Below are 65,967 nucleotides of genomic sequence, written 5' to 3' on the forward strand. Positions count from 1 at the left end.
AAGCTGGCCATGACGCCCGCCAACGCCGAGCTGTTCCTCCCATGGGTGGCATGCCTGGTCGCCACGGAGGGCGACAAGCAGAAGTGTTTCTCCGAGGTGAAGCACGTGCTGCCCAACCAGGCCACCCTCCTGGCGGTGCTCATTCTGCTGTCGCTGGTCGGCTTCTGGAACTTCATCCTGTTCGCGCGACCGTCGATGTTTTTGGGATGGGCCGACCTCTTCAAGACGAAAGTCTCGCACCCCAACGAGTTCGTCTCCGCGGACGCCCGCCGCACGCCGGACTCGCGCGCCTACGAGATGCTCGACAGCTCCGGGGCGCCGCCGCCCGCCTTCAAGACGCCGGAGCCGGTGATTCGATCGCCCAGCCCGGCGCGCACCTCGGGGGCCCGGAGCCCCGAGCACGACGGCTACGGCCAGGAGGCGCGATACGTGAGCCCGACGATGAGCTTCTCGTCGCCCCGGCCGCCGAGCGCGTCGCAGGCCCACGGACGCGAGTGGGATCCGCAAGCGACCTTTGCGCCGGCACACCCACGTCACGGATCCCAGTGACGCTAATTTTCTTAAAGCATGGAGCAGGAGCATGGAGCATTTTTCTGGGTTTTATTTCTGGGTGAACATCGGAGCATTGCGTCAAGAGAAAAGAAAAAAGTGCTGATGTGATATTTTGTACGAACTGCATATGTTTTTCACGGCTGTACCTATACCCTGGATGATTCTTTGGTTGTTAACCTATACTATACTATATTGTCGAACACATCTTTCTACTTTGTACATTCTCTCCCACCCTTCCATCAGAAGTAAGACTCCTCCATGAGAAAACCAGAATAGAAGTAAGACTCCCTCCGTCCGAAACACCACGCCCAAGCCCACGCCCACGCCGCCGAACTACCCGAGCCAGCCATCCAGCCATCCAGCCAGCCAAGCGAGACAGAAAGAGGGGGGAAAGAGAAATCCTCCAAGTTGATCTTCCATCATCCATCATCTCTCTGACTCGAACGAATATCCCCTGCCCCCTCCCCCAAACTTTAATAAAGCATACACAGGAGTGTGCCAGGTGGAAATCCCCACCCCATTTCCTCCGTAGCCTAACCTACCGGTACAGTACACTAGATACTAAGTTGACTAACGCTAACGCTAACGCTAACGGGTATCTTTCCCCCGCGCCCGGCGCGCCGCAGGAACAATTCAATTCCTTTGACCTCGCAGCTCGCTTATCCTTGGCCGTGTAGTTTCGTTGCGTGGGAAAGCCCCCCTCTTCGGCCCTTCCGGTGCCAGTGGAAATTAGATTGAGTTTTTTTAGGGAAGGGAAGGGGAGGGGCGGGGGAATGTGGTTCTAGATTTCCCCGCTGCTGTCGCCGTCGCTGTCGCTGTCGCTGTCGCCTGGTTTATCGGACTTGAGTTGATTTGGTTCGGGGTATGAGTGCTTGGTGTAGTGCATGGTGCATGGGGTACCGTACGACCGTTGCAGGTGCGGACGCAGGCTTGCGTGCATGCATGTATGCATGGGCGTTGGGAAGGCTTTGCTTGTTTGTGAGTGTGGTGTTTGCTTGCTTGCTTGGGTTGGGAAAAGTTGCTGGGTTTACGGTGTTTCATCGGTGTAGTAGGAATGGTTTGATTCCTTGTGGGGTAGGAGGTGATACTTCTACGAGATTTCTTTTGTTGTTGGAGGGGGTTTTGTGTTTCTGTGTGTCTGTGTGTGTGGCTTAATCTGGTGTAATATGTAGCGTCCGTGGTACTCTGCACATACAAGTCTTTCTGTGGATGTGTGATGGCTGACCTGTGACTATACCGAGGTATGATGTGGCGGGGTGCTGGTGCTAGTGCTTTTTTTGCCACAGGAAATATAGTACGTACAGCAGTCGTGGTCGGACCGAGTAGAAAACGTGTGTTCTGTTCTGTGAGGTCAAGGATTGCTGCATATTGTATTAGATACTACTGAGATACGGATTGGCAATGGGAGAGGCGATTTGTATCTTTTCATTTGTGGCTTAGGGCGCCCTCGCAGAGAGACGGTGGGTCGCGTGCCATAATCTCTGCGTTTTGATTTCACAACCCTCAGAGTTCGTCCTCCGGGAACGGCGGGCAAGACATGAATTCTACGTGGATCTTACACAGAAAATCATAGCACTCTTCCAACCCAGCGCTTTCTTGGTTGACGCACTATATTGTGACAATGGCAATCCGTAGGAGAATCGATCACACCTGTCCCTCAAAAGAAGATACTAGAACAACCGCCACGACATTATTACTATGCGTCAGTCTATCTCGATTATCACCCACAGCGGAAGATATACTCGGTTGTCAACACTCTGGTGATATTAATGGAGTGAGGCCGGATCTCGAAGGTGGGAATGGGGTTCTTTAGGATATGATTACTAGACGAGCATTGACCCTAGAATAGCATAAGTTTGTGCAGGTTTCTGTTCAAATCTTGTAAACTGTGTATAGTCTGCTTCGAGCACGTGTTCCACAAGTTCGGTATACTTGGTATATATACATACACTTTGTCGGCGTTGGTGGCCTGGCATCGCCGGGTCATGTAACGGCCGAAAAGTTCAAAACACCACATAGCTGTATCTAATTTCTTCTAGTAATTAATTAATATTAATTTAAATAATCTTAACTTTCTAGTCTCTGTAGCTATTTTTTCGACAGATTATAAGCCCGGCTTAAACTAAAATATTAAATTAATTATTTTTATATTAATATATATTTTTTTAGTAGAAAAAATATTATTAAAATATATTACTCTACTAGTTTATAATATTATTAATTATTATTAAAGTTTTTACTAAAATATATATTAATCAACTAAATTTATTATTAAATTATTTTTTATATCTAATTCTTACTAAGCATCAGCTACTGTTAAGATTAGTAAATTAAATATAAAAATTAAATAATATAAAATATATAAAAATATAATAAAATATTAAATAATTAATATAAATAAACTACTAGTTTTTTAAAATACTAGAAACTATTAGTATTAGTTTAAGACAGTTAAGATATATTTATAAAATTAAAAACTGTAATATTTTATTTTAAATATTATAAAAGTTCTAAAATTTTTTATAAAATCTTTTAATAATTTTAATAAGAGCGCAGCTGTTTAAGTTACTAAGTAAATTTATATTAAAAAATTTAAAGAATATTAAATTAAATAATTAGAATAATATTAAAATAATAAGAAAACCTATAGTATTATATATATTATATTATTACTTAAAATATATTATAAAATAATTAATTTAAAATTAGCCAGTACTATTTAAAATAAATTTAATAAATATTATAATATTATTTTAAATATTTAGTTTTTTAAAAATCTTTAGACTGCTATATCTTTCTAATATAATAACTATTAAAATATTAATAAATATATTATAAAAATATTTAAAATATTAAATAAATTTTAGTATAGTCTTACTATAAATAATAAGCTAAATAATAATATATAGATTTAATTTCTATTTTATAATCTAAAAAACTGATAATTTATTTTTTTAACTTTTTATCTTAATTTCTACTATATTAAAAAAATAATAATATAGAATTAGATTATTTAGATTTTTATATAAAAAAAGATATATATCTAGTTCTATTTAAGTAATACTAATCTTACTAAAATATTTAAAAACCAGAAGCTAAGTAGTTTTAAATCAAAGAATTAACAGAATAAGTTGAACTAATTAAATAAAAATAATTTTAAAAAAAATATTATAAAAAATTTATAAAAATTAGAAGTATAATTACTATAATAAAGTTAGTTATAAAAAGTCTAACTATTAGAAATTTTATTCTAAAAAAATTATTTAAATTAACTAAAAATACTAAAAAAAAAATGTAAATAATAATACTATTATTAAAAATCTTAATATTACAGCAGCTGCAGTTTTCGGTATAAAAATAATAAATAAAAAATATAAAAATAATATAAATATAATTTTATATAATTTTTATATTTTATAATATTATATTAAAAATAAATAGATTATTAACTTTAGTTCTACTAGATATCTTATTAAAAATAAAAATAATTTTATTTTATCAATTATAAAGTCTTTTAAGTATAGTATTTATACAGCAACTAGAAAACTTATATATTTAATACTAAAAAATAATATTAAGCTAAAAGTATAATATTTAAAAAAATACTTTTATACAGTAATATTTATTAATATATTATATATTTTAATATTAAAGATTAACTTACTAGATATTATATATTTTAAAAGATATAGAATTACTATTAACTTACTACTAAATAAAGTAATTATTTATAAAGTTTAAAATAAAAAGATTTTTATTTTTAGTAATATTATTAATAATTAGTATTTTTTCTATTTATATAAGCAGGCTAATACTATATATATTATATTTAAAAATATAAATAATATATTTTTATTATATATTTTATAAAAGATTTATTTTCTATTAATATTATTTATTAATTAAATAATAAAATAATTATTAGATTAAATAGCAGCAACAGTCTATCTACAACAATTAATATATTAAATAGCAGTAATAGTCTATTTTTATTAATTTATTATTTATATATTTTTAGAAATACTTATAAAAAATATATTTTAATTATAAATAAGAGCTGTATTAATCTTTATATTTAATACTAGTATTTAATATATTTATTAGTTTAAAACTATATTTATATATTAAAAATAATAGATAATATAAATATAAAAGATCTTACTATACTAAAACACATCTACTTTATCTATTATTTTATATAGATAGTTATTAAGTAAAAAATCTAATACTTAATACTTATAATATAACACCGGTAGTATATTTTCTTTAATACTAGAAATAAATATATTAATCTATTTATAATAAAATCTAATAAAATCTATTATTAAATATTTTTTATTAACTAATATAACAGCTAAATTAATATACACCTGCTAAAACAGTATATAAATATAATATAATATTTAAAATTATTTATTAAAACTATAAATAGAATATTATTTAAAATACAGTTAATCTATTTTAATAATATATCCAAGTTTTAGACTAAAGATTTACTAGTTTAAATATAAAATAAAAATATATAATAAAAATTTATAATATTATATATTTATAATTAAAATACTTTTATAAAATATATATTTTTAACTATTCTTATATATTTATATACAGTTCTAAAAGATTAAAACTTTAATTAAAAGCTTTAAAATAAAGTTATAAAAAATATAATATTTTTAAAAATTTTTTACTAATTAAGAATAAGACTATTACTACTTAAAAAATATATTAAAAAATAAAATTAAATATATTAAATCTCTGTATTCTTAAATATTACAAAACTATAATAATTATATTAAAAATAAAAAATAAAAAATATATATTAAAAATTTTATTTTATATTATTTTAATCTATTTACTCGGTTATACTAGCCTTAGTAAACTATACTATATTTTAAATATTAAAAAAATAAAATTATTACTATTAATAATATTAAATTTAATAAAAACTTAGATTTAGAGATTTATAATTTATTAAATAATAATTATAATTATTTCTATATATCAGTACTAGTTATTCCGCCAACTTATAATCTATATAAAATTAATATAAATAGTAAATCTAATATAAAAAAATTAATTAAATAATATATATATTAACCAATAATACTACAGTTAGTTATAAATATTTTACTACTAATATTAATACTATTAATATATATTAATAATTTTAAAAATCTAATTAATTTATTTATAAAAAACTTTTTAAAGTAATAAAAATTTTAGATTTTATACTTATTATAACTAGTATATATTTCTATTATATTTTAGATTAAAGATTACAAAAAAGTTATTAAACTGGTAATATTTAACTAAACTATATTATTTTTTAAAATTAATAAATAATAGAAAACTATAAAAATAAAAATAGAACTATTTATTAAATATAATATATAATATTTTATTAAACTATTTATAGAATATAAAATAATTTTAGAATACTAGTTATTTAAAATTAAATTTAATATTAATAATAAAATATATAGATTTAAAACTTATTATATTATTTATAGCTTTCTATAATAATATAATATTAACTATAATCTTATATATATTCTGATAATAAAAATAGTAATAATAAGAATATTTTTTATTATTATAATAATATTTAAATATATCTACAAGTAAGATAATATTAAATAAATATTTTTATATAATAAATTTTATAATAATAATAAAAAGATTTATATAATTTAATTAATCAGCTTTAATAATAATATTAATAAAATCTATTTTTTACTTTTATTTATATATAGTTTAAAATAATTTATAAAAAACTAATATTATAAGTTTTTTACTATTACTATAAATATAAAAATAGTAGTATCTTAGGCCGATAAATATTTATTTATAAAAAAATATAAAAAAATTATAATTTTATATATTAATAATATTTAAGTTGCTGCTTCTACTAAAAATTTTATTAATACTATATATTAAAATTTATTAAAATATTTTATTATTATAGATTTTAATAATATTTTATAATATCTTAAAGTTAAAGTAGAGTGGCTAACGGCCAGGTCAGGTCAGGTTAATTGGAATTTTTATATCTGACCGCCAGATTATGGTTAGATTAAAAAAAATTTTATATCTAACTGCGGTATAGCTAAAAACCAGATAATTAACTATTTTAACTGTTTTTAGTGCTAAAACCTATCTGCTATATCTTTTTAAGTTTTAGTACAGTTAAAATATACTTAGGTTAAATAATTATTAATCTGACTATTTAAACTGTTGCTAAAAAATATATAAAGAAAAGTCTTTTAAATAAAATAAAAATAACTTAAAAAAGAAATAATATTTTTATTATCTATATCTTTACAAGATAATAAGAAAATCCTAGTAATTTTAATAAAATTCAGTTTTTTAAAAATTAGTTACTATTATAATATAAAATATAAAAAAAGATATATAATTATAGTTCTATTTAGACTATATATTTTAGATATAATATATTATACTATTAAAATTATATATTTACCTCTAATTAGACTATTAAAAATAATTATACAGTTTTTAGTTTATTTTTTATTCTTTTAATTTTAGTTTAGATAGTCTATTAATCTATTCTTTTTATTTGTAAAAGCTGAATTATATCTTATAAATTAAACTTTTAAGTCGAACCCGCACTATTTTATCTACTTAGTTTTTGTTAGTAATTATACTTGCTAGAAACTATCTAATTAAAAATTAGATACTAAAATACTAAATTTTAGTAGATTTTTATAAAAGCTCTTTTTAAAGCTTTTTTATACTCTAATCTATTCTATTAATTAAGCTTTATTTAAAAAAAATATTCTCTATAATTTTAGACTTTAAATATAATTCTCTGCTTATAAAACGGCCAGATCTAAGAAGTACTGTAAATACCTGCAGCAGCGTGTAAAAATATAATAAATTATATTTATATAAAAATATATCTATAACTAAAATAATATTATTTTTATAAAGTTTTTCTATTTTTATTTTTTTATATTTATTATTTATAGAGTAGTCTTAGAGTTATAAATTAACTATAATTATCTAATCTATTTTTAAAAAATAATATTAAGTTTTTTTCTTCTATTTTTTAGATCTTTATAAATTATAATAATTCTTAAATTAAAATAAGTCTTTTAAGCCAGCTTTTTTTATTTTTTCCAAATCTTAAGATTATACATATTATAAAAAATTGAAAGATTATTTTATATCTATTTTTTTAAAATAAAATTTCTATCTTTTAAAATTAATAATAGAAGATAATCTTTTTTAGAGCTTGTATATATACTTAAAAACTACTATTTATCTTTAATTAAAAGAAGTTATTAATAATATAAAACAGCTTTTAGAAAAATATATTATTTTCTAATAGACTTTCTTATATTTATTATAAAGTATATCTTTATATTTTATAATATCTAAAACTTAAAAACTTAGAAACTAGTTTTATAAGCTATTATCTTCGCAAAAATTATAAAAAAATATTATTAGTTATATTTAAATAAATAATTATTTAGATACTAAGTAAAAAGTTATTATAAATATTTTTTTATTTTTTTAAAATAAATCTTTTTTAATAATTATTTTCTTCTAGGCCTCTACAGCCTATAATAAACAGAGTTTTTAAAATTAAGTTTTATATTTTATAATTATCTATGATCTACTTTTTTAAATAGTTAAATATATTTAATTTAAATAGATAATTAATCTTACTATTTTATCTTTCTACCGAAAGTCAAGCTCTTTTAATTAAGTGTAGATTAAAAAATATCTTTTAAAATTGTTAAAAAAAATATATATACAGTTGTTGTTAAAATTCTTAGATACTAAATATATATTAATTATAGTAGACTGCTGAACTAGTTCTAATTAGAAAATATTTCTTACTTTAATCGGGTATTTTTTAATAAAAAATATAGATTATTATAAAATTTTACTAGACTTCTAACTAGTATCTAGATTTTATACCGGTAAGAATCTAGCTATAATTATTTTATTAGTTTTATATAAATATAATCTTTTCTATTAGTTATTAGATATAACAACTAATAATATTAGTAATAATAGTTTAATATTTAATATAATCTTATCTAAGCTTTAAAATTAGTTTAGTTAAAATATTTAGCTTTATAATACTTTAATTAACTCTAATTTTTTAAAGATTATTTAAAATTAGTATTATATTTTTTGTTTTATTTATATAATTCAGCTTATAATTAATACTTTTCTGCAGAAACTTTAGATTAAGATTTTAAATAGTACTATTAAATATATATAAAAGAATAATAATAGTAGTTTTAAGATTTTTTCTAATATTTTAAAAATTTTTAAAAAGATATATTCTAGAAGCTGTTTATAAAAGATTAATATAAATAATCTTTTTAAAAATTATTTATATAAGCTTTCTATAAACAGCTTTTAAAACCTTTCTATTAACTATACTAATTTTTACTTATAGATTTGGAAAATTATATAATTTATAAATATAAGTTTTTAATATTATAAGAAGTTTCAGCTTACTTAAAAACTTAAATTTAGTTTAGTTTTTTATTTTTTTTTAACTATAAAACCTGCTGGAATTTAACTTATCTTATAATTTACCGAATATTTAAATTTTATTAACTAATTTAAAGCTTTATTTAATACTATAACTATAGTAATATTAATTATTTTTATCTTATTATAATTAAATAAAAATAAATAGAGTATTTTTTTAAGCTTCTATATCTCTTTTTTTTATATTCTGTTTATCTGAGAACAGTGGGCCTATTATTTATAAGATTTATAATATTTATAATAATTTTTTTAATTATTTAGATTATTTAATTAACCGATTAATACAAAAGCAGATATTTTAAAAGAAGAAAATTTTTAAAAGTTTATAGAATATATATTAAAAGCTCTAAAAGTACTACTATTATATTTATTAGATAGAAGACTATATCTATACTATTATAATTATTCTAAATCTAATATTAAAGTTTAAGAAGTTTAAAAAGAATATATAACTAAATAATAATATTAACTAGTATAAAAAATATTAAATTATTTTTAAAAAAAATATTCTATTTTTATTATAGTTAGAACCCGGCTATTAATATACTGTTAATAATCTCCGGATTTTTATCGGACTTAGATAAAGTTTTTTATAATATTTTTAAATACTAAAGACTCTTACCCGCAGCAGAAATATTTAAAAAACTAAAAATATATTTAGATATTAAAAATATATAGTTTATTAAAATATCTTAACTTATACTAATATTATTCTAAATATTATAAAATATATTAATATTTTTGCTTACTGAAAGTCTTGCTGAGATTAGTTTTTTATTTTTTATTAGATAGCTAGAGATTTTCTTTTAGTTATAAGTAATAGTATTAGTATTAAATATTTATTTAATAGTTTTTAAAATATCTACTATTATTACCGAAGCTGTTTTTATTCTAATATAATTAAAGCAGTTATACTTTAAATATATACTAATTATTTTATAATTAGTAAGAAATATAAGAATATTTTCGATGATTTTAATTTAGATTTAATTACTTTTATATTAAAAAAATAAGAAAAAAATAAAATAACTATTATCTTTTATATTAGTAAGAATAAGAATATAGATAATCTTAAAAATAATTCTAAAAATAAATTATTACTAGAATTAGAAGAACTAGACTTACCGGAATTCTTAAATATTATATATACTTAAATAAAAATAAAGGCCCGGTTTTTATAATTTTTATATTAATATAATTACTATTCTAAATAGTATAAGAAGTAGTATAGAATAGGTGTATTACTAGAATTATATAAAAAAACTATACTGTAAGCGTCGACGGTAGTAGGTTTTAATAAAAATAGAATATTATTTATTTATTTTATAGTAGACTGGTTCGGAAAAAAAGTAGAATCTAGTTCCCGTAGATAATACTATAGATCCGGTTCGGAAAATATAAAGAGTCTGGTTTTTATAAATAGAACTGTAGATCTGGTTCGGAGGGTATAAAAAATCCGGTTTCTACAGATAAAACTGTAGATCTGATTTAGAGAATATAAAAAATCTAATTTCTAATAAAAATTATAATTACTGTTCTAAACAGTATAAGAAGTAGTATAAAACTATTAATCTATTAATAATAAAAGTATTTTATAAAGTATAATATATTTTAGAAAAAGTAGATAGAACAGATAGAATAGATTAGCTAAATTTAAAAAATATTACTATACTATAATTAAGAATTTATTATATCTTATATATAATATATATAAAAATAATATATATATTATTAATTAATCTGTAGTTAATAATCTATCTGCTATACCTAATCTTTCTAACCGGTAGATATAAATAGTTAAAATAGCAGTTATATTTTAATCTAATTTTAACTATACAGTTAAAAATTTTTTATACTTTAACCTGGCCATACGGTTATGGTTAGGTTAAGGTTAAGGTATAACGGTCAGGTTAAGCCACTCTAAGTTAAAGTTAAATACTTTATTAATATTATTTATTTAATATAAAAAGTTTCTTTTTAATATATTATTAAAACTGCAGATTCGGCGAGTAGAAAAATATATAAGATATTTTTAAATAAAAATATTAAACTTATTAAGAATTAAAAATAGATTTTTAAAAAAAAGATTAAAAACTATTAAATTAATATTAGAAATATTATACATTTAATAATATAAACTTATTCTAATATTATATTTATAATTAGAAAGCTATTTTATTATATAAATAATCTAATAAAATAATATTTAAATAATTTTTAATTTTTATTCTACTATTTATACTAAATTAAGAATTATAGAATTTTATATATAGTATATTAAAAATATAGTTTAGCTAATAAATTTAGAATTATAATCAATTATATTAATATTAACTATACTAGCTATTTTAATATATACTATTTAACTATTAAATATATATTTATATAAATAAATAATCTAATTTTTTAATTATTATATCTGTAGATTTATATTATTATATTAATATATAAAGCCGAATATATAGCTCTTTATATTATAAATAAAAAAGTCTATTAGATTATTTATATATTTAAAAATATTAGTTTTTAAAATATATATTTAATAACTATTTATATTAATAATAAGAATATAATTATATTAGCCTAGAATAACTAGTTTTACTAAAAAACTAAGTATATTAATATTTATATAAAATACTAGAATTAAAATAGTTTATAAAAATATTAACTAGCTGTATAAACTTTAATTTAAAGACTTTCTTTTTATATATCTACTAAATTCTTAATATTAAAAAACTTTATAAATTATTTATTTAAAAAAAATAATAGTATTATAAAATTCTTTAAAAAAGTATATTAGTATTGGTAGTCTGATATTACTAGATTATATAACAGCTAAAAAGTTTAAAGTATTATATAGCTATATTTAATTCCTTCTAGCAACTAATTAATATTAATTTAAATAGCCTCAACTTTCCAGTCTCTATAGCCGTTCCTTCGACACACTTTGACCTATCAGACTTCCTAAAAAGTCCGTAGCAGGCGCATAGGAGTCAGTAATCCAACACACAGCCATTATTCATCAGCATACTGTTATTATTCACCGCCGTGCTGTTTACAAAACAGTCACTCATACGTAGCCCTGTAGCCTGGTATATTAAAAAGTCTATCATCTATACCGTCGGTAAAAATCTATAACCAGATCGGTAGTTATAGATATAATTAAGATTCAGCAATTGAAAACTGAACTGTACAATCAGATCTAAAGTTGAATTGCTAATAGGTTACCAGCAAAATATTTAACAGGTATATAAGACTTCGAGTAGATTGAGAGGATTGTAGATCTACTTCTATTCAGTTTAGAAAAAAACATTTACTGAGGGTAATCCTTAGAATAAACAACTAAGATCAGACTACTTGCTTCGGAGAGTACTAAACTAGAAGACAACCAAGTTTTATAAACTATATATCTAATCTAGCTTAGATTTTTCATAACAGATGGACACTTGACAGTCTCATATTTTTTGTTTGATTCCTCTGCCCTGCTCTCTACATATACATTAGTTGGGGTCTTGATGCACAATACTTCCAGAAAGCGATGTCTCGTCCTCACTAGAAGTCAAGTCGATCCCATCCGGTTTTCTAAATAGCAACTTGTACACAGGCATTCTCCGCCCGATCCCTGAGAAGGGCAGGTGTAAGAGACTTGGAAGTGATTCTTGCTTTTTGCTTTTTTCTTTCCCCCCCCCTATTAGAAAAGCAGTGGTGTAGACCTTCCTTACCTTACCCTTCCTAACCCCACAATCTCCTCATCTTCCACATGTTTTTATCGCCTGCAATCAGCCGCAGGAATCTCATCGCTTTTGAGAATCATCCTTCCATTAGAATCAGTTTATCACTATCCTCCCTCATCATTATTTAGTTTGCTTCAGTACAAATTTGGGTCCTTTGGGTATCAAGAAAGGCCCCTCAGGCCTAGTGAGCGATGATCCACGAAGAGCACAAACAAGGCTGACTCCAGGCAGCACACCCTGCAATGCTACACAGTAAAAGATCCCTGTCGATGCTAAGTTTCTTAAGCTGTACGTGTGTCGAAGTACTTCTATCCGATCTTACGGAGGCGCAAATGTGAAATTTCAGCCCACAGCACAGGTACCTAAGTTCGCTTTTTCATGGGTCATTAGGTGACTAGCATGAGATGCTCTGAATGCCTCGATTGCACACAAAACTGACTATCGAGAATATCCAAGTGTATACCGGTTACCGTTCAGCTACTATGATAAGCAACCAGAAAGGATACTTTAGCATAAGGAGAAGGCTGAATGGCTCTGATGGAACTAAGCCACAATCAAGTTCAGGGATCAATGAAGTTTCGTTAAGGCGCTTGAACTGAACACAAGGGCCAGGCTTTTCTCAGGAGTCATCTTTGTCTCTGCGCCGGGCAAGTCCCTGTAAGGTTTTGTCTCTCGGATGCATCTCAAATGCTCTGGCATGCTTAGGAGGACCAGCATCAGCAAGATGAAAAAGCAAAAGAAAAGAGAAGGAGCAAAGTAAATGGACGCCACCGACCTTGTTTTTATGAAGTACCCTTTTTTTGCATTGAAAATTCGACGCTTTATCTACAGACTGACTATCACAGACGAACGATCGGCATTGACACTGCCACACCGATAGCAGTCTGGCAAGCTCTGGTGTTTGTTGTTCTCTAGCGCCATGCAGTCAGAATCGCAATGGGTCTTTGGTACCGCAATTGGCCTGAGGTTGGTTACTGTGAGGCTGAAGCCTGTGAGCCAGTCATATCATATGCCTCCTCCGATTTATGTTGTGCATGATGCTCTACTGCTGCCGGTAGACACACAGGCTGAAACCCCCCCCTGAACCTTCAGATATTCCATCTACTTCATGCTCGATTGCTGCCCATGTTTATGGAACAGTCTTTCGCTTCATGAACCACAATCCCTACAAACACTATCTCCCCATATAGTTTGAGACGACACAATGAGCGCCCATACCAACAATACACGTGGGAAAGCCATTCGGCTGCTAACTACCTGGTGGGATCGATTTCGCTATACGATTATTCCGTCGTCGGACAGCAAACCCGAGCACAGCCGGCCTCGACGAGAGAGCTGGCTTCCGCGAGGGTTCTCGAAAGCCCCCAAAGAAGGAAGCGAGTGGATCAAAGGTGCCCTTATTTGTACCTGGATCACCGCGACCATCCTGACCCTCAACATCTCTATGCTCGTGGTCGCACTTGTCATGGCCTATCGAAAATCTACCAACCGAGCGCGGTTTCAGATGGCCGAGCTATATAATGGGCAATGTTCAGTTTCATCTCACTGGTCAACGGGGATACATGTTGCAATCAACGCTTTGAGCACGGTTTTACTGGGTGCAAGTAACTACGTGATGCAGTGTCTGAGTGCCCCCTCGCGCGACGATATCGATCAAGCCCACGCCAGCTCGCGCTGGCTAGATATAGGGAGTTTCAGCTTCCGGAACATGACAGTAATGAGCCCCCGACGAAAGCTCTTATGGGGTCTCCTACTGGTCAGTTCATTACCAATTCATATGATTTATAACTCGGTCTTCTTTACCTCGATTGCTACCCTTACCCCTGGCCAAATCATGGTCCCGCACAATCTCTCCCCAAACGAGTCTTTGATTGATGATAGTGACCCGACAAGCCGCCAATATTTCCGAGAATCAACAGGATACAATCCCGCTGCTCTGCAAGCGCGAATCTTCAATGGAACATTTACCAACGTTACTACTGACGATTGTCTGGCTAAATACAGACCCGAGTACAATACGAAATACGGCACGCTTATCTTTGTTGCTGACAGACAGCACTTCTACAACACCAGTAGCCTGATGACAACTCTGTATCTAGGAGCATCACCACATTCCATAGTATTACCGTCTCACTCGGAGCCATCCGACAACAACTTGACGGTTACTGCTATGCACTGGAGCTATCGCGTGTGGAACTACTCTATAGCCCTTGATGGCCGGTCCTTTGACTATGCTTTTAACTTCGCCGACGCCTCGCTCGTGGGCCTCTGGTACCCTAGCTATAGCATGGACCAGAACATAAGCACCGTCCTGCGTGCTGATATGTTGACCCTGGCTCAATACAACAGTGCCTGCAACCCGTCTCAAGAAGCCCTGCGCGAGTATTTGAGCACCCCGTCACACTGGCAAAATAGCTCTTGGGCGGCCAACGTTACCTTTAGATTCTTTGAAATTGGCAGCCTCCCGCCCCTTGAAGATATAGGTATGCATGTACCAGTGTTGCACTGTCTAATTGATGAATCACAGCAGCACTGCCAGCTGTTCGTCAGTCCACCAATAGCAATTGCCGTCATTATCTGCAACATAGTCAAACTCACGTGCATGGCATTAGCAGCCCGTGTCAAGCGCAAGAATCCTCTGTTAACCACCGGCGATGCGCTGGCGTCATTCCTTAGCCATCCTGATCCAACTACCCGAGGTCGATGTCTTCTCTCGCGCGCACAGATGACCCGAGGAGTGCAACCTTGGAGCCAGTCCGCCAGCTCCGTTGGTCATTCAGAAGGCATCAAGATGGCTTCTGTTGCTCGATCGGACGAACACGGGGTGCAGGCCCCGTTAGACCACCTCTCATCGCCAACTAGATCGCAGGCAACTACCCAACTTTACCCCAGCCTCGTCCCTTCGCGCAAACGATGGTACCAAGCTGTCAGTAGGACTCGCCGTTTGACGGTTCTCTTCTTGTAAGACTAGATAAATACTTCCTTCCTACATCTTCCTCTTTGCTTCCCGAAAATCCCCCTTCCACCTTCATCGCGCACCGACTAAATTCCACCGACCCGCTCCAGTTACATCTCGTCGATCACCGCCGGCGCCTACCTTGTCTACTACGGCATCCAGTTCAGCGACCTGAAAAGCTTCGGGATTGCCATGGATCTGGGGTTCTCCCAGATCAGCAGCGCTACGATCATCGATGGCATCTCCAACAACCAGATCGCCCTGGTCCTGCTGGCGAACACCCCCCAGTTCGTCTTCTCCTGCCTGTACTTCATGGTGAACGGGGTCCTGACCTCGATGATCGTGGACGCCGAGCTCCATTCCTACACTGCGAAGCGCCGCCCGCTGCGCTGCTCCTGGCCGAAGGGCCAGCAGCGCTCCACCTACTACCTCACCCTCCCCTACCGCTACAGCCTCCCGCTGCTGGCGGCGTCCGCCACGCTCCACTGGCTCCTCTCCGAAAGCATCTTCTTCGTGTACATTCGGGAGTTTGATATCTACCAGACTTTCACGGGCACCGAGACGCAGGGATGCTGTTATTCGCCCATGGCGACGCTGGTAACCGTGGTCGTAGGAGCGGCGGGACTGGCCGCGCTCGTCGGACTCGGGTTTCGCCGCTACGACGAGAGCCACATGCCGCTGGTGGGAGGGTGCAGTGCGGCCCTGTCGGCGTTGTGCCACCCGCCTGACGGGGATGAGGGGGCCGCGCGGAAGGCGGTCATGTGGGGGGAGATTCCTCGGGATCCTTATACTCATACTGATCAGGAACTAATAGTTGGTGGGAATGAGGGAGGAGAAGTGGAAGAAGAGGTGGTGGTGGTGGTGGTGGGCGAGTGCACGGGAAACCATCCGAATTCGAGTACCGCTGCTGCGGCGCGGACGGGGACGATGGAAACGGAAGAATATGCACATTGTTCGTTCACGTCTTGGGATGTGGTGACCCCGAATGTGGTCCGGTTATATGCTTAAGCATCATCGCCTGTTAGTCTTAGAATCTATATCTTTCTGCGACCGTAGATCCTGCTTTGTGGTATACACACCCTGAAAGAGGACACACTTACCACGGAGCAGTCGCGTACGCATTCTATAGGTTACTCAATTTTCGATTATCAAGAATGACTACTACTTCGTAGGCGCAGTGTCTCCTGCGAGCCAGACATCATCGCTACGACAAGCTTCACACAATCAGATCCAAGTAATCGTTTCTCGCTATGATACATCGTAACCCAGTACTAGGTCGAAAAAAGCCACTATTATAGAGATCCTCCCCCCTTTCCCACAACCAGTACAGGTATTGAGCATCGGCTGTTCCCAATTCGGGCCTTGGGCATGACTTGCCTAAAATCAATTAAGAAGCATCGTGAAGAGAGAGTTTAGGAAAGACGCGGTACAAAAACAACCGGTGCGATTACCAAGCGTTGACATCGAAGTTTTCCTAAAGCCTCGTCAGCAAAGTGTTTTCCGATTCATGTCCCAAACGAAGACTGCTCACCTCGGAGAAATACGTCGTCACGACGGTCCGGTCAGAGAACTTGCGGCCCGCAAGCGCCTTCAGAGCGTTCGTGGCCGACTCCACCGTGTCGAACTTGACGAAGATCTTGCCGACTCCAGGGGACTGTCTGCTGCCTCCAGAGGGGCGGGGCACCTTCAACTCGATGATCTGGCCGTATTTCGAGCATTCATCACGCACGTCGTCGCAGATTTCTACCGGGCGGTTAGCCACAAGCCCCCACCAGAACCAGCAACCAAAACATACCTTCGTAGTCATCGTTATCAATAAGCTCCTCAGGAGTCACCATGTTCAACAGCTGCAGCACACGGCTAGTCTCCAAGTCCTGAGATGTCGTCTTGGCAAACATGGACATCGCATTGACGCCCATGTCCAGCCCGGCGGCCTGGGTCATTCCGATACTGGCACGCACCACCTTCAGGTGTCGGTCACCCAACTCCATCCCGTTCAACCCCTCCACAGCGATGCTCGTGGCGGTAGGATCGGCGTACTCGCAGAACGCGATTCCCTGGAGAAGTCAGATCTGCTAAAGCCACACGTTCACGAAAACACTTACCCTGGACTCTTCTGTAGAGCTGTCCTTGACCAGAACGAAAGACTTGAGCTCGCCGAACGACTTGAGAAGCATGGTCACCGGTTCCTCGGGGATATAGTTGGGGATGTTCGACACGCAGATCTTGTTGGGCGAGTCAGGAACCTCGTTCAACAAAACTCCCTCCTGGTACTCCTGCTCGACTCCGCTAGGAACAATGTAATCCTTGGGTCGCCGCACTTCCAGCCCTTGCGGCGAGCCGTTGGCATCACCATTGCCGGCAGCCTCGTGCTCCTCCATCGTGATGCCGTCGAACGCAAGGGCAACCGTGGCGTCACCGGGGGTCTTGAACTCAAGGAGAGCATAGGAGCGGTCGGTCGACACCTGGGCCGAGATACAAGGGTCCACACTCTCGACAACGTTGAGGCCGTTAAGTTGGAGGTTGAAGAAGGCCAGGAGCGCCTCCCCAGTGACGGTGGGAGGCAGGTTGTAGACGAAAAGACGCTTCGACTGACGGGAGTTGGCAGGCTTGAGGGCGGAGGTCTCGGTGCTGCTGCCAGCGGGCTGGTTCATGAAGGCTTGGAGACGGCTGGGGTCCATGGGCTGCTGACGAGGTGCACCAGGCAGAGGGAACATGCCTGTATGTATGCGTAAGCGATCGATCATGACTCAATATCCATTGTGCTTACCTGAGAGCTTAGCCTGCTCGGCCGTGACGTTCTCGTAGCCCGGGGGCTTGATGTCCCATTGCGTCAAACGACGCTTGCGATCCAAGACCGACAAGACATCCGTCAGGTCGGGTGTAGGCTCCCTCTTCCGTGGAGGCGAAGCACTCCTCTTGCGTTCCCTTCTGTCGCCGCCGCCGCGCTCGCGCTCGCGATCGCCGCCGCCGCCACCACCACCACCGCTGCGGTCAGCACGGTCTCCACGCTCACGGTCCCCCCGGTCCCGTCCCTCCCGTCGGGGTCTCTCCTCGAACAGGTCTCGGTCCCTCTCGCGGCGAGAGGGTCTGTCTTCGTAGTCTCTGCGGCGGCGGTCGCCTCGATCCCGATCCCAATCGCGCTCTTCTCTGCGGCTGGAGTAGCGGTCCTCGCGTTCTCGGGCGCGGTAGTCACGGCTGGACGAGTACGAGTCGGCCTCGAACTCGCGTCGGGAGCCGCCCCGAGAGCTGTAGTGAGGCGATCTGGACCGTCTTCTGTCGCCTCGCTCGCCTCGCTCGCCCCGTTCTGCTCTCTCCGGTCTGTCCCCTCTGTCCGATCTCTCCGGTCTCTCCGGCCGTTCACCACCACGTTCGCGACGCTCCTCGCGCTGTACATCGTCGGTCGGGTTAGCTAGCTACAGATGGAACGAGAGATAAACATTGTCCATGTCAGTGAACTCACGTAGTAATCCCTAGAGCGACCCGCCTCCGCTTTATAAACAATGTTAGCAAGTGAGCCCACAATAAGCGTGGCTGTTGTCCGGGATATAACTCACGTCTGGCAGAATACGTATCACCGTTCATTGTGAACCACAACTCCAAATAGAATAGTTTCAGTTCCTTATTTTCCCCCCTTCGTCCTTGGGATCGCAAGTGTCGGCTGGAAACAACTAACAAGCTCCAGAAGCAGACCTGAGACAAGAAGTGAGGTTTCAAAAGTGCGACCTCAAGCGCAACCGAGAAGATGGAAAGCAAAGGACGTCTCTCTGATGAAGGAGAGTGGTCGAGCTGCGGCGCTGGGGAAGGGAAAACTCGCTGGCGGCGACCAAGCAAGCGGCAGCCGCCCGGGCGCGCCTTAAAACGGTTAGCGCGGTTGGGACCGCCTTCTTTATCGGACCCTCAGTGGGCGGCAGAATCGGTATCGGTATCTACAGGCGTTTGGGAGTGATCTTCATTTCAAAATACTTTTTGGCAACCTTGTAGGATGCTTGACGAGGCCAATTGTCTTTCATCATGACAGTAGGTGCTTTCTCCGAATGGCGCAAGCTGCCCGTGAGTTTGAGTGAGCTGTGCATCAATACCACCTTACGCTGTGGACAATCATTCCGGTACTGTACTCCTCCTCCCTTCTCGCCTCGCCGCTCAGGGCCCCATGTGCTGCACTATTGTATCCTATAAAGCACTCACAAAGCTGATCCAATCTTTCGAAAGATGGCACAATGTCCCTGACAGCGACGAATGGCGCTGCGTTCTACACGGCCGTCTGCTGTCCCTAAAGCAAGACCCCACCCACCTCTACTACCGAACCTACCTCCCTTCTCGCCCTCCAAAGACCATCTCAACCTCCCCACCACCACCCAAAGCTGCCGCCGCCATCCCCTCAAACCAACAAAAAGCCTCCTCTCCCCTCAAAACCGAACACAACAACCCTATCCCTACGAACGGCAATGATGACGACCCCATCCTCCCCCTCCTGACCGCCTACTTCAACCTCCCAGCCAACCTCACCACCCTGTACGAGGGGTGGTCCCAGCACGACGCGAACTTCCGCAAGAAGGCGCCGCAGTTCACGGGGATCCGCATCCTGCGGCAGGACGCGTGGGAGGCGCTCATCGCCTTCATCTGCAGCAGCAACAACAACATCGCGCGCATCTCGCAGATGGTCGAGAAGCTCTGCCGACGCTACGGCGCCTTCGTGGCCACCGTCGACGGCCGCGCGTACCACGATTTCCCCGGCCCAGAGGAAATGATGGTCGCTGGCGGCGAGGATGTGGAGGCCACCCTGCGCGGGCTGGGGTTCGGGTACCGGGCCAAGTATATCTGTCAGACGGCGCGGATTGTGGCGCTGGAGCGGGAGAAAGGGTGGTTGGAGGGTTTGCGGAATCCTGAGTCGGTGGCGTTGGGACGTCCTGGTTCGCGGGGCGGTGATGGTGAGGGTGACGCTGGGGAATGGAAGGAGGAAGGAAGGGAGGGGTATCGACTTGCTCATGCCAAGTTGCTGGAGTTGCAAGGCGTGGGGCCTAAAGTCGCGGACTGTGTTTGTTTGATGGGGTTGGGATGGGGTGAGGCGGTGCCGGTTGATACGCATGGTGAGTCGTTTCTTTCAGCTTCTCTGTCTGAGGGATTTTACTGACCATGACATATATGTACAGTTTGGCAGATTGCGCAGCGGGATTATAAGTTCGGGAAGGGGTCACATAAGTCCCTTAACAAGGTGCTGTACGATGCCGTGGGGAATCATTTCCGCAAGCTTTGGGGAAAGGAGGCGGGCTGGGCGCAAAGTGTGCTATTCACGGCGAATCTGAGGACTTTCTCGGATCGCTTGGCGGCGACTTCCTCCAAGGTGGGGGTGAAGGTGGAGGTTAAAGATGAGGAAGGAGAGGATGACGGTGTTGAGGTCAAGACGGAGGTTACCACGGCCACGGCTATCCCCTTGAAGAGGGCAGCAAGCGAAGATGGCGTCAAAATTAAGGCTGAGGACGATGCGGACACGCATGCTATTCTCCAAGCCTCCCAGACTACGACCACGAGACGAATGTCCAAGCGGCTCCGGAAACGATGAGGTGATGAACATACCTTGTATCATATTTCTTGTATATATTTGCATTCTGTATCAAATTGAAGAAATAGTTTTGCATATGCAATATTGGGGATATTGCAAACCTCGGGCATGATAGCTTTACAGTCTCGCAATGGTGCTGTACTCATTCAGTATGCAGAGTCTCTTGGTATTCATCGTATCAGCAGGAGAACGCATCACAAACCGTCCAGCACTATATAGATACTCACTCCAGGAGGTATGGTAGCTCGAACGATGCTCACCTCCAACGTACGAGTTATACCTACAGTCGCCTATCATTCGACCCAACCTGTCATCTCAAAATGGATTGCGAGCAATGTGTTGTCCATGCCGAGACTGGGCCAAGAAAACATGTTCCTCCAAGCACCTCCTTGGCACTCGAAGCTTCCACCACACCCATTGTCGGCTTGGCAATGATGCTTTCTGAGCCCGTATCTAGACCAAGCGCGTGGCTTGTCGTTGCCTTGAATCGATAGACAGGGCATCCAAACCAGGTTATAGCTTTCGAGTCATGACGAGCTAGAGTGATCCAATCAACATCACATCCATTGGAGCCATGCAGGCTCCCGAGCCCAAGTTCTGAGGGAGCTGAAATGCGACATTACTCCACAACAGAAGCTAAACCACTGGGCTAATTGACACGGGCAATGATAAGGGAACTAGATAGCATCTCCGATTTCGGCAGTACCCAAGAAGAATCAGGCTGGTCAGTGATCCGAGTCGGTGCTTTTGCTGTGAGACGGCCCATGGGAATGTGCATTTGGCGCGGGGGTAGAGTCCATCGGCAAAGGGTTCCCGACGCATGAAAGTCTTGAGTCAAGGCATGATGAGGGCATGATACCAATTGCCCGGACGGGCTGGCTAAACGAACAGGTACCGATACAATTGGTTATGTATCCTTCGACAAGCAGCCCATTGGTCCATAGGGACTGTACCAATGCCTCTTGAGTCCGACTGCCCGTGTGGACCAAGTCAGAAGAGACTTGGTGCGAAACCGTCGGTGGACGAGCGACGGCATCCTGGTTTCGTGAGTCGGCCGACCAGTCGGACCAAAGGTGATGTTACATAGACTCAGCTAGAAGGAGCAGTGAGTGGGTAGGAATGTTTGGGGTCTGGCACCAGCATATTGGCTCGCGTGGCACCACATGACCGGAGAAAAAAAATAAGTTCGCAGTAGTAGACACCGCGTGGGTGAAGACAGGAAAAGCAAAAGGTAAAAGGTTCAACACTCATATGGTTGAGTTTCGGTGGGCGCCCACTTGGCACCCATGGCTTAACACTATTTTGCATGGACGATGGGGGTTTGGCACGGTTCAAGTTTACCCCGCGTTGGCACTGACTGAGGGAGTGGGGGTGAAATGTGAAATGGGGGAGGGACATTTAGGGGCCTGGCCAGCCAATGTGAATAGGAATAGGAGAACAACAAGCGGGTAAGTTTTTAATCCCACCCTGGTCAATTCAACCATCTGGCAGTAAAGAGCACTTGCTGCAAGCAGAATAATAATAAGACGTCATGGCATGACAGACTCGAAGGTTGAGGAAGACATGGAACTGTGGGAGAACAAGAAAATGTGGGGAGGTTCTTGGCCTCCGGGGGAAAGCTTGGCGATGGAACAGAACAGAACAGACTCCGAGTCAATGGCCACCAATTCCTGATCATCTGAGATGGAAGACTCGGTCAGTCATCATGATGGAAGAGGAGGAAGGGAATTGAGGGAAATTAAAACAAAGAAGAAACAGGGGAAAGGGTTTGGGCGGAGAAGCAGCTGCCTCGTTCTGACTCAGATGAATCCTCCTATCCATCTCCTCCCTCGCATGCTCGCATGGTTTTGATTCGGCCCAGGTGTCAGCCTCTATTGCCTCATGTGAGTGATCGGCAAGAGTCCGAAAGGCTAACCAAAGCCTGGTCCTCAGGAAGCACCTGGGCTACCTAGTGCCTACTAGGTACTAGGTAGGTTTGGATTAGACCCGAGGAGAAATCGCGGGGTCTGTCATCCTCATGGCTGCTCGGCGAACATTCACCTGCCCGACGTCGGCCTTTTAAAAACTGCGGCCGAGTCTCAAATTTCGGTTCTTTTCTTTTCTTTTTCTTTTCTCGCGGTTCACTCCTCGTTCTCTGCCCCTTTCCTTGCTTCTTCTTCAGTCAAACGGTAGTTGTCTGCTCTTCTATCCAGTATGTCTCATGTCAAAGAGGACAGGCCCTCACGGGCAGTCCAGCATCATGTTTCGGACGAAGACGATTTACCGTCAATGAGCGTCGGAAAATACCTGATAACTCGAATCCCAACCCTGGTACCTCCTATGAACCCTGCTCCGAATCCCATCAAGGCCCTTACTCTGCTCAGTGGCAAGCAATGGCTCTTCTTTGGTGTAGGTGACTCGAGATCCTCCGCTCCGCCCGTCCACTGCTAATCGCATTCCTAGGTCGCCTTCTTTGGTTGGACGTGGGATGCCTTCGATTTCTTCACCGTATCCTTGACGACCACCCAGCTCGCAGAGGCCTTCGACAAGTCAGTCACAGATATCACCTGGGGCATCACCCTCGTGCTGATGCTCCGCTCCGTGGGAGCGATCGCCTTCGGCATCGCTGCCGACCGGTGGGGGCGTAAATGGCCTTTCATTGTCAACAACATCATGTTCATTGTGCTGGAGCTGGGAACAGGTTTCTGTAATACATATCGTGAGTTCCTGGCTTGTCGCGCTCTCTTCGGGATTGCTATGGGGGGTCTATACGGCAACGCCGCGGCTACTGCGCTTGAAGATTGTCCAATGGAGGCGCGTGGTATTGTATCCGGTTTACTCCAGCAAGGCTATGCGTTTGGATATCTGCTGGCGACGGCTTTTGCACGCGGATTGGTTGACACGACCTCGCACGGTTGGAGACCTTTGTATTGGTTCGGCGCATGCCCTCCGGTCCTCATCATTATCTACCGGCTCTGCCTGCCGGAGACAGATGCTTTCATCGAACGCCAGAGGACTCGAAACTCTGTCCGGGGTGGAGTGACATCGACTTTCTTGTCGGAGGGCCGGACAGCTTTGAAGCGACACTGGTTGCTGCTGATCTATCTCGTTCTGCTCATGGCGGGCTTCAACTTCATGGTGTGTACTTTCTACAGTTCGTTGTTGGCGTCCACTTACTAAGTAATGCAGTCTCATGGCTCGCAAGATCTGTATCCGACCATGCTCAAGAGCCAGTTTGGCTTCTCGGCTGATGCGGTCACTGTCACCCAAGTCGTCGCCAACCTGGGCGCATTGACGGGAGGCACCCTGTGCGGCTGGGCGAGTCAGATCTTCGGCCGACGATTCTCGATCATTGTGATCAGTGTCGTCGGCGGTGCCCTCCTCTACCCGTACACTTTTGTTACCTCGACCAATGTCATGGCCGCCGCCTTCTTCGAACAATTCTGCGTGCAGGGCGCTTGGGGTGTCATTCCCATTCATCTGATGGAGCTGTCTCCAGGCTCAATCCGCACCTTCGCGGTGGGTACAGCCTACCAGCTCGGCAACCTAGTGTCGTCAGCCAGTTCCACGATCGAGTCAACGATCGGAGAACGGTTCCCTCTGCCACCTTCAGCCACTGGAGCCAAGCGCTACCAGTACGGCAAGGTGATCTGCATCTTCATGGGGTGTGTGTTCGCTTATGTGATCTTGGTGACATTCTTGGGCCCGGAGCGGTTGGGACGTCAGTTCGATGTGGCACATGATGCGGACATGGCGGAAGTGACGGCGCATCACGGCAAGGACGGTGAAGTTGTTGAGAGTGACCCAGAGAAGGGTACCGTGCGGACCTTAGAGGGTTGAAGTACGCAGTGAAAAGACTTTTACACTACAGTACGAGATCTACGATGTGATGATTTAGCGTTCGGAATTTATGGACGGCATTATACTTGGATATCATGACTGGAACGGCTTCCGAGACCTAGCATGTATGGCCATACATATTGATTCTTAATGTCTCCCTCGTTTACCGGAGGAGAAATAATGTAAGTATAACTATGTAGTAAGATTCAAGCTTCGAATTGAACAAGAACTTTAAAGGAATGATTTGGAAATGTTGAACGACTGTAGCTTGCTTAAGAGTCCGTCGCTTGGATTTGTAACCTGGGATTCGACTGGATCAGTCAGTCAACGCACAGGACACCACACAAGCAAGTCAGGATCCAGTCTCAACAGGGCATTTTCAGCATCTGCTTAATTGAAATGGGCTCATTGTCTTGGGTGAAAACCATCACAAGCTTGAAGTCTCTTCATTTGCATCCCCGATGTTGCAGAATCTCAAGAAGAAGACCAAATAAACTCACCTGGAATATTTATGCAGGATTGTGCATAGAGTGGAGAGTGGAGAGGGTGGAATTATCCGAGTTGGGAACTGGGGAGAAGGAGCTGGATTTATAGGTGTTGGTTGACCCCGCACGGCGGTTGCCTGGCTGGCACCTGCAGGGGTGATGCGTGGTCTGATGTATTACTTGAGGTGCTTGGGGATAAACATGGTTGATCGGTCTACTACGAGTTGATTTGGTTGTACAGTACTGTGTAGAAGATGAATACACATCTTTAGTGATTGATGTGTGCCAGCACAGTACGTACTCCGTAATTTGCCCGTTCTCCATCCACTTACTCGGCTGCGGGCTGGGTGGTGGAGCCTGGATGGAGTCTCTCAGGGTCTCATTGCGAGTCCAGACTGCGCCCTCCATATTAGCAGGGTATTTTAATTTGAGAAAGATGAAAGGCCCTTTAGAGCCTGCGATCGATTATGTTGACTGTTGCGCTCTCCCTCACTGCTCCTTCTATCTCCCCAGCATGTAGAAAGTGAGGCCAAGACGATTCTCTCCTCGTAGCTGTCAGGCCGGACTTGATCCATGGGACCCATGGGACCCTCCGGTCTTCGTCCCTTGTATCCCAGTTGGCCGGCGATGCGACGCTGACTTCATGACATCCGGTCTGGGGAGTGGGTTCCTGTAACGCAGAGGATGAGGAAAAGGAACAGACATTCGCTGCTGCTTCATAAGAGAGAAGTATATTAGACATACCGAGTATGACTGACAGTCGATGGTGGCTCGATTGTGCCTCGATCGTGCCGACTTGCATCCCGCCAAGCCCGTTCCGTCTGCGGTGCCAAAAAAGAAACCAGAACCTCAACCGGACCAACCTTTCTTTCCATCGCCTTGCCTCAGCTCGCTCGCTTCCCTACTGCTGCTACCAATTGCTGTTGCTGCTGCTTTCGCCTTTTTTCCACCCTCCCCTTCCTATTGAACCTCCTTCAGGTCGACTCATCCTCTTTTTCTCTTCGTTCACCTTCTCCCGACCTTCCTCTCCGTCACCCGGTCGCCTCCTCTACTGCTATCTTCCCTCCTCGTTCCCCTCCTTATCGCCTCCGTCCGTCGGTCGCTCGTTCGTCCTCCGGCCAAACCCCGAGCTCGTTCCTTTTAGGGGTCCATTCGGTCTCGAACCAACCGCAAACAATCGATTGAGGAGGAAAGACAGGGAATCTCGGCACGACCTACACTTTCATTCAGCTTGGTCACACCCATCGTCGTGCTTGTCCGTTCGTTCGCCGGCTCCTCCAGATTGCACATTGTCGCATTCCAGCCTCCGTCTTCCAGGGACGGATCCCCTTGCCGCCCGTCCACCATTACCGCACACTTCCACCCCAACCCATCACTTCTCGCGGTCTCTCCTACGTGCTGGATGATTATTCCGACTGCGGTCACTTCCAATGCACAGACGCTCGTCTGGCTCGCCGGCCGAGGACGACGCTGAAGACTCCGTAATCACCGTCTCTCGAACCCAGACTGAGCCCAGCCATGCTCCCCATGTTCTCGATCCGCCGGAAAAATCCCGCTCGCAGGCAGCCAGAACCGGCACCAGCTTCGATCTGCGGCGAGACACTACCGGCACCTCCAATACCCGCTCGAGAAACTCGAGTCTCTGGCGCACTCCCTCCTCCTCCCATGAGTCCCGATCGTCGTCCGTCATGACCCCGCTGGCCTCCCAGCGATTGCCGATGGAAGCCTCCCCCGAAGGCCAGCACCGCTTTCGCCCGTCGCATCTCCGCAGTCCCTGGCCGATCTCCGTGCTAGCCGCGCTCACCACGCTCGTCGCCTCGATATTCTTATTCTTCATCTGCCGGTCCTTCACCGTGCGGCAAGTCGGCGGCGATGGATGTGGCATTCCCGTCATGAGCCCCACGTTCATTCGCATGGTCGGATTCGATACGGAACACACTCGTTTTGCCAGCAAATACAATTTGTTTCTTTATCGGGAAGAGGGGGTGGATCCGTACAACCAGGAGAATCTCGGAGTGAGTTCTTGGCGCAGATTTGGTCCCAGAGTCCTTTATTGTTCTCCATCGAGTACTGATGTTTAATCGTGGTTTCAGCTAAACGGTGCACCGGTGCTCTTCTTGCCTGGAAACGCCGGCAGTTACCGACAAGTTAGATCCCTGGCTGCCGAGGCGTCGCGCCACTACGCCGATGTCGTCCGTCATGACCAAGAGCGCCTTAAGACGGGCACACGGAGTCTAGATTTTTTCATGATTGATTTCAACGAGGACATGGCCGCCTTCCATGGTCAAACGCTGCTAGATCAGGCGGAATACGTCAATGAAGCTATCTCATATATTCTGTCGCTCTACCACGATCCTCGACGATCGCGGAGAGACCCCGGCCTGCCAGATCCTAGCTCTGTCATTCTGATCGGACACTCTATGGGGGGCATTGTGTCTCGCACCGCGTTGACCATGGCCAACTATCAGGCGAACTCCGTAAACACCATCATCACCATGTCGGCCCCGCACGCAAAGCCTCCGGTCTCGTTTGAATCAGACATTGTTCACACGTACAAACAGATCAACGATTACTGGCGCGAGGCTTACTCGCAGACATGGGCCAATAACAATCCGCTGTGGCATCTGACACTGATCTCCATTGCCGGTGGTTCGCGCGATACAGTGGTTCCGTCCGATTATGCCAGTATATCCTCGCTCGTTCCGGAAACGCACGGTTTCACTGTTTTTACCTCCACCATCCCGGATGTGTGGATAGGGATGGATCATCTGTCCATTACATGGTGTGATCAATTTCGCAAAGCGATCATCAAATCTCTATTTGACGTGGTAGATGTCCGCCGGGCTAGCCAGACGAAGCCGAGAGCTGAGCGCATGCGGATCTTCAAGAAATGGTATTTAACCGGTCTGGAAAGTGTGGCAGAGCGCACGCTGCCCCAACAAGGTACCAACAGGATTGCGCTTTTCGTTAAATGTGTCACTGACAGCTTGAGCAGAGCCCAGCACGCTCTTGACATTAGAAGACAGCACCAACACCATCCTCCCGCAAGGTCAACGACTGGTTCTCCGAGAATTCGGTCACGAGACGGGTCCGAATGTGCACCTGCTGCCGGTCCCTCCGCAGGGAGTATCAGGGAAGAAGTTTACGCTCCTTACGAACCAGCACTTCGACAAAACGGGCGAACACGGGATCCTGGAGGTTCTGTTCTGCAGCGTTTTCCCCATGCACAATGGCAAACTTGCGGGCGTATTCTCAATGAACGTGGACTTCTCCGGCGGCAGTGCCGGCTCAACTCGCCTTGCCTGCAAGAATGCCGCTGATGATGGGATTCATTTGCCGGCGTCGACGCATTCTTCCCGACATGCTTATGACAGGGTTACGCCTTTCTCGTACCTACAGTATGACCTGGAGGACCTGGTAGAGCACCAGTTCGTGGCGGTCGTTGACAAGGCTCGTTCTCCGACTCGCGGCTGGGTCGTCGCTGAGTTCTCCGACAGTTCGGACTCAGTGATCAGAGCCCATGTGGGCCTGGGAGGACTGCTTAGTGCCGGTGTCAAAATGCGACTGCCTGCGAACCGTCCTATGCTCACGGAGGTCAAGATCCCCGCCTTGCATTCAAGCCTGTTGAATTACAAGCTCAAGATCGTGCGACGCGGCCCGCGGCATCAGCAGGAGCTCTTCGCGCCGTTGTTGCGCCAGTCGATTCCGGACCCGCACGAGTCGAAATTCTTCGTCAATGTCCAGCATGTTCATGTCAACCTGCACGGTGTTGCGCCCTTTATGCCTCCCCCGCTTCGCGAACAGGCCGCACTGGGTGGGGTATCTTTCCAGCTGTGGACGGACCCAACTTGCGAGTCGTCGGTCGATATTTCTTTGGCAGTGGATATTCTAGGCAGCTTGGGTGAGCTCGTAATGCGGTACCGGACTGTCTTCGCAGCTTTTCCGGTTCTTGTCATCGCCCTTGTTCTTCGCAAACAATTCCAGGTGTACAACGAAACCGGCTATTTCATCACTTTTCTCGAGGCTCTTGACAGCACCATACGATCATCCCTGCCCATCCTGCTGCTGGCTATGTCACTGCTGGCGTCCTCCCTGGCTACATCTAGCACCCTGCCGCCGCGCGACGAAATGTTCCACTGGCACACGAACGCCACCGAGACTCCAGTGGACTATACGAAGAATGACCTGCTATTGGGCTCTCAGGACGCCTTCTTCTGGTTTCTGGTACCAATCTTCGGCATGATTAGTGTGGGTGTTTGTGTTCTCATCAACTACGTCGCATTGTCTCTACTTTCGGTCTTTGCCTTCATATATGGGCTCCTGAACAGCCGGTCCGGATACATCAAGCGAGATGACAAGGGGTAAGTCTTGGGTTATTCTCTATCCAGACGTCCACTGACTGAGGCAGAAATCTTTCCATGTTCTCTGCTCCCACGCCGAGACGGAGACTGATCAACACGGCTATCCTGCTCATCCTTGTCTCAACGGTCGTTCCTTACCAGTTCGCATACATGGTGGCTTGCATTGTGCAGCTAGCTACATGTGTGCGCGCCCAATGGCACGCCAAAGAGACCGTAGGCCACTCCAGCCCTATTTTTGAATTGTTGCTGATCTCTTTCAAGAACTCCACGACTCATTATAACTTTGCAAACTATACCTACTCGATCTTTTTGCTGATGCTCTGGATCCTTCCGATCAACATTCTTGTTCTGCTTGTCTGGGCGCACAACCTTGTGGTTCACTGGTTCATGCCCTTTTCTTCTCATCATAATGTGCTGTCCATCATGCCTTTTATCCTGCTTGTCGAGGCTATGACGACAGGAACCATGATCCCCAGAGTCACCACACGGTAAGACCTATTGCCGCTCCGTTTACGGGAAACCCGACTGATGAATGCAGGTTAAAAAACATCACATCTGTTCTCCTCTTCGCAATCGCGGTGTACTCGGCGGTGTACGGCGTGTCCTACGCCTACCTCCTCCACCATCTTACTAATATACTGGCTGGCTGGCTGGTCGTGATCTACCTGTTTGGCAGCGGCTTCTCGATTCGCCGATTGTGGCGGCTTGTGGACGGAGATGAAGGGACGCCCGCCTCCGCGGAAGCCGGCAGTCACATGAAGAAAAAGCCATAATGGGATTTCTCCGTAGATTTTGTTTTTTATTCCCTGTTGCATCTTGCTGGTTGCCCTCCCGGGGGCCATGATTATAAGGAGTTTGATTGTTGTCTGCTTTGGAGCGGTGTTGGGTGCTTTCGTGTCTGTCCGAATGACGGACGTCCAACATGTACAGGATTTGTTTCCCCATGGATCTGTTGACACAATGAGTCGTCTGTATATACGGTGGGGACTGTCATATAGACTCTAAGAGATAATACTATGTACGCAGATCTTGATGTGCTGTGGTTGTATCGAGATGAGTTCGTGCGAAGACACCCGAGCGGACCACGTCGTTGTGGCATGACAATATGGAGCAGGTTGCCACGGAACAGTTCTGCGGTATGGACCTCGTCCTTTCGATCCGATCGACGGAGTTTGTATGACTGAACCAGTCGACTCCAAACCTTGGTATACAGTACAGTCAAAACAAATCTGCCAAGAGATTAGATCGCCCGCCGCATCAGCATCAGTCACACAGCAGCAGCAGCAGCAGCAGCAGCACAGCCATAACAAATCCAACCCACCCCAAAACAACGCAATCTCGATCATCGTAATTACTAAACCATCAAATCTCACGACATCGACAGTACCTCGAAACAAACAAACCCTTATGGCAGCCGAAGCTCGACGCACCTCGGAGAAGATTCCCCTCGTTCTCGGCATGGCCCAGCGGCATCGGAGTTAAAATTTCCTGAGTTTTCTGCATTCTCGGAATGAAACCCCACCCACCCCCCTCCTTCGGACTGAAAATTCAACCCAGGAAGAGAAGGGAAGCTTAACGCGGGACTCCACGTCATTTTTTTTCTTCTAGGGATATTGCACATGGTGGAGTGAATGTGGATGTGAATGTGATCGAGTCATAGTTCGTTGAACATAGCCCCCCACGCACATGCTTTCCGCCATACAATTGTGAAATCATCTAGACTTACTAGGTACCTAGTACCTAAGACCTTGAGTCATCGACAGACAACGGGTGGATCGTTACACGCATGTGGACGGTGGTCCCCACTCAACCTTAACAGAGGTTATTATTCATAGTCTAGCAGTTGTTCACTTGGGTCGCTGGGCGGTGGGCAGTGGGCAGGGAATAAGGAGGGATTCCGAATTGGGATCCCGATCTGTGGGGGGGGGGGACCTTGGCGGATCTGGTAACTTACGGAGCAGGCATGTCGATCATATACTTATGGCCCCGGAGGGAGTTACACTGCATGGCGCGCGGTTCCTCTGATTTGAGGGCTGTACTGTCCTGTACCCTGACCACATGAAGATGGTGCTCTGTGCACAGAATAAAGTTCTATATTGAGTGAGGTTGTCAATTGTCTTCTCCTGCTGGGAGAGGTAGTTATTCCCTAGATCAACATTACAGGTAACGTTATAGGCATGGGCATAGCCATAGCCATAGCCATAGCCATAGCCGAAAACCTACTTCCTGTAGGTATGCATATACGCGTAGGCACCCATCCGCATCAGCATCAGATCAGCATCAGCATCAGGCAGACAAAGCCGTCCAGGCTCCCAAGCAGCATCCGACCACCACACGGGATACGAGCGAATCCGTAGTCATCCACGGTTCTCGCATATCCACTGACTCAATCCCCTTGCGACTCCGATCCCGGCCCCATCATCCCGATGTAGGTAGGGCTCCCCCCTCCAGACATCGTCGTCATAGTCTAGTCTAGTACAGCCCCGATTCCCAATTTAAGGTGCAGTGTACTGCACTGGGACTAGACTTCCAGTGCCTCCACGGGTGTCTCGTGTCCGTCCAGGTCTGCTCCTTCCGCGCCCTTCGCGCCTTGGCCTTGGGATGTATGCACTGGATGCAAAGGGTGCAAATTAGAGGTGGGCCTGGGCATCATGGATAGGAATGGGCAGATCTGAAGGGAGAGGTTTGTAAGCATAAACTTCTGTATCTGGATAGATCTGTCTTGTGGTGCGTACTTCACTTATACCAATATCTTCCACAGATTCTGGAATTGTATATACACTGCAGTAGCTACATAAGCAACCTTCTTCAAGACCGTTAGTAATCTCAATCCTGGCCCAGTGACCTCCCCCCAAACTCTCCTTCCTACGTAGTGAACACTGTAATTATCCAAGGGCGTAGCATGACACATCCACCCACATGCCCAAACCCAACCCTTCAAAGCAAAGCTCGCCCTTCTCAAAAAGAAATCTACAGATAAAAGAAAATCTCCAAAGCTAAACCCATTTGACACTCCGACACTCCCCAAATCCCACTTCTCGAATTCCGATTCGCGGCTGGCACCCGGAAGCCGGGGCTGGGCTGGGCTGGGTTTTCTTGGCAACTAGCCTAAACTGCAGTGCTGCAAGCCGTGCAGGTGCAGTAGTAAAACTACCGTGCTCGGGTTTATTCCGGCGCTCGGAGTAGATTCTTGGTTTTTCGGATTAGGCGTTGTATGACAGGTTACTGGGTATACTCCGTTTTTGAAATTTGGGGGGGTGATTCATCGAGTCGGTGTCAGGGATTGGATTTGACGTTGGGGTTGGGGACCGTGGGGGTACTACTGTACATGCATACTGTGCAGAGGTTGACGTTTGTACAGTATATAAGGAATGTGATGGCCCTTGTTGTCGGTGTTGTCTGTCTAGTATCTTCATCTACATCTACGATACATTCAATTATATCAGGGATATATTCTACTCGTTCTTCATCATCCATATATACGCGATTGAATCTACACTTCCGCTGCCACTCTTACCGCTATTATTGGTATCCTTCTATTCTTCCATCCTTCTCTTCGAGATAGAATACTATACCTATACACAACTATACAACAACAACCACCACCACCACCACCACCAACCAAACACAACCCTTCGCCTCCAATCAAACAACCAAACAACCACAACCACAACTACAATGCCCTCCACAACCACAACCACAATGCCCTCAAACCCAACCACCGCCCCCTCCCTCAAATCCACCCCCTCAACCCTCTTCCACCCCGACAACGACGACGCAGCCTCCACATCCAGCGTCTCCTCCACCGCCTCGACCCTCCGCTCCCTCCAGACCAAATACCTGGCCAAGATCAAGTCCGCAACACCAGAATCCGAGTCCAAAGAGAAAAGCACTGCGGCCAAGAAGAAGACGACGACGACGGGCAAGGGCAAGGGCAAGCACACGCCGACGCACACGAAAGCCACCACCAGCAGCAGCAGCAGTCCCAAGAAGGTCGATTATGAGACCTTGGGGACTTATCTGGCTCTACGATGATTATCTTCCCTTATGTTTTTGGGAGGGTTGGGGGTGGGGGCACATGGATAATAAGTTGGCAGGAGGAGGAGGACGTAATGAGGGAGGACTTTGGGAGAGAACAAAACAAAAACCCGTTATTCGGGACCTTATGTGATATGATGATTGGTATATATCGGTTGTGACCTTTTCTTTTTTTTTGGCGTGACTCTCGTTTCTTTTCTGTTTCCTGTTTTTGGCATTCTGGAATGTGGTTGACTAGCTGATTGACCTACGGGTTGGTTATGGTGTTTGCAAGAATCACAACTAGATATTCGATTAATGATGAATTCACAGACAATCTTTTCGGTCCATAATCTTGTCTTTCAGGGGCAGTGATGCCATGCTAGGCTAAAATTCTGACCCTTGCCCCCATCTCCGACTGTTCGTGTCTCATCTAAATCTGGAAGATAAGATCTGAATAAGTTATTACCGTACTTCATCTGCCCCGCGCCTTGTACCTCGGCCTCATCACTCATTCTCTCCTTGACCTGACATCTCTTTCAGGCTGTCAATGGGCGAGATCAGCCTTTCCCAAACGCTGTGTTGAACAGAGACGAATGTCATGGGCATTCCTTCTTCAGGACGAGAATAGCATAATCGGTCTGTCGGTGACAGACTGGCTCGGATTGGCTGTCATGACCATGGCCTTTTGCTTTCTTGCTGCCGCCTGCTGCCGCTGCCTGCTGCCAACAGCTGGAAAGGGATTACGTCTCGGGTAACAAATCCCATGCAGATACCTGCGAGTTCTTCGCTCGCGAAACACCGTAGTGCTACCAAACCCCAAGCCCTTTACCAGTTCACATCGCTGAGCTGAAGCTTCCGGGACCGGAACGCCATCCGGTTACTGCCCGACTTGTCGACTCGGGTATCGCGATGGGGAGAGCGTTTTTCGGCAGCGGAGTCTAGAGAAAAATTAGCTTCACGCAACCTCCACATAAATAAAAACACACCTTCGGAGTTGGCATCGACTTCGTTGGTCATCTCGTAGTTCAGCACCAAACTCTTGATCCGCTGTTGCTCCTCCCGGTCCGCCTGCTGCTGGCTTCTCATCGCGACCGCGAAGCTGGAATCGGACGGTAGATCAATGGTGCGAGTCTGTACCTTTAGCATGGTTCTCCATCCCCTTACAAAAAAAAAGAGAAAAAAAAACCTACCTGCTGCTTGTTGCCCTTCTTCGTCATCAGCGAGAAAGCCATCGTGTTGGTGGTGGGCTTGGGAGGCTCCGCCACGTTCACGTTCTCCGCCGCTGCCTCGCGACCGGACCGCTTCATGGGCAAAGGAATATCAAACACGCCCTTGCGCTCGAACTTCCTCGACTCCATGCTCTCGGACATCATCTTCTCAAACTCGCGGTCGAAGTCGGCTTCGGCCTCCGGGTCACGTTCCTCTTCCTGCCGCGTGACGAAGATCTGCTCGTCCTCCGACTCGCTCTCACCGGTGTTGTCGGCGTTGGGACCAGACGCCTAAACTTGTTAGCACACGATTTCACCACCTTTGGGAGTGAACCGACCTCAGCTTCATCGCTGGACTCCTGGTCATCTTCCGCCTCAGGTATGGCATCCTCTTCCAGATCATCGTCCGAAGAACTGCTCTCGGCATCCTCCTCCTCAACATCTACAGGGCGTTCGGAATCATGCATCTTGTAGTTCTGCGCAACCGCCTCGCCGAAAACTTGCGTAGCTTCGGCAAGGTCCGCCGCCAGTTTCCACTGCGGACGAGCCATCGAGTAGGTATCCTGAACCAAAAACTCAACGTCCATCGGCATCGGGTCTTTGGTGTGCATATAGTACTGCTCGAGTTAGTGTCCAGCTCAGATCCACACTTATTACCAACGTACCTGGAAGAAGTTAAGGAAGAAATCGAGCTTCTTCTTCGCAGACCCGCGGTCAAAGCAGTGGCCGCACGTGTCGAGCAGCGTGCAGACCAGACGAATGCGGAAGAAGTCATCAGGCAAGTCCAGCGGGTTGACCTTCCCAGCCACTGGCGTTCCTCCTTCTATAGACACGTTAGTGATTCTGCTTTTGATTGACCATGAATACAACTCACCGTGACCGAAGGTGACAATGCGGTACAAGGTATCGAAGATGACGGGCGAGTCGATCATCTTGTAATTGTAGAGTTCTCCCAGATACTTGACCTCCGCAACACGCTTCTGATTGAACTTGAAGTCATTCTGCTCGAGACCCAGAGTTATCTGCTCGAGAACATTGTCCACGATCCCAATCACGAACTCCTGGTGATACCGATAGAGAGCGCTGACCAGAATCGCGAGCAAGTGGATGTTTCCATACTTGACCTTAACCGGTTTGCTGAAGACCTTCTCCAGGATATCGACCACTTCGCCCTCTTCCCAGTGGAGCTTGCGAATTGATTTCAGAATCTTGGTGTAATTCCGCTTATTCATGTCCAGATATACAATCCGGCGGATGTAGGCTTCCATGGGGGTACGTTCCTTCTGCTGGATGGCAGGTCGGGGTGGCGGATCAACGTAGTAGATGGCGTTCTCGATGATCATCCGCTCCTGTTGACCGAGATGTTGAACAGTCTTCTTTCGTCCCAGGGTCTCCAGGAAAGAAGCCATCCTCGGAGCTGTCTCCGGGTTGCGGAGTAAGTAACGACCGCAGTTCTCCAGAAGATAACCGATGATCTCGATGTTCATGCGCGAGAAGTCATCCAGCGAGACCTTGAAGCAATGGAAGATGATATGCTCAGGGACCACGCCGAACTTAGTCAACTCCGCCAGATACCGGACATTGCCCATGCGAACCTGCCCTAAGAACTCCTTCGACTTCCGGCGTTGGAGACTTCTGAACTCCTCATCAAGGTACGTAGTCAAGCCCTGGGGAATGTCAGGCATATATTGCCCGAGCGTAGCGACCAGGCGAGAGTACAGCGGCAGAAGATCGAGACGTCCCTTGGGGACATCAGAAACCGCCTTGATGAGCCTGTTGCGCGACGCTTTCGAGTTAAGGAAGCAGAAATCCAAGGCCATCTGATCGACGTGGTCCTTGGTCTGTAGGTCGGGTAATTTGGCAAGGAGTGCGTCCACCTGGGCTCCCACAGTCTTGCTTGCAATGGCTGTAGATAGATCGTCGGCATCCGCGTTCTTCTCCTCCGATACTTGAGTCTGAGCGGCGGACTCGGATTTCTCTGCGCCTGCCTCTTCGCCATCCCCTTTCTTCTTGGCTGGCTCCTCGGGATCGGGTTTCTTCTTCCTGGCATCCTCCAGTAGGACAGCTGGCACTTTGCCCTTGAGGTCAACCAGGTTCTCGTAAAAGCGCCGCTCTTCTTCATCTTCCCAGATGCCGGCACCCTCACCCTGACCGCGCAGGTACTCCGTCGTCTTAACCAGTCCGATTCCTCCAGCCGATGCCGCATCGGGGTTTTCCTTCTCAGCTAGAGCCGGCATTTCCGCCCCGAGCGCCTCGCAAAGGACTTGGGTGTTGGCAACCAGTTTCTCCAGCGACTTGGTCTGCTTCTCGAAGTTGGCCTGACGGTCCTCGAAGATCTCGCCACTTTTCACGTACGCCTCGGCATTGCGCCGGCTCTGAGCCGTCAATGCCCTCTGATCACGGACAACATGCGCCTTGACGTCCTCCAGGTACCGGTTCAGGACATGGCGGAAACGCAGCTGGAGTTTCTCAGGGATCAGCGGGGGGTCGTTCTCTTCCGCCTCGCACTCAGCACCCCCGCCATTGACCGCATCCCCCGAGGCGCCATTCGTGGTGGTCGTCGCGCCGTCCGCCTCGACCGTCTTCCGACCTTCCTCCACCAACTTGGTCCCCAGCACATCCCAACTGAAGCTCTTCACAAATAGGACCGCCAGGGGGAGATTCAAGTGATCGCGATCGTGGCCCAGAAGATCCTTGAGCACTTCCATGGGAAACGGCTCCGACTCCTTCTCAGCGCCGCCGTCCCTGGTCGCCGAGAGCAGCGCCTTGTTGCTCTTCACGGGCCCGTCGGTCGCCTTCCCGACCACGCCGGCATCTTTCCCCTTCGCCGCCGCGGCCCCGAGGTCATCCGGGCGGTCGATATCGTCCAGGGTGCGCAGCACGCCCACCAGCCAGAGCTCCGTGACGACGCGCAGCAGCACCCGATGGCGCGACAGGCGCTCCTTCTCCTCGCGCTCGCGCACCTCCTGGCTCAGGGCCTTGAGCTGCCCTTTGTCCGGGGTGCTCAGCCCGCGGCCCAGCAGCCATCCGAGCTGGCGGGTGAACTCGCCGGGGCCGAACCGCTGGTGCAGGGCGCTGGCAATCTCGACCCCCGTGGCGATCTCGCCGGGCGACTTGAGCTTGCAGAGTCCTTCATAGCAGGCCGAGATGATCTCCGACAGGTACTTGTGGAGCGACAGGGTGCGGATGTCGGCGAGAAAGGTGGCTTGGGCGGAGGCGTTGATCCCAGTGCGGAGGCGCTTAATGAAGGCGGTGTTTTTCTTAAGGGCGGAATCGAGGGATTTGCTGACGGGGAAGGCATCTGTTGTGTTGCGGCGATGGGATTAGTTATAGAAATTAACCTCCGGGCAGCTGGCCAAGTGTGTGGTGTGTTTTTTGTGTTTGGGTAGAGAGAAAGTGAAAAGAAGCCGGAAGGAGGACGTGGTGCGTCATTATCGGAAAGGGAAAAGGGCATAATTTTACCAGTCTCGCCAGCCCAGGCCCGCTCGTTGAGATCGCGGAGTTCCCCTGTATGTAAAGGAGATGGTTAGTCAGTCGTGTCTTGGGGGAGAAAAGCTGTTCTGGTGAGGTTTACGCTTTCGGTGACGATCCATGGCGTGGCCGCCGGTGCAATGTTCTCGGTTTATGGTGGGTGGGATGGATTTCAACTATCCAGAATTCCTTTCAGCGAGTGGGAAAGGAGGGCGCATAAGTGACTTGAACGCCACATTGGGGAGAATGAGAGGGAGAAAGTGACGCGCGCACTATTTTGGGGCGTCAACGTCAAGGGAGAAGTGAAAGATTGCAAAGTTGAGAGTGGCTGACGAAAGTTGCAGTGAGTGACGGACCGAAGGCGGAGGAGGAGAAGGAGGGCGGAAGGAGGGCGGAGGGGGAAGAAGGAAAAGCGGCTTGGATGATCGTCTTTCTCTTTTCTCCACTCATGGCGATAACCAAAGCGGACTATACAACAGCCAATTCCTACTACTACTCTCTTTGCGCATAACTTTGTTGCTGTTTTTCTTCACTATCATTATTGAAGTCAGAAAATCTGTGACAATAATCATCCTCCTATGAATTAAAGTTAACCGGCCCCCGCCAGCGACATCATCTGGCAATCGTGCCCCGTATTTTTCCCCGCATCAGCAGTCAGTTCAGCACAGATTCATGGAAGCAATTAACCAGTATACAGCAGTTATAGCAGATGCAGTAGACTTTTGCCTAAACTAGCCGCTGTAATCTTCTTCCCTCATACATCTGCATTGTGTGAACTAATCATAAAGCACATTCATCCGCATAAACCGATTCACTCACCAATCCCATGCTCAATCATCATCATCATCAGAAACATCATGATAATCATAAGAAAAACACCAAAACCACCCGCTATCATAATCATCGGTCGCCCATTCCCTTCACCACCCAATCCAACCTCCACGAACCCGATTAGTGAACCCCCGCCGGCGCCTCCGAGAATCCGGGCCTGTCTCCCTCCTCATCCTCCAAATCCAACAACCGAGTCTGCAGCTCATGCTTCTGGTCCTCGTTGCTCCAGCTCTGCTGGCGAACCACAGGCGGTTTCCATGGCTTTTCTGTCCTTGTGCTAGTGGGACCGGCGGCTGCACCCAGATCAGCCCCGGAAGAGGAGGCGATACCGGAGCGGTCTGCTGAGTTGTCTGTTGGGAGCTGGATGACGTCTGAGTCGGGACGATTGGTTCGGGATTTGTTGATGGACATTTTATGATGGTCTTTCCCTTGTGTAGTTGTTCGGTGGGGATGCGGTAGGGAGATGTAAAAGTAATTGTAGAGGTGGAACTCTGTAGTCGGGTAATTTTGTTCGATAGGTGTGTTGGAAGTGAGCCAAGTGTAGTTGGGAGGACTGGGGCGAGATTGAATGAATTTAAGAGGAGAGGAGAGAGAGAGAGGGTTGCGTTTCAATGCAATGATAGCACCACCCTTCGGAATGACGTCTCCTGCGTGGCGGTGGCTTTGCTTCTTTTGTGAGACGATAAGAGACAGGGCGATGGCAAGAACTTCGGCGATCAAAAGAAAAGTTCTGGGATCTTTGAGAAGGGAAGCAGAGCAGAAAGAAGAGGGGGGAAGGAACTGGCCACTGCTGTTGGGGAGGAAATCAACGTCACTTCCCGGTCTAGAATGTCTAGAATGAGGGGAAGCAAGTAGTACAGAATGAGGAGGTCCGGGGATGTACGAGAAGCTACTTTATGGTCCACCTGATTCCCTCTACTAGAGCTTGTACTGTACATACTCTCTCTCCACTGTTCGTATCGCCACATTATGCAATTAGTTCATTCCTTCATTCAATCCTCACGCAGATCTTCGAAAAGTGCCTCTGCTCATCCATATACCGATAAGCCTCCTCGACCTCCTCAAACTCAAATACCCTCTCATCGATCGCCGGCTGGATCCGATGTTCCTCGATGAACCGGTTCATCTCCTCAAACTGCTGTCTCGTGCCTAGCAGAACTCCTCTTACCGTACACAAGTTCACAAGACAGTCGATCAGAGTATTGACATTCGAGTCTGGGGCACCTCCGAGCAGACCCGTCATGGCAATCACCCCCTCCGGCCGCACGGCCTTCAGCGACTGGCTCGCAGTCGACAACCCACCAACGTCGACCACGAGATGTACACCCTTCCCGTCTGGCGTCAACTGTCGCGCAGACTCTCCCCACTTGGGATTGCGCCGGTAGTTGAGCACATGGTGCGCGCCGAGAGCTTGGAGGCGCTGTGCTTTGGTGTCGGAGCTGGTCGTGGCGATCACGGTGGCACCTGCTGCTACTGCGAACTATATAGCATTCAGTTCAATTCATCGAGCCGCCCAGAGAACAGGAAAGCAATGAGCTGGCTAAACGCCGGGGAGAAGACAGTACCTGCAGAGCAATAACCGATACCCCACCTGTCCCCTGTACCAACACAACATCCCCCTTCTTCGGTGCGCGCGACGACAGCCCGAACAGCGCATTCCAGGCCGTCAACGCCGCGCACGTCAACGTACTTGCTTCCACAAACGACAGACCGGACGGCATCTTCACCAGCGCGGTCTGATGGAACACGGCGTACGGACGCAGCGTCCCGTCTATCCTCTGGCCCAGTCCACTGCCGATGTCCGCGAAGGTGGCCGGCTCGGATTTAGGCTTGTGCGGCACCATGTATGTGCAGACTCGGTCCCCAGGTTGGAAGGCCTGCACCTGAGGCCCGACACTTTCGACGATGCCGGCACCGTCAGATGCAGCTACCACATTGGGGTTGATAACGAGGGAATGGGCGCCCTGAGCGGTGGACAGGAATTCAGCTATTTATTGTCCGATGGCGGAGGGGAAGAATAGACTATAAGAGATGAAGGACAGTGCATACCTTGGCGATGGCTAAGTCTCGGTGATTGAGCGATGCTGCATGGATGCGCACCAAGACGTCATGGTCGCCCAAGGAAAGAACGGATTTATCATCGATGAGTCTGAGACTTGAGAGACCTTGCTGGCCTTCTAAGATCCAGGCCCGGGAGGCGTGCATTCTGGCTTTCGAGTAGTTTCAGGAATGTGACTCGGGAATCAGTACGCCTTCAGATGGGACTCGAGAAATACGACGACTCTCATAAACGGGGGAAGGACCCGCATAAAACATCTTTGCAGCCATTGGAATTGAGGGAACCAAATCAGGAGAACCCTGGATTCAAATGGAAGCTGGCGGGCGGGCTGCACATTTTCGAGTCTGCCATTGCCATGATGTGGGGACCTTGAATCATGCTGATGTGCCGGCAAGGCAACACCAAAATGGCAGCACGACTCAATGCATTCCATGTGCCGAAGTCTAGAGCCAGAATTGACCAATCCGAGCGCGGGCAGTGGAGAGTGACCGTTGACCCGGGCGGTTGAAGTTCGGATGCATTCCAGTTTGTTGGGCTTGCAGCAATTTGACCCACAACAGGTCTTTCTTCATCTCTTCAAACCCCAAGTCTACGTGAGTGAGGGCGGAATCAAGGTGGACGACTAGAAGAGCAGCAAGCTCGAGCTCGAGCTAGCGGTCTTCATCCACCGCAATCGCGGTGACCAGCGCCGTCCAACTACGCCAAGTTGATGTCGTCACCCGCAAACCGAACGAGAGATAGTCGGGCCACGCTCGAGGCTTGAAGCGAAGTCCTCTTTGCAGCGATCACTAACATGTCGATGACAATCAGTGACACCTGCCAATCCACGGAACTGGGCTGGAAGATTATCGATACCGGCGTGTACGGCAATGTCTTAAGCGACCCGTTAGGCTGTTGCTGACCGGCGAGCCATCCCACCGAAGAGAAGGCTCGAGTGAGCCTGGTCATCGATGAGCAACTGGGCTTTGTCGTCACGAGCGGCTTCATTCTGGCTGGGTCTATCCGACAATGGAATTTTTCTGCCTTTATTCCGGATAGGATGACTGCGGCGCAGGAGGCTCGGGGTGTGTGTGGTGCGAGGAAATGGTAGCCAATGCTACTCTGCCTGCGCTGGCGCCTATGGAAGCTACGTGGAATACTTCTGAGGTACTCCAGTTCTAGGGCGATTAACTCCAGGCTATGCAAATTAATGTTTCTATGAAATTAGTACAATGACTTGACGATTACGGCTCCCTATGCTTCCCCAGCGAGTGGTCGAAAGACGACCGACGCGCAGTATCAAGATGCCTGGACGCATTAGAATCCAACGGACTGCGCATACCCTTTAATAGATCCAATGCAGAAGTCTGGCACTAAACACGACAACGAGCACATCCTGGAGCTTCAGGTGGTTCCCATGTCCTTCCAGTATTTGACTGCTCAAAAATTAGCCTCGGATCAGCAGGCCACTCTCGACTTGGTTGATTACTCGTTCTGTCTTGATACAGCCCGGGGGGTGATAACAGGCTGCATGAGGATCTTCTATTTAGGACGTTCTTGTACATTGGTGACGCACACGACCTGGATCTCGCCAAAAGCCCCAATTTCGAAACATATCAGCCCTCGGTAGCAGCAGGGATAAGGAAACCTTCTACCTTTTGCAACGAGAGTTCAATGGGATGAAATCAAGGGTCTTCCGAAACATCGCCTTGGTGGACGAGACAAACTGGCCAACATTTGTGGCTGACACTACAATAAAGGATCGCAATGAAAGAACTCTACGCAGCTACTGCGGTCTGGAATTATCTCAATGACCCTGAAGTGTAGGAGTCGTTTGTGGATCATGCCAACAATTTTCGAGCAGTTTTCGAGCGTATGGATGAAAGATTGGACGACGTCCATGGTGAAACAACAGCGTTTGCAGGCGCCTGGAAGCAATGGAGGAATGGCTATCTCGACTATCAGGTGGAGCGCAGTTCAGCAACATGGTTCCGCCCCACGCCTCCGGCCAATAGTAGAGAGCGTTCTTGAACCCCCGTCTTCGTGATTCTCCTGCTTCAGTCCGTTCCGTCTTCTGGTCCCAATATCATCAACAAGATGACGGTGACCATCGATAGCCTTCCTGCAGAGCTCCGAAGACAGATCTCCCTCTTGGTAAGCCGATCATGAAGACAGACGAGATTCCTGAATAAACACTGACAAGACCTGATAGGTCCTGGATCATTCCTGGCATGATTTGTCTGCCCTAAGCCAAGCCAGTCGGACCTGGCACAACGTTGCGGCTCCTCAGCTATATATGGACCTTCGCATCAAGTTCCACGATCTGACAAGCTTGCAACATGACGTCTCTGAGTTTTATACCGATGGCCTTGGGCGGCAGTACCTGCGTTATGCCCGCAAGCTCGATCTTGTTTGTCTAGAAAAACCAACGTGGATAAATACTCAAAAAGCCAAAGATCTCTGGAAGCAGAAAAACTGGTACAACGAATTTATCAGCTTCAAGCCGCGAGCTGCGGAGGACGGCTTTCTCTCCAGGATATTAACTGAATTTCATGACAAGGATCTCCTCTTTCTTCGGGAGACGGTTGATGAGTACCCACAAAACGAGTGGGAACCTATCCTCGCTCTGATCCGGCGGCTCCAGCATCTTAGCGCTTTTAACTATGTGGTGGTGAACACATTCCCCACGGTTATCCTCAACGCACTCCAACAGTCCCACCCCACTTGTCGCCTGAATATCTGGACATCCCAATGCCCTTCTATCGATATCGATGGTCTAGGACGCTCCTGTAAGCTGGTGAGGAAGGAGGCTCGAAGGCCATTTGATCTCCGCATCCTACGCGCACCGACACTCCACACGCTGAAGGTAGTTTACACGATGGGGTTGCATCCGCGAGAATGGCGATGGATACACCTCGACGAGCCCATGCCACTCATCTTCGCTGCCCCCAATTTAAAGCATTTGATCATCGACGACAAACGCGAAGGCCGTGACAATCCAATCGAGATAGTGAAAGAGGAGTGGGAAGACTTCATCTCCTTCTACAGCAAGCTTGTCCCAGTTGCCCCGGCCACCTATTCCCTCGAGTCCCTGAGTTTCCGAAGTGACGGTGCCGGGTTGGCTCAGGAGCAGATCCTGCTGCGCATCTCCACCATGACCGACCTGTCTCGACTACGGTCGCTGGAGATTGGGGTCTATTCGGAGCCAGAGCTGTTGGCGCAAGTAGCTGCGCGATTGACCGGACTAGAACGGCTGTACATCAAGATGGTCCCGCGGTCCAGTGGGGTCCGTCGTGGGGTCGCTCCAGACCGCGAAGAGATGATTGCCGCCGTGCGGGCTTTCCGTCCGTTGAAATACCTCCGCCTGATCAGCCTGCGGAGCTTCTCATCCCTCGATCGGATTGTCTCGCACCACGGTCGGGCACTGAAAGGGCTGAGCTTGGAGGCCTCGTACCGCCAACGAGAGCAACCTGACGATGAGGGCCACAAGTACCCCGTCAATGACGGCGAGCAGCTCCGGTACCTGGCTCGACTCTGCCCCGAGCTGGAAGAACTCCACCTCCCGCTGCTGCGCACGGGTGGCGATGCCCGCGAGTGCGATTTATACCGGGCAATCGGCCAGTGGAGCCATCTCCGTCAGGTCGTTCTTGACTTGGACTGCGATCCGCGGGTTGCTGGGGTGGCCGATGAAAGAGACGTTCTGGGTGACCTCACGTGTCTTCGGGAGATCCTCCACAACGCTGCCATCGACGAGGCGCTTGCCGCAGGCATCTTCAAGCTCATGTGTTCCGGTCAGGCTAACGAATCGCTCAAGCAGGTCCGCGTCAATCTCTTGTCACTTGGGATTATCTTCCCCCAGTCACTGGTCAACGTTCTCCGGCAAATTAGTCAGTCGTTCCTCGTCACCCGGCCTGGGTTACCGCCAACTGCGGAATTGCAAGTCCAGGCGGTTGGGACCGTCGCGTGGCAGCTGTGGCATGAATGGATCCTCGTTGACGACCCGTCCATGCGGACTCCGCCGCCGGTCCAACAGATACTGGAGGAGTGGTGGCCGCTCAACTCGGATCGAAATCGCAGTAAGAGCTGGGAGGAGATACCGCTGCTGGTTAAGAGCTTTCCTTTGGAGGCTGGTATCGAGCGCGACAGTGATGCGCGAGAGAATAGAGGCAGCAGCATCGGAGACGCGAGCAGCTGAGTAGAAACTACCATCCGATCGTCATGTACAGTACCTACTCGTCTTGTGACGGAGGCTTGGATGCCTGCCATTAATACGATATACCGCTAGACTCTGTGTCTACTAGTTCAACTTAGTAGCCTCAATATCACCATCATTAAGTCGAGCTATGAGCCTTTTTGCTCGGTCAACTGCCTTCCATTGGAACCACCCTCTCTTCATCAGTTCTTAATGTCTTTCACGGCTTTGTCTATTCAGAGATGGTGTGATCCCTTCTTCATACGATGATCAATCCTTTTCGTCGGGGAGCGTAGACCATAATATCTCCTCTCCTCACCAGCCCAGCTAACCACCATTGCATCCAACCAGTGCGTTTCACTCACCACCGGTCTATTCCCACGAATCGACCTTTTCATTGATTCAAGTTATTTTCTCTTGGTAAAGGAGATGAAACCTGACGGATTGAGCTCAGATCTGCCGGCGCTCTCGATGCGCTTTTCTCAACTCTGACATTGCTCACTTTGTTGCATTGACTACTTTAATGCTTTCCTTTCCTTTCCTTCTCTTTGCTATTTCTTCTCAGAATGGCGAAACAAGAGCAGCTCAGTTAAGAATCCTCAAATGTAAGTCTCTTAGGTAAAGTCCCTTCTTGAAACCGGAAATGGGTATACTGTAGATTAGGGCTGTCGATGTCATTTACCTTCCACAACGCGGGGCTGAAAGACAGTACTTGACTTTACCTTGCAGAGCAAAAACCAAATCCCACCTGTTCCCTGTACCAACACTACCCGCCGCCCGTGCCCTTCTTCGGTACGCGCGCGAACCGCGAAAGGAAGAGGGCGGATTTAACATCGATGAGTCTGAGACCTGAGAGGTTTATCCCAACACCTCGGGCATCCCGTCCTCGCAGCGACCAACGTCTCTCCCCCGACGATCCAATCAACCAACACCCTCGACCCAAGACAGAAGAACTTCTACACCGGCGAGCGATACTTGGACCTCGATGACCCAGTCCTCCGTGAGGTACTTGTGCTTAGAAGCAGACCCAGTCATAGACTACCAGATACGATCATCCTGCGTGTTGAGCATAACGTCCGCGATCCACGCCCCGCTCCTATAAAATGGCATGACACCACACCAGTGAATCAGACAGACATGAAAATACTCCGCCAGTCAAGACGCGGAGACCCCGCTCTCTAAAAGCAGCAGACTCGCATGGATGGGATGGGGACACTGGCAAACAAAACCGTTCGCATACATCGCAGAAGGCGCAGTTGTGTAGGGGCCAAAACAAAAAAAAAAGGGGGGGGGGGACCAACAAGGTTCGATTCCCCAAGACCGAACGGCTACTCTGGGGTTGTCGAGTAGAGCAATCCAGACTTGGTGGAATTGTATAGTAAATTTCGGGTCTGTGATGTACTGTACCCATTAGTCTGGGACTGAAAAGGGCAGAAGTGTGTCAGTTAGGTACCTAAGAAAGTACCTCTTCAGGAAGCCTAGTCTAATTCCATCCGGCAACGCCTGTGCACCGTGGACATAAGAACATGTTATCATTCCAAGTAAAAGAAATAATTTAATGAAAAACAAAAAAGCAAATTAAGCTCAACCCCCCTTAGAGAATTCCATTTTCTAGAACAAAGACCAGAAAATCAAGGTTGATGCACGTGCTATGCATGCCCTGCAGCGGCCTAGGTAGTAGTATAAGCCCCCCTCCAGCCAATCAAAGTGCAGCATAAGTGTACAATCTCAAATAGTACGTTCCTATTGGTCGGATGACAACTATACCACACCTGATAAAAATGGAATACCTTAGGAAGAACAATTGAATCAATCTCAGAATCCACAATTGTACTTATTCTGCTCCTGTCAATAGACAATCACTAGGTGAATAAAATATTGGAGCTAAATAATACTGAGTTGTAATTAATTTTGACTTACTAAACTACCTAGTAATCAGTTATAACAATTACACTAGTATAGAGATAATATTCCCTTTGACTGCAGTCTCTATTCCACTCTTCCCCTTGTCTTAGGCTATTAGGCCCTCCAATGCACATGCTATACACACCTATGTTCTACCGATGCCACCCCCACTCCCCATCGAACAAGACACCTGCTGAGTGGTACTGAGTCGTCCTCTCCCACCCTTCGGACCACATGTCTCCGAGTGCCATTGTCTGCTGTAGAACCTGCAGATCCCAGAGCCCGAATGAACTACCTCGAGCGATCATACAAGGGACGAGGGCTTGGGCGTAGTTTCTCTACTTTAATACCCCAAGACCCACCAGGCCTACACAACTTCCCATGGCAATACAAAACACACCGAGTCCTCATTATCAACTAAGCTTTTGTTCAATGAGAAACCTTTAATGTAACATACAAGTCATCAGAGGGGGGCATGGTGTTTGGATGCGAACATAAAAGACAGAACCACACCAAAGAGACCGTTGCCAAAACAATGGAAACGAATCCTGACGTCTCAAAAGTCATCCCTCACAAGAACCACAGCCTATTCCTCAACGATTGAGCGGGACCATCCACATCCACACACGCACACACATCACCAAACGAAAGACAGAGGAAAAGAAAGAAAAAGAACAAAAACCGCCGTCATCATACACCTTCATCAAACATAAAATAAACAGGGTATGCCCACGCCAACGCTATGCGAGTCCTTGTACAGAAACAAAATAACAGGGGGAAGAGGGTGGGGGGGAGGAAAAAGTCAAGCATAGCAAGATATGTACCAGGAAATCAAAGAAGGAAAGTATTCTTAGATAATATATGATTCTTTCTTATTTATTTTGGCTTGCGCCAGAAGTATTGCTGCAGAGGACCAGTCAGCTGGGATCGCTATCGATAATCGATTGCAAGGGTCATTCATACCTTGTGCTGCTTGCGGCAGTTTCGGAGGCCGGGTTTCCGGAGATCATGAACAACGGCCTCCCGTCGCATATCGTCCTCATCAAAGTCCGGGATATAGTAGTATTCACTCTCCAGAGCCTTCCCCGCGGCATCCTTTCCTTCACGGGCGACTTTGCCAATGCACTTCGTGGTATCCAGAATCGCACGGATCTCTTCTCTCGTGGGTCCCTGTCTCGAGTGACTGTCCCGTTTCCACAGGGCCGGCGGAAGGTTGTTGAGGATGGTGGAGAAGGGCGTCGAGGAGAGACGGGAGAAAGCCAGCTGGTTGACAGCGTGGTTCTGAACGCGTTCACCACTTTCATCAAGCGGCTGTGGCTTGACCGGTGTGGCATCCTCCTGACTATCGCCATCGGCAGCGGACTCTACGGTCTTGGTTGTTTGTTTCGGGGATTTGGCGTGCTCAAGGCCCTGAGACGAGAGCTGATTGCGTGGACGAGCAGGCTGCAGTGGGGACTCGTCTGCTGTGAAAGAAGCCATCCGGGGCAGGAGGTTCTCGCCGAACGGTCCAAAAGAATGAATGATAGGGTCATTCTCCTCGTCGTGATCCGAAAAGTCGTCATGTCTACTCAGGTCGCTCAGATCACTTGACTGTGAGCTCTGCAGGAGGTCCTCCACACTGGAAGAAGACGTCTGGGTATCATCGGCAAGCAACGACCCGGCAGATACGGGGCGACGAACAGGCGAGCCCTCGTCTTCGTACACGACCACAGCGTTCCGCGAGCGTGTCGGGGTATACAGAGGAGAGGATGGCGGCACCAGAGACTTTACAGCGGGCGAGGGGGAGACTGGGGATGCCAGGCGTTGGCGTTCGACCGCAGGGCTGTCATGGATACTCCGAATTGATTGCCCCTTGCGTTGTTTAGGCGTAGTTTCCTCTTCCCAGGTCTGTTCTGAATCTGTGGAGGTATAGTCCTTCTTATCATTCCGAGGCCACTGGACGAGCACGCGAGCCTCGTGGACGTCGATCATGATGTCAGCGTCCTTGATATCCGAGGTGAAAGTCTTGCCCTTGCCCAAGTCGTAGGTTTTCCCCTGGCAGTGTAGCTTGATTCCGTTCCAACCCAGGCACATAATCTCCACCGTATCACGGTCGAATGGGTTAGGGGCGGGCTTATATCGGGCTTTGACATGGACCCTTGAGATCATCCGGTTGGCCGCAAGTTGGTGATGACACGAGGCACTGGATCTCCCCATCAAGACCGGCTCACCACTCTCAGGCAGCATCAATTCGGGGACGGTAGACAGAGGGGTCCGTTCCGAGGTCGAAGTAAATGTACGTCGAGAGGCCGGACGCGGCAGAGCCATTCGGGGAGGGGAGGAGGACATGATATGGGTCGACGAGGTCGGGACCGGAGTGGGATAGGTTGAAACGATGCCATGGTCTTCGCGTGCTACACGCTTCTGTGGTCGGGGCAGGGACGGGGACGAGCTCAATGGCTCGAAAGCAGGCAATAGGGCCGCCGGACGCTTGATACCTGCCACAGGAGCAGCTGTACTGCTCCTTGGCGGCGAGGACTCCATGTTGGCAGACTTGTCCTTCGCGTCGTACACGTCTGGGACGAAGCTAAAGTAATTAAGATTATGGTCACTCGAGAAGCTGCAGAGGGATTGAGTCAAAGATCCCACAGATCAATTGGAGACCTATCTGATCGCGTCGAGGACAAGTAGGAGGAGGAGCAGAGGAGAGGGGGGGTCTCTATGTTCTATAGGAGTGGAAGATAGCGATTGGGAGGGAGGTGACGACTTGGTTTCGTGCAGACCAGACCAGAAGGAAAGTAGTTGACTAGACGCGGAGACAGAAGCGTGTCAAGGACGAGCAAAGGAAGGGAAGGAGCACTGAGGATTCATCTGCCCCAAGATGACAGGGTCCAGGGAGGTTGGGTCAGTCTTCGAGGAGGAGGAGGAGGGAGGAGGGGGGGGTTGAGCACAAAGCACAAAATGTTTCGACCGTAGGGGAAAAAACGAGAAACATTGAAGAAAAGGGTGAAAGGATGTGTGGTGTGTGGTGTGTGGTGGAATGTCTGCCCCGGAACGGAGCGTCTCGTCCTTCCAGCGCGGAAATGCACGCTTACAGTCCGAGACGCGTTCGATAGGCGCCGGGCGAGAGTCTCAGAGCTCCACCACCGACCTTCGCGCAGCAGCAGCAGCAGCCGCCTCGAACGAATTGCACTGACAGCGCATGGTTGGTATTTATAAATGGGGGAAAGAACAGGGAGAAAGAGTGGCCAGGCCCAGAACTGGCAATGGCTTGCATTTAGTTAGTCTGTCACTCTCTCTCTCTTAAGATTCAGAACACTCTGCGTATTGTTGTTGATTTGTTTCAAGGCAAGGGATGGGCCTGAGTTCGGAGCCTCGACACCCCAGGCAGTCAAGGCGCGTCGCTCACTCGAACCAGATAACGCGTGTCACGTGATGACGTGTCACGTGAACGCGTGACGCCTTGCCTCGTCGGTGGCACGCTAGTCTGCCTCCGGACTAGTCATGCCAAGGCCGGGGGCTGTCTGTCAAGTCACTGAATTATTGATGACCTCAACAGTCATTGAACACAAGCGCTGCACCCTTAAGCCCAAGCTGGAGCATGCCTGACCCGATCCAATCTTGACGTCTTGCACAACTCCCTGACATGTACTAAAACCTGCTTGCGCCTCCGCTGATCACCCTCCAGCCTCCGGTCCCAACTTCAGGAAAACTGAAGATGATGTGAGGCATGATGGTGCTTCCATCTCTTCACATTTCAATGACGAAAAGAACAAAATCACTGCCGACGTATCTTCGCCCCCAACCATATGAACTTTTCCCAGCCCCCCTCTTCCCTCTTACCAACCATCATCCAACCTTCCACAAGCACCTGAAAAGGACATAGTCTCTCCTTCGCTCTTTAATTCCAGCCCGATGCTCAACGGCATTGAAGTACTGCACTCCGTCCACCCCAGCTCTGTATCCCGAGCTCACCACCAGGCCGAGAGCAGATGCACATGCAAAGTACAGTCACTCACTCACTGTATGCGCCTACTAGCCCAGTATCACCTCCTCAACACCTAGTAAACTCCCACTACTTCCAGAATCGGCCATCCAAACGATTGCTCTCTCTTTGGAGCGAATGCACAATTCGCCCCTTCAACCAGCAAATCTTACAAAAAAAACAAACACCCACCCAACCGAATAAGACAAAGCACAAAACACACGCAAAGAAAAGACCCCGGTAGAAGTACTCGTACGAATAGCCCACACCGACAGACCACACAGTGGCACACACCCAGCCTCCCCAAGATCGGGGAGGGGATCCGCTCATGCAATGCACATTCCAGAACATTTTAAGACTAGATCCAGTCGACCGTGCATGACACGGGTGGAGATGCCGCCTGGGGAATGTAAGTTAACGTACACATAGGTTAAGACGTTCATTTGTCCAATCTCCATCGGCCACTTGAAGACACCAGAAAAAAAAAAACCTTCAGGCCTTTGTCAACCATTGATTGCTCTTGTCTTCTTTTCATGGCGTCGGATTTATCTTTTGTTCAATCGGCCGAAGATCCACCGAGCAAGGTTTTTTTTATCAGAGTTTCGAATTTCTGGAACTTTGTGGTCGGCGTCAAGGTCCGTGGTGGGAGGTGGATGCTGCTGCTGCTGCTGGATGGGGGCCCAGAATGGAGTGGGCACTGCAGCGATACATGCCGATACCCGGTCCCCCAGGCCCCGGGGAGATATCCACATAGTCTTCAAGCAATCGGTAGGGGATGCAGTGAACAGTAGCCGAAGTGGCAAGGGTAGACCAGTCCCCTCGAGCCGTCTTGCTCACGGGTAAATCTTGTTCAATGTTCAAGGGCAATTTCTAAAGGAAAAGAACGGGAATAACACTTGCATAGCTTTGAAAATCATCAAAGTGAATTAGTGGGTCATTTCGATCTGAACAACATGAAAAAGAAGTGGCACTACTGTACAGGATATCGCTAAATTACATCCCATCCTCCACAGAAAGATGAGAAGAAACTCCGCGGTGATCAAATGGGAAAATCAGTGTTACTTCAGCGTCGAGAAAAGTAAAAAAGCTAACCACAACCGCCCCCCAAACAAAGGAAGGGTGACGTTACAAATGTGACAGGTGTTGCAAGCTTTTCCACGTCACATAAGTATGAGATACTAAGATACACGAAGAAAGCAAGCACACTGAAAGGTGAATCATGATCAAGGGCGGAACAGAGGCATGAAAAAAAGGTCTTCTATTTGCAATTGTGCCTTTGTCGGGGTACGGAAAGGCCGTGGAAAGCCGGAGCCGGCACTTGACGACAGAGGCTCCCACGGAGAATTATCTACTTTAGTAGAAGACATAGGTGGCGGAGCCGGAGACGACCTCGACCTGCGGGTAAAATTAACAATCAGGCCAGGGACTTCCAAGGGGAAAGGAACCAAAGCAAGGGGTGGGGAACACTCACAGTGCAGCCGGAGTCGTTGGTGCCAGACTCGGAATAGAAAACACCATCCTCATACTTGCAAGAACCGCTCAGGTTGTCACCCTCGATCTTGACATTGTAGTCAAGCTTCTCGGTGGTGGTGGGGCTGTTCTGGAAGATGGACAGCCACTTGCCGTCGTTGACACCAACACCAAGGTTGATAGGGGCCCAGTTGCCGATGGCCTCAGAGCCGTTACCCCACTGGCAGCCCTTCTCGGTGGAAACACCCTTGGGGTTAACGTAGTACTGAGCAGAGGTAACCTTGCCCTCCCACTTGTAGTAGGTCTCGCCGTCAGGGCAAGTCAGGGGCTGGAGCGTGTTGTCGCCAAGGTGAAGAGGGATGGTCTCGGACTCGGTACCTATCAATTGTAAGCAGCTGTCCAGGTACTTTAGGCTGGTGCAAGACACTTACCAGGATAATCAGTACGGCAAACAGCAACACTCTCGCCGAGCGTGTTCTGGACGTGGACACCGCCGGTACCCTCAATGCAAAGCTTCTTGGACAAGGAAGTGTTGGTAAGGTAGAGCTTGCCGTTCTTGCACTGGATACCACCAACGGACTGTCCGGTAGATCCCTGGGTGCTGGGCCACTGGGACTTCTGATAACCCGCGGGGCAGGCGTAAGAGCACATGGCGCCGTTGGTGCAGCTATCACCGGATACACCAGTGGTGATCTCGGTCACGACGCTGCCGGAGATCGTCACGTACTGGATACCGGACCAGCCGCCAAGTCCGAGGTAATCGAGGGCGATAGCACCGTAGTCGGAGGGGAAGGTGTCGCAGTCCAATTCTCCATCGGGGAAGTCCGCATCCAAGCCGGTGGCAGTGGAAGAGCTAGAACTGCTGGCAGAGCTGGAAGAAGCGGAGCTGGAAGCAGCGGCGGTGGAAGAGTGAGCGCTGCTGCTGGAGCTCCAAGAGCTGCTGGAGGAAGTGGCCTTAGCGACAGCGACTTCAACGAACTCGGCAACGGAGCTGAGGGCAGGAGCCGCGGTGGTGGAAGTGGAAGTCGAGGCAGCGGTAGTCGAAGAGCTGCTAGCGCCGTTGCAAACATCAGGAACTTCCTGACCAGAGGCCCAGGTCAAGGTCTTGTCGGCGATACCCTTGCAGACTTCCTCGAGAGTGATAGTCTTGCCGTCGAGAACATAAGTGACCACAGTAGGACCAGCAACGGTGACAACCTCGGACTCAGGGTTGCGCTTATGATGGTGGCGGTGCTGGTGGTGGTGCTGAGCAGCCACCAAGGAGGCCGTGGCCAAGCTAACAGCAACGGCGTTCAACTTCATTGTTGTAGTTTTGTGTGTTGCACAAGTGCACAGCGGGGTATCGTGTTCAAAAATCGATGAACTCTGTATGTACCAACAAAGAATATCACATTAGTATGTTGGTCAAACGATCATCGATGGTCACGTTCAGCCAATTTCCTGGGCCAGGCATGGGGATCGCCTTGATCTCCGCCTTTCACCAGGCATATTAGGGATCATGAAGACCCGCGATGCGACTCATTAAGTGGAGTTCCATGCGGCTTCAGCCCACGTCGCGCGAGCACTCACTCATGAACATGCGGGTCATGGGGGAGGGAGTGAAGTATAACAATGAACAGTGGTAACCTACCGCAACGTCACGGCAAACCAGTCGCGCGCTCTTGACAGAAAGCAACAAATCTGTACACGAATTGAAGGTGCAGCGATTGAATATGAGAGGGTCAAGGAGTGGAAAGTGAGAAGAAAAGGAGGTTCCCGAAAAGAGCGTGCGAGAGAGAAGCTAGTCCCTCTGGTCGGACAGGAAGTTCTCGCGTGGGTAACAGGCGAAAGCCGGAGGGGAAAATGAAACGCTCAGGGAAGGCGAAGAAATTGAGGAGGGTCGCGAAGAGGGAGGAAGAGGAGAGAAAAGGGAACCGGAAGGGGAGATGAAGGGCAGGTGAAAGTACGGTAGAGAGAGTAGGTAAGCGGTTAGATCGATCCAGTTGGACTAGGGGGTGAGAATGGAAAAAGGAAAGGAGGGGGATAACAAGACACTAAAGCGTGCGCGCAGGCCTTTTTTTTTCTTCCAGGGGTTAAACTAAATGCAAGAGAGTGTAGTGGTGTGTGGCACTTTGGCCGTGGAGAAGAGAGTGGACAGACCAAAAGAAAGGCAATAACATTACACTAGTCAGTCGGCCATCGTTGGTGATAATAATAATGGGGGGGATAAAAAAGAAAAATAATATTAATATTAGGGGGGCCCACATGGTTAGTGTCCGGTCATGATTCAGTACTCGGATATTACATTTCCAGTATTTGGACTGTATTCAATTTGATTGTGATCTCTGGCTATCATGTTAATTAGTATGATCAGAGGTACAGTCCCTATAAGTTACTTCATCTTGATACAAAAAGTCGTTTAGATAAGGTGGACAGAGATCTCAAGAATGTATAAGGCACATTCCGGTATGTGCCTTCCCCCTGATGACAGGAGACCGGAGACCCCCAAAGATCCCACAAGAATTTGACATTCTACAACTTGAATTGCCTTCAGACAACAAATAGGGGGCGGTTAATAGAAAACTCTCCTTCCCCCTCCCCCCAAGCCAAGTCCACCAGGATCAGCTCGCTCAAAGAAAGACCACCCACAAGGCAACGTGAAGCCAGGAAGTGGGGATTTGGGGAGAGGGGCCAGGTTCCATACTAGAATAACACTCACAGCCCAGCCAATGTGTTTCTCTTCTGTTTCTCTACCTTTGAAGAGAGAGAGCCAAGACTCGGGGTGACTGTCTGGAACAAATCCAACAGTGTTGAGTAACCGAACTTGGGGAGGATTCGCAGGCCGGGCATTAAATCCTTGCCTATTTTTCTTCCACCGCCAGCAGCATGTTTGGAGCTTTCCTGTTCCTGACACGCTTTTGCTTGGCGGTTACCGAAATTAATTAAACCTCCCAGCCAATTGAGGGTGAGATTCGGCCCTCAGCCGGTGGAAATCAGACTTTGTCCCCATTCAGGCACACCAATCACCGGCTGAGGCGCTGCCGAACCATTGCCACAAATCGGCCTACCATGGCAATGTCTCATGTCCGATCTTCATGTTGGCCTGCATTAGTGGGCGCAGTCGGCCTGGCGGCAGGAAAACTGAAAGCGAAGATCAAGAAAGTGTTATTCAGCAAGTCAGACATCCAGGACAACAACAAAATCAACATCAACAAACAGTTGCACTGCCTGTTGTTCATTGTACTGTACTAGCCAGGGTCCATCTCATCGATCCCTTCTCATAGTTGGCAGGCGCAAAGCGCTTCGGGTAGTGATGTAACCCCTCTCCAGTATTCTGGATCTTCAACTGTTTCAGCCTTCGGCAAACCCCAACCTTCAGTATTTGTTCTGTAACGCCATTACCCATGACCACCTTCGTACTCTCAACTCTTTTAGAGCCAAGCAAGTTTAAACCACCTACTGGATGGATCTGCACAGTGCGCGAGTCTGGCCGAATAGGGGCCCTCTGATATTTTTAACCCTTTCGCAAGCCGACCCTCAAGCCCTTATGCTCGGTATTATAGCCTCCAGCCTATCTGCGGAACCCCTGCAGCCGTTGTTAAACACCCTGCAAGTGAGATGATCAGGATCCCTGGCGACCGATCCGAGGCACTTTACATGTCATACGTTAAGATCGTCAACAACACCAGGTGGCTGAAAATAAGTATAATTCCCCATCTATAGTAGATATCAATTATACTTCACGGCATTGCTCTAAGACATTGTTGATGTCCTCGATGATGACGAGTAGGTATATTCAGGGGCAGCTTCATGCGACTCGGTAAGGGAGACGGATTGCTCTCTCTCCGTACTTATGAGATGATTGCAAGTCTGTTGGCGTAGGCAGTATCTCGATCACAGTTTCGGGTGCTTGCCTGGTTATACTGCCGGATTCAAATGCAGGTCCATTGCTACTCTAAATAAATATAGCTTGAGGCTACTACCTGTCATCTGGGCGCCTGGTCTGCGCCTCAGGTCTGGCACAACAATGATAAGCGACGATGTCAGATCTCCCTTGATGCATATGTAGCCTGAGAGGCTGCTGGCCTACATTTGCTAGGTAATGGGAGATCCATCGGCTGCTCTGGAGACAACCGTGACGCTAGAACTACATTCCATGCGCCTTTACAGTCTACCGTGATCGATAGACGTGCAGTTGCCAGGCGCAATTATAGCAAGCCATTTCCTATACTCATCATTCAGATACGCATTCCTTGTCATGGGATTCTAGATTCTGTAACAGCCTCTGATGCGCTTAGAGCAGTAGGTGGCCATCTGAGCCAAACCCGACCGGTGATACTGAATGTTGGTCCACCAGGCAATAACCTAATTTGCCGATCTTGATCATCATAATAAGCTTACAAGAAAAGAGTGCCAGTAAGTGTGACATTTTTATCTCATCTGGCTGTTGGGATCTTCTTCACTGTTGTCGACTGATATTGGATCGAGATGCTCATTACAAGTGCGGGGTAGCCCGGTAATACAAAGGCTGCCATTTCTTGTTCAGGCTTCTGACCACAGAAAGACGGACAACAACATCAGACCCATGCTTATTTTGATCTTCATTACAGACTCGACTGCTTGCAAATGTACCAAGCATGTTTTCAACAGTGACAGATTGCTTGGCTAAATTAAAAGCTTTTTCTCGTCCACAGAATAGAAGCTTATCAGAAGATATATCTCCGTGGCAAGCTCTTCCGCTCGACAAGGGCGGGTCTTGAAGACACCAGCACACGAAAGATACAAGCATTGTAAGAGTCTCTATGCTGAGCAAATGAGAAGTCACTGCTTAAGCCATACCAGCTGTCCCAATGCTGTACATCACTGCTATCTGCATACATCTTACGGATGGCTCATCCCTGCACGGTACCTGCATAACAAGGCAGATTTCATATCCAGGAAAATGCGCAAGCTCCCGAGCCAGCAAAGCACGATGCGACTCGCCTATCAAACCTGGCCCGCTGTTTGAGTTTAACAACACGACCAGGGCAGCCTCTTTTTCAGCCCCTTTGCCCCCAAAGCCGTCCTCACAACACAACAACTCCCCGGCTACCACGCATTAGGGGTCCAAGCTGACGAGATCGCTGGGGAGTTGCACAATATCTACCTGGACCCTGAACACGTTCATCAAACACAACCAACATAGCATAATAGTTACAGTTCGCCGTATGTTAAAGGAGGATGACTTTTGACACAATCTTTTCCCCCCTTCGTCGACAACATCGTCCCCGTGTCCTACAGATTCCTGCCAGGAAGAGGACTCTCGCATCGCGCCTTAGCCTAAAGCTTGGCAACCGGAGACTACATCCAGGCTGACTCGTTAGGGGCTACACAGGGAGTATAATGTGCCGGTTACCACGGAGTTCTGTCTCCCCAGGGGCACTCGCTGATAGCAACCTACAGGCTTGCGTGGCTTCACCGGGAATTTGACGTGGGTTGTCTGATGCCAAGCAGTCTGCAGAGGTTGACCGCGTGGTTGCTTATTCCCCATATTCTCCTCGGCCTGCCCGTTCTCCGCTCAATTTACGGAGGGTTGGAGCCGATAAAGTCAATAATTTGGGTGGAGAGAGGGTGTTGGCAGTTGAGTTCGTGTTAGATGATGAACAGTCTACCAAATTGTCTTTGGTCAGAGAGCAGGGCCAGAAGGCTACTAAGGTATAGGGGGGGGAGATAAAAACCCCGAGGTGAGTGGAGACGAGGGGGGGGAAGACTGAAAGAAAAGCATCCAACCGAGACTTGGTTAGCTTGATTTTCCACCGGCGGGGACCAATCTCCCAGATACAGCAACCGTACCTTACTTTCAAACCAACGCACTAACCGGGCTGCAGGGAGCGCTAAAACAAACCTAAGTTGAAGGATGGGGTCACACTACGCCTAACCCGGTATATTGTGAGGGGCACAGGCGTGGGATTTATTTCCACGCATGCTCGGTCTCTCGTGCCATGTCTGAGCTAGTTGCTACTTTACTACTAGACTAAAGGCCTGTTGAACTCATTGTTGATTCAATAATCTACCCCCATAACTAACTAGTCGCCGTTGCCCTCCTGTCCAAGGCAGACAGACTATTAGACCTCGGAAAGTAAGCTAAACCCCCCCGAACAACTCAGCTATTGACGTGGACTTGACCATCGGTGTGTGGTACGGGAGATGACTGCCCATGCTCTCAGCCTATCGAAGTATTCGAAGGGAGCACTAGCATTGAAGCATTGAAGTTTAAGCTCAAACTCACCTATCATTCGAATCAGGTTGCTTTGAGGATGGATGTAAACAGACGGTCATAGTTTGTTGGAGCGGCACCCGAGACCCGAAGGGAAAATCTTAATCCGCGGTAGCATCACGCATTATTGTTTCAGGCACCGATGACATCGGTTTGGTCCTATCATCGTCTATCTGTGCCTGAATCACCGAACCCTCTCCTATCTACCTCACAAGCTTCTCTCTGTTGTTCCACCAACTGTCTCATGTGCCGGCGACAAGTCGACTGCTCTATATTAACGCATTTTGCGTTGGCCCCATCCGGAGAATTGGGCGGGCGACCAACCGGACGAACGATGAGCACTGTCAAGCAACGCTATCCCATTGTTACGACCGTAGCCTGCCAGTGCGTAGCCAAGATAGTTGTAGTCTCCGTAGTTAGTAATCGGATCAAATACGGAGTAGAGGACGGGAAATGGACATTCAATTCCCTAACCACTAGGATATTAACTTATAGGTCACTATCAGCTACACCAACCGAATCAATGGCCAGACATATTCGAAAAGAGGGTCGGTCGGTCATGTGGCTTGTGCTCGGTTCTGGTCCATTGCCAAGCGGAATGTTATGCCTCCTTTTTTTTCTTCTTCTTCTTGCGTGAACAAGAACTCTCTGCAGGTTGAAGAAATACTCCGAGACCAGTCCCTGTTTCCCTCTCGCTGCAATAATCCACATGGTCAATGCGCATGGGTTGACTTACCTACCACTATACTGACTATTTGCTCATAGTATTCGATTGCTGAAGACTGTCTGGGCCTATTCGTCGTTTATTAAACCAATATCCAGCATGTGGCATCATTCGTCCCGGTTGTCTTTCCCTCACCGCTAACTGACCTGCCTTTACAGTTGTCTCTTTCGCTGACCGGGCATCCTTCGTTACGGTCGTGTGCGATGCAAAATCGCTGGCTCTGACCAATTCAGTTTATGGTGATGGTGAAACCAGTCGAGTATCTATTCGAGACCTTCTTGAGAAACCGTTTCCAAGATTTTAATTACCGAAGCATCATCTTGGCTCTGGATAGTCTTTCAGTCCCCGAGACTCAGTAGTCCCACAGCTAATTGCTTGTCTTGTGCGCAGTTTCTAATGAACAACAGCGATTATCCATCCCTGGCTGGTGCGCGGGTGGAGGACGCGCATATCCGGAAACCCTTGACAATACTCCTAGGATGAAACATGCAAGGGACTGGCCGCACATCGTGAAGAGAAGCCCGTGAAGCATCACGTTTCCATCACCCAAGGCCTGCGTGGTCTTCGGGGATTGGGACTCCTCGTCACCTCGTGGCCTTGAACAAGGCAAGTGGGCATTGACTTGGAGTCGAAAGACCCAATAGCTCAGAGCCACGCCCCTGCGTAAGCCATCAACTCGACCCCATGTAGACAATCATAAATGACTGGACTGGGTCGCCCAGCTCATCTTACAGACCGTCTCTTCATCATCCCACTGTGTCACGGACGGTTGGGGGGGGCGCAAAGCATCCGGAGATAGCCAGCACTCGCGTCGTCGCACTGCTCACATGTGACTCACTTGCTTTTTGACAAGATTTCTGACATGCCATTGTAATCGCGCCTGGAGTTTCAGACGAGAAAAGACAAACCACTGCTCATGTGATTTCCACGAGCATATGCAAGATCACATGACCCGGGGAGCAACGATGCCTGACTAAGCGTGCTCGCCCACCGCCAAGACCGGCAATAAAGTGGCTACCGCCTTCCCATGAATTTTTTTTTATCATTAGACTATCGCGGAAGTCGAGCCCTATCAGATTCTTGCAACATTTTCCATATCATCACCGCAAAAATGGGGTCTTCCACGGCTTTGACGACTAAGGCGACCTCTGGCACTCCCTACCAGCTCGACAAGAGCCAGGTACGTAACACAGATCATGCGTTGTCGAGAAATCTCACATACAGTGGAGGAAAACTTCAACAACCCGCTAACGATGAGCATTCGTAACAGGTCTCGCGAGCATCCGAAGCACTCCTGCGCCACATCAAGACGACGCAGGCGGAGAGGGAGAAGAATGCGACCAAGAAGACGCTGATCGGCGACAACGACGAGGACTCCGATGGCGAGCAGACGGTCAAGAACGAGGCCGTGTGGCTCGTCCTCACGACCAAGAAGCACGTGGTCGACAAGAACCGCCTGAAGCCCGGCAAGATCCCGATCCCCCACTCGCTCAACACCAAGTCCTCGCTCAGCGTCTGCCTGATCACCGCGGACCCGCAGCGCGCGGTCAAGAACATCGTCGCCGACCCGTCCTTCCCCGCGCACCTGACCAACAGCATCGACAAGGTCATCGGATACAACAAGCTGAAGGCCCGCTACGACAGCTTTGAGAAATGCCGCCAGCTGCTCGCGGAGCACGACGTCTTCCTGGCCGACGACCGCATCATCATGCGCCTGGTCCAGACCCTCGGCAAGACCTTCTACAAGTCCAGCAAGCGGCCCATCCCCGTCCGCATCGCCGCGATCGAGAAGGTCGACGGCAAGCGGGTCAAGAAGGACGCCAAGGCGAAGAAGAGCAAGGACGAAGGCAGCGCCTTCGCCGCCCCCGAGATCGTCGCCCGGGAGATCGAGCGCGCGCTGCACTGCGCCCCCGTGCAGCTCGCCCCGGCGACCACGGCCGCCATCCGCGTCGGTGCGTCCAACTTCACCGCCGAGCAGCTCGCCGAGAACATCGACGCGGTCGTCACGGGCCTGACGGAGAAGTACGTGACGAAGGGATGGCGCAACCTCAAGGCGATCCACATCAAGGGCGCTAACACCATGGCCATGCCCATCTGGCTGGCCAGCGAGCTGTGGCTTGAGGACGATGACGTGGTCGAGGAGGGTACCGAGGAGGCGGCCAAGGCCGTTGCCGGCGGCAAGAAGCGCAAGCAGATCAGCGCGGGCGATGAGGAGAAGCAGCAGCAGATCGAGGCCCCCAAGAAGGCCAAGAAGGCCAAGGCCGCCGAGGACGACGAGGATGCCGTGACGCTGGCGGCGAGGAAAGAGAAGCTCCAGAAGCAGAAGGCTAAGGCGCTGGAAGATGGCGCGGCGCCTACGAAAGCCGAGGCTGGCGCTGGTAAGAAGAAGAGAAAGTCGACTTCATAATTGTCCTACGCTTCGAACTCTCACTCAATCAAGTCTATACCTCCGGTGTTGTTTTGATTTCCACGGATTTGTATCTGAATAAGCAATGGGTTGTTCTTGTCTACCGGCGCTGTTTTTCTGTTTCGCTTTGTCTCCAATCTTCCTCCATCTCTAGATTTAGAGTTTTATTTTTCTTTTTCTATCATATCAGGGCGTGTACCTCAATACCCCTTGGACGAATAAAAAAGAATAAACAGCAAAAGTTCTGTACATCTTACGGAGTCAACTGAATTATGACATATGATTGACATTGTACCGAGGATATTCTGCCTGGCACAGCCAAAGCTGGAGTAACCGAACCAGCCGTCCGTCGGGTGATTTGGCCGCCGGCGGGATCGGCGATTGTGACTGACTGGCCGAGCGGGCGGTCAAGCCATTCAATCCGACGATAACCTTCAATTTCACCTGAAAGACTTCCACCCATCCATTCCCCACCTTTCTTTCCCCTCTCTCTTCCTCTTCCTCTTCCTCTTCCTCTTCCTCTCTCCTCTCCAAGCTCTCCCCTCCCTAACCTCCCCACCCACTCAATCAATTTCGCCTACCTCAAGATGCTTCCTCTCGCAAGAAACTCGGTGCTGCGCGCTGCCCGCGCCCAGATCCTCCCCTCCACGCGCACCACCACCGCCATCTCCTCCGCCGCTTTCGCCCGCCTGCTCTCCACCCTCGCCGTGCTCGAACAGCGTGACGGCAAGATCCAGCCCTCCTCCCTGTCCGCCATCGCCGCGGCCCAGAAGCTCGGGGGCCCTATCACTGCCTTCGTGGCCGGGGCCAATGTGAAGGCGACCTCCGCGGCCGAGGCGGCCCAGATCAAGGGTTTGGACAAGGTCGTTGCGGTGGAGAATGAGGCCTACGAGAAGGTATGCCCGCCCCCCCCAGCTCAATCTCCAGCTCAGCTTCCGCTATGAAATATACTTCCAATCCCATATTCCAAGACAGCACCGATACTTTTACCTGATCACATGCTAATTTAATCTTGTCACAAAACAGGGCCTCCCCGAGAACTACGCCCCTCTGCTCGTCGAGAACATCCAGAAAGGCGAATACACGCACGTGGTTGCCGGCCACTCGGCCTTCGGCAAGAGTCTCCTGCCCCGCGTGGCAGCTCTGTTGGATGTGCAGCAGGTCTCCGATATCACTGGCATCGAGAGCGAGGATAGTACGTCTTCTCTTGCTTGTGTTCTGAACTTTCCCTTCATCCTATCTCCGGTGTCGGAGTCACAACTTAGAAAAAAAAAGCTCCCAACCCACCACCACAAACCCCGAAGCACCTCACCTCACCTCATCCTCCCACGTCCAAGAACTAATCATCCCCCCAAAATAGCCTTCGTCCGCCCCATCTACGCCGGCAACGCCATCCTAACCGTGCAATCGACCGACCCGATCAAGATCCTCACCGTGCGCGGCACCTCGTTCCAGGGCGTCGAGACGAGCGGCGGCGCCGCCGCCATCGAGGCCGGCAGCGACCCCAAGGCCCCCCTGCAGACGGAGTGGGTGTCGGAGGAGCTGGCCAAGTCCGAGCGGCCGGACCTGGCGACGGCGCAGCGCGTCGTTTCCGGCGGCCGCGGCCTGAAGTCCAAGGAGGAATTCGACCGCGTCATCGTGCCCCTGGCCGACACCCTGGGCGCCGCCATCGGCGCCTCGCGCGCCGCCGTCGACAGCGGCTTCGCCGACAACAGCCTGCAGGTCGGCCAGACGGGCAAGAACGTCGCCCCGCAGCTGTACCTGTGCGCGGGCATCTCGGGCGCCATCCAGCACCTGGCCGGCATGAAGGACAGCAAGGTCATCGCCGCCATCAACAAGGACGCCGACGCGCCGATCTTCCAGGTCGCCGATGTCGGGTTGGTCGGGGATCTGTTTGAGAAGGTGCCCGAGTTGACGGAGAAGCTGAAGAATCAGGCTTAGCTTTTTCTTTGTGTGTGTTTTCATTATTGCATGGTGTCCTTTTTGTGATGGCTTGAATTATTTCTGTTTGTTTTTATCCCCCCACCCATGAGATATGTTCGGGGTCGGCATTTGTTTATGAATCCTTTTCTTTATTGGTTTCTTGATGAGAGGTTTTAGATGAGATGGGTGGATCGGAGGAAGTATATACCAATAGGAGCAGCAGACCTTCACCTAACCGTACTCTGTGGTCAAGTTCCCAATAGATTGACACGAAGGCAGAACAAGTAGAACAGTACCTTCGCACCTAAGTATAAACTCGTTCAATGAAAGCCCCCGCCCGCCCCAGATCCCTTACCGTACCATAACCCATACAAACTAAACACCAGCCCTAACCTAGCAATACCATATACATGAACCACAAACCTCATTCAATCATTGCTCCCCAAAACCAGAAAGCGAATCTACAAATCACCCAACAACTCCGCCAAAGAAATGGGCTTACGCACCGCGTTCGAAAACCCATCATGGTACGTCACCCACACCCTTCTCCCGCTCTTGGACATTTCCGTCTGCGCCGCCGCATTCTTCTGATGAGCGTCGTCATTCTCGGCCCCCTCTGCCGCCGACACCGGCGGCTCCTGGATGATCCGTCCAAAGAAATCGCGTTTCACTGCGACGCCGTCTGCTGCGGCGCCGGGTTTCTTGGTTGTGTCGGGGTTGGGTTTCTGGGTACCATTGTTGGCACTGGATTTGGGGTTGGTGAGTTTGAGGCCGCCATCGGTTGATTTCTTCAGGGTGGTTTCTTTGCGGTATTCCTGGTCGAGGACTTGGCGGACGGCGTAGCGGACGGGGGCGGAGGCGGTGGTGGTGGTGGATGTGTTGGTTTTGGTTTGGGAGAAGGTGATGAGGGTGTCGAGGGGTCTGTTTTTTTCGCAGGTTAGTTGGGTTATCGAACTTGATGGGATCGTTGGGGGCGTCTGGCGGGGATAAAGGGGCAAAGGAAGGGTCAACGTACGGTTCCATTCGATAGGCCCATCCACTGTGCGCACCGCTGGCGCCCTCGACGCGGACCTTCTCGAACCGCACGCCGAGACCGGACATGACGCGCACGGCGGCCTGGACGAGCGCGCGCTCGCTCTCCTTGCGCACGCTGGCCACGCTCCGCTGCTCGCCGCTGCCGCGGACGACGACCGGTTTCACGTCCGGCGAGAGCATCTTGACGAGGTTGGGGACGAGGTCGAGCACTAACGACTCCGTGGATCGGAAGAGTCGACTCAACGGTGCCGAGAAGGAGGACTGGAACTCCGTCAGCAGGGCGCGGTTCTGCTTCTGGGCCTCGTAGGCGGCGAAGTCGGCGCGGGGCCCGGAGAATGGGTGCTCTTCCTCCGCGGCGTCTTTGTCGGCGTCCGCGGAGGAGGTTGTTGTTGTTGTTGGTGCTTTGGCTTTGCCGGAGGTCGAGGCGAAGAGGTGATGGAAGGCGAGGACAGGCTGGCTGAGGTAGGCGCTCAGTTCCCAGTCCTGGTGGGAGAAGATCTTGGAGGAGATGGTGTCGTGGAAGTGCAGCCATTCGTAGG

The 65,967-nt window shown here is 47.3% G+C and overlaps 16 protein-coding genes across 16 annotated transcripts in view; 8 read left to right on the top strand and 8 right to left on the bottom strand.

Annotated features, from left to right (window-relative positions):
* Positions 1-751, top strand: part of gprM — a 2,203-nt gene extending 1,452 nt beyond the window's left edge. The window contains exon 5 of the mRNA XM_025647072.1: positions 1-751. This exon is cut by the window's left edge and continues 479 nt beyond it. Coding sequence (XP_025505653.1) covers positions 1-549 — 549 coding nt within the window. The 3' untranslated portion in view covers positions 550-751.
* Positions 752-14,025: 13,274 nt separating this feature from the next.
* BO66DRAFT_319050 (uncharacterized protein) lies at positions 14,026-16,785 on the top strand (the record flags this gene model as incomplete). Its single annotated transcript, XM_025643632.1, has 4 exons — positions 14,026-15,011; positions 15,282-15,782; positions 15,888-16,590; positions 16,651-16,785. The coding sequence occupies 4 exons, from the start codon at positions 14,026-14,028 to the stop codon at positions 16,783-16,785; spliced, it is 2,325 nt and encodes a 774-aa protein (XP_025505654.1).
* A 221-nt stretch (positions 16,786-17,006) lies between these two features.
* BO66DRAFT_390676 (splicing factor u2af large subunit) lies at positions 17,007-19,567 on the bottom strand. The gene is made up of 7 exons (XM_025647073.1): positions 19,335-19,567; positions 19,241-19,269; positions 18,548-19,166; positions 17,883-18,496; positions 17,573-17,834; positions 17,309-17,520; positions 17,007-17,251 (listed from the first exon to the last, which is right to left on the bottom strand). The coding sequence occupies exons 1-7, from the start codon at positions 19,360-19,362 to the stop codon at positions 17,225-17,227; spliced, it is 1,791 nt and encodes a 596-aa protein (XP_025505655.1). The 5' UTR covers positions 19,363-19,567; the 3' UTR covers positions 17,007-17,224.
* Positions 19,568-19,727: 160 nt separating this feature from the next.
* On the top strand, positions 19,728-21,382 carry BO66DRAFT_346675 (8-oxoguanine glycosylase OGG1). Its single transcript, XM_025644588.1, has 3 exons — positions 19,728-19,886; positions 19,990-20,867; positions 20,931-21,382. The coding sequence occupies exons 1-3, from the start codon at positions 19,792-19,794 to the stop codon at positions 21,338-21,340; spliced, it is 1,383 nt and encodes a 460-aa protein (XP_025505656.1). The 5' UTR covers positions 19,728-19,791; the 3' UTR covers positions 21,341-21,382.
* Positions 21,383-23,362: 1,980 nt separating this feature from the next.
* Positions 23,363-25,414, top strand: BO66DRAFT_49770 (sugar transporter family protein). The gene is made up of 3 exons (XM_025653346.1): positions 23,363-23,728; positions 23,783-24,457; positions 24,509-25,414. Exons 1-3 carry the CDS (start codon positions 23,534-23,536, stop codon positions 25,157-25,159), a joined length of 1,521 nt encoding a protein of 506 aa, XP_025505657.1. The 5' UTR covers positions 23,363-23,533; the 3' UTR covers positions 25,160-25,414.
* Positions 25,415-26,952: 1,538 nt separating this feature from the next.
* Positions 26,953-30,814, top strand: BO66DRAFT_49889 (GPI inositol-deacylase). The gene is made up of 6 exons (XM_025653347.1): positions 26,953-27,659; positions 27,738-28,587; positions 28,640-30,005; positions 30,053-30,218; positions 30,267-30,493; positions 30,544-30,814. Exons 1-6 carry the CDS (start codon positions 27,075-27,077, stop codon positions 30,776-30,778), a joined length of 3,429 nt encoding a protein of 1,142 aa, XP_025505658.1. The 5' UTR covers positions 26,953-27,074; the 3' UTR covers positions 30,779-30,814.
* Positions 30,815-33,360: 2,546 nt separating this feature from the next.
* On the top strand, positions 33,361-34,367 carry BO66DRAFT_390680 (uncharacterized protein). The gene has a single exon (XM_025647074.1). It carries the CDS (start codon positions 33,708-33,710, stop codon positions 34,038-34,040), a length of 333 nt encoding a protein of 110 aa, XP_025505659.1. The 5' UTR covers positions 33,361-33,707; the 3' UTR covers positions 34,041-34,367.
* BO66DRAFT_390681 (regulator of nonsense transcripts 2) lies at positions 34,355-39,052 on the bottom strand. Its single transcript, XM_025647075.1, has 8 exons — positions 38,808-39,052; positions 38,696-38,740; positions 36,108-38,534; positions 35,899-36,056; positions 35,572-35,850; positions 35,216-35,524; positions 35,012-35,156; positions 34,355-34,963 (listed from the first exon to the last, which is right to left on the bottom strand). The coding sequence occupies exons 1-8, from the start codon at positions 38,824-38,826 to the stop codon at positions 34,851-34,853; spliced, it is 3,495 nt and encodes a 1,164-aa protein (XP_025505660.1). The 5' UTR covers positions 38,827-39,052; the 3' UTR covers positions 34,355-34,850.
* A 536-nt stretch (positions 39,053-39,588) lies between these two features.
* Positions 39,589-40,369, bottom strand: BO66DRAFT_390682 (uncharacterized protein). The gene has a single exon (XM_025647076.1). It carries the CDS (start codon positions 39,944-39,946, stop codon positions 39,656-39,658), a length of 291 nt encoding a protein of 96 aa, XP_025505661.1. The 5' UTR covers positions 39,947-40,369; the 3' UTR covers positions 39,589-39,655.
* A 154-nt stretch (positions 40,370-40,523) lies between these two features.
* Positions 40,524-41,740, bottom strand: BO66DRAFT_319152 (zinc-dependent alcohol dehydrogenase family protein; the record flags this gene model as incomplete). The annotated part of the gene is made up of 3 exons (XM_025643639.1): positions 40,524-41,015; positions 41,101-41,499; positions 41,585-41,740. 3 exons carry the CDS (start codon positions 41,738-41,740, stop codon positions 40,524-40,526), a joined length of 1,047 nt encoding a protein of 348 aa, XP_025505662.1.
* Positions 41,741-43,658: 1,918 nt separating this feature from the next.
* Positions 43,659-45,856, top strand: BO66DRAFT_346690 (uncharacterized protein). Its single transcript, XM_025644589.1, has 3 exons — positions 43,659-43,727; positions 43,786-43,983; positions 44,092-45,856. Exons 1-3 carry the CDS (start codon positions 43,671-43,673, stop codon positions 45,766-45,768), a joined length of 1,932 nt encoding a protein of 643 aa, XP_025505663.1. The 5' UTR covers positions 43,659-43,670; the 3' UTR covers positions 45,769-45,856.
* Positions 45,857-48,089: 2,233 nt separating this feature from the next.
* fhdA (putative transcription factor Tos4) lies at positions 48,090-50,670 on the bottom strand. The gene is made up of 2 exons (XM_025650367.1): positions 48,634-50,670; positions 48,090-48,573 (listed from the first exon to the last, which is right to left on the bottom strand). The coding sequence occupies exons 1-2, from the start codon at positions 50,191-50,193 to the stop codon at positions 48,547-48,549; spliced, it is 1,587 nt and encodes a 528-aa protein (XP_025505664.1). The 5' UTR covers positions 50,194-50,670; the 3' UTR covers positions 48,090-48,546.
* A 959-nt stretch (positions 50,671-51,629) lies between these two features.
* BO66DRAFT_50051 (uncharacterized protein) lies at positions 51,630-52,076 on the bottom strand. The gene has a single exon (XM_025653348.1). It carries the CDS (start codon positions 51,983-51,985, stop codon positions 51,725-51,727), a length of 261 nt encoding a protein of 86 aa, XP_025505665.1. The 5' UTR covers positions 51,986-52,076; the 3' UTR covers positions 51,630-51,724.
* Positions 52,077-52,987: 911 nt separating this feature from the next.
* sun1 (SUN family protein UTH1) lies at positions 52,988-54,406 on the bottom strand (the record flags this gene model as incomplete). Its single annotated transcript, XM_025650963.1, has 3 exons — positions 52,988-53,029; positions 53,106-53,482; positions 53,536-54,406. 3 exons carry the CDS (start codon positions 54,404-54,406, stop codon positions 52,988-52,990), a joined length of 1,290 nt encoding a protein of 429 aa, XP_025505666.1.
* A 6,768-nt stretch (positions 54,407-61,174) lies between these two features.
* On the top strand, positions 61,175-64,411 carry BO66DRAFT_410278 (uncharacterized protein; the record flags this gene model as incomplete). Its single annotated transcript, XM_025649231.1, has 5 exons — positions 61,175-61,243; positions 61,373-62,457; positions 62,922-63,366; positions 63,497-63,665; positions 63,831-64,411. The coding sequence occupies 5 exons, from the start codon at positions 61,175-61,177 to the stop codon at positions 64,409-64,411; spliced, it is 2,349 nt and encodes a 782-aa protein (XP_025505667.1).
* Positions 64,412-64,694: 283 nt separating this feature from the next.
* Positions 64,695-65,967, bottom strand: part of BO66DRAFT_50094 (putative sister chromatid cohesion factor (Chl12)) — a 3,527-nt gene continuing 2,254 nt past the window's right edge. Inside the window, exons 1-2 of the mRNA XM_025653349.1 lie at positions 65,409-65,967; positions 64,695-65,314 (exon numbers count right to left, since the gene is read on the bottom strand). The exon at positions 65,409-65,967 is cut by the window's right edge and continues 2,254 nt beyond it. Of these exons, the coding sequence (XP_025505668.1) occupies positions 64,855-65,314; positions 65,409-65,967 (1,019 nt within the window). The 3' untranslated portion in view covers positions 64,695-64,854. The remainder of the gene's footprint in view (positions 65,315-65,408) is intronic.

Source organism: Aspergillus aculeatinus, assembly GCF_003184765.1.
Source record: "Aspergillus aculeatinus CBS 121060 unplaced genomic scaffold BO66scaffold_15, whole genome shotgun sequence".
Taxonomy (NCBI): Eukaryota; Fungi; Ascomycota; class Eurotiomycetes; order Eurotiales; family Aspergillaceae; genus Aspergillus; species Aspergillus aculeatinus.

What these genes read in the sequence shown, in the direction of transcription:
- BO66DRAFT_390681 (XM_025647075.1), bottom strand. An exon ending in AGTCCAGCGATGAAGCTGAG is followed by an intron (nt 35,525 to 35,571) that starts GTCGGTTCACTC and finishes TAACAAGTTTAG; the next exon opens with GCGTCTGGTCCCAACGCCGA. An exon ending in AGAAGGGCAACAAGCAGCAG is followed by an intron (nt 35,157 to 35,215) that starts GTAGGTTTTTTT and finishes CTAAAGGTACAG; the next exon opens with ACTCGCACCATTGATCTACC.
- BO66DRAFT_49770 (XM_025653346.1), top strand. Translation starts at nt 23,534, where the DNA reads ATGTCTCATGTCAAAGAGGACAGGCCCTCACGGGCAGTCCAGCATCAT. An exon ending in AGCAATGGCTCTTCTTTGGT is followed by an intron (nt 23,729 to 23,782) that starts GTAGGTGACTCG and finishes TCGCATTCCTAG; the next exon opens with GTCGCCTTCTTTGGTTGGAC. An exon ending in TGGCGGGCTTCAACTTCATG is followed by an intron (nt 24,458 to 24,508) that starts GTGTGTACTTTC and finishes TAAGTAATGCAG; the next exon opens with TCTCATGGCTCGCAAGATCT.
- BO66DRAFT_50051 (XM_025653348.1), bottom strand. Translation starts at nt 51,985, where the DNA reads ATGTTCTGGAATGTGCATTGCATGAGCGGATCCCCTCCCCGATCTTGG.
- BO66DRAFT_390680 (XM_025647074.1), top strand. Translation starts at nt 33,708, where the DNA reads ATGCCCTCAAACCCAACCACCGCCCCCTCCCTCAAATCCACCCCCTCA.
- fhdA (XM_025650367.1), bottom strand. Translation starts at nt 50,193, where the DNA reads ATGGAGTCCTCGCCGCCAAGGAGCAGTACAGCTGCTCCTGTGGCAGGT. An exon ending in ACTGCCGCAAGCAGCACAAG is followed by an intron (nt 48,574 to 48,633) that starts GTATGAATGACC and finishes GGTCCTCTGCAG; the next exon opens with CAATACTTCTGGCGCAAGCC.
- BO66DRAFT_346690 (XM_025644589.1), top strand. Translation starts at nt 43,671, where the DNA reads ATGACGGTGACCATCGATAGCCTTCCTGCAGAGCTCCGAAGACAGATC. An exon ending in GAAGACAGATCTCCCTCTTG is followed by an intron (nt 43,728 to 43,785) that starts GTAAGCCGATCA and finishes AAGACCTGATAG; the next exon opens with GTCCTGGATCATTCCTGGCA. An exon ending in ATGCCCGCAAGCTCGATCTT is followed by an intron (nt 43,984 to 44,091) that starts GTTTGTCTAGAA and finishes CGAGCTGCGGAG; the next exon opens with GACGGCTTTCTCTCCAGGAT.
- BO66DRAFT_390682 (XM_025647076.1), bottom strand. Translation starts at nt 39,946, where the DNA reads ATGTCCATCAACAAATCCCGAACCAATCGTCCCGACTCAGACGTCATC.
- BO66DRAFT_49889 (XM_025653347.1), top strand. Translation starts at nt 27,075, where the DNA reads ATGCACAGACGCTCGTCTGGCTCGCCGGCCGAGGACGACGCTGAAGAC. An exon ending in AATGGCACGCCAAAGAGACC is followed by an intron (nt 30,219 to 30,266) that starts GTAGGCCACTCC and finishes ATCTCTTTCAAG; the next exon opens with AACTCCACGACTCATTATAA. An exon ending in ATCCCCAGAGTCACCACACG is followed by an intron (nt 30,494 to 30,543) that starts GTAAGACCTATT and finishes TGATGAATGCAG; the next exon opens with GTTAAAAAACATCACATCTG.
- BO66DRAFT_390676 (XM_025647073.1), bottom strand. Translation starts at nt 19,362, where the DNA reads ATGAACGGTGATACGTATTCTGCCAGAC. An exon ending in CGAGCAGGCTAAGCTCTCAG is followed by an intron (nt 18,497 to 18,547) that starts GTAAGCACAATG and finishes GCATACATACAG; the next exon opens with GCATGTTCCCTCTGCCTGGT. An exon ending in TGACGACGTATTTCTCCGAG is followed by an intron (nt 17,252 to 17,308) that starts GTGAGCAGTCTT and finishes ACGAGGCTTTAG; the next exon opens with GAAAACTTCGATGTCAACGC.
- BO66DRAFT_346675 (XM_025644588.1), top strand. Translation starts at nt 19,792, where the DNA reads ATGACAGTAGGTGCTTTCTCCGAATGGCGCAAGCTGCCCGTGAGTTTG. An exon ending in CGCTGTGGACAATCATTCCG is followed by an intron (nt 19,887 to 19,989) that starts GTACTGTACTCC and finishes ATCTTTCGAAAG; the next exon opens with ATGGCACAATGTCCCTGACA. An exon ending in GGTGCCGGTTGATACGCATG is followed by an intron (nt 20,868 to 20,930) that starts GTGAGTCGTTTC and finishes ATATATGTACAG; the next exon opens with TTTGGCAGATTGCGCAGCGG.